General features: G+C 38.1%; 1 protein-coding gene across 1 annotated transcript; it reads right to left on the bottom strand.

Moving 5' to 3' along the window:
• Window positions 1-33,117: 33,117 nt before the first annotated feature.
• On the bottom strand, window positions 33,118-47,619 carry LOC140894387 (uncharacterized). Its single transcript, XM_073302898.1, has 9 exons — window positions 46,733-47,619; window positions 45,961-46,518; window positions 45,615-45,759; window positions 44,997-45,389; window positions 43,912-44,711; window positions 43,634-43,833; window positions 42,477-42,600; window positions 35,771-36,011; window positions 33,118-33,216 (listed from the first exon to the last, which is right to left on the bottom strand). The coding sequence occupies exons 1-9, from the start codon at window positions 47,617-47,619 to the stop codon at window positions 33,118-33,120; spliced, it is 3,447 nt and encodes a 1,148-aa protein (XP_073158999.1).
• Window positions 47,620-72,089: the final 24,470 nt, after the last annotated feature.

A 72,089-nucleotide genomic window follows, 5' to 3' on the forward strand; every position in this document is an offset into this window, starting at 1 on the left:
GGACTTTATCCACTCGATAAGTGATAACCACTTGGAAAGTCCGGATAGGGTAGTTCGACCATTCATCGTATGAATATCCATTTGCATGCTTTGAACATCTCTATGTTCCATACCAATGAAACGTGGTACTCGGCATCGCAAATGCTAGTCTCAATCTCGAGCGATCCTTATCCTTATTAACGGACGGCTCAATCGATTAGGAACTGTTTAGAATATACAGTGACTATAAGATGTGTTTCATGATAGCCATCCCCATGTGCTACCACATCTTACATACACTATAGTATATTCAAGGTCTTCATCTAAACATCTTATAGTATGTCACAACATAATAATATGATAAAAGATAAAGTAAACGCCATTATAAAAGTGTAAATTATATTAAACAAAAGATTGTTTATACATAGAGTCATAAAAGCCCTTAACCACAAGTTGGCTCATCGGGCACCCACTCTTTTAGTTATCCGGGTTGTAGTGGACCGACTCACCAAGTCAACACATTTCATTCTTTATAACCGGGACTACAGCTTTAATAGGATATATAAGGCCCGGGATTATTTGATTTAATCCGAACTTATTTAATTTTAATCCGAATATATTTAATTTGGAAATATTTAGAGTTTCGATTTAAATTCTAATATTCTTTAATTATTTAGGATTGAAATTGAATTAAAATAAGGGCCGAGGATTGAATTGCAATTTTTGAAGTTTTTAGGGACTAAATTGCAATATTGGCTAAAGTTATCTGATTTTAAATGTAATACTCAGCTTGCAACGTGTAATTCCACAAATACATTCAGAAAATTTAGAGAATTTAGAACAGATAAGTCGAGATCTTTGCTTTCCTTTGAAAGTTTGATTTTCAAATCGCCGTAACTTTTGCTCCGGTTATCCGATTTTGATTCCGAAAAGTGCTCTGGAATCCTTGAAACAAGGGATTCGATCTAGTGTAAGTTTTTATTTATTTTGGCATGTTTTGAGAATCAAGATATGGCAGAAATCAGTACGTTTGAATATGATCATGTTCTTGAGGTGTGGTATCGTTTATTTTAAAAACCGAATCAATGAACGGCTATCGATGGTGTTCTTATGATTTCCAGCTTATGATTTGAGCTACATACATGCTTATATGTGGATTATGATGATATATTGCTGGTTTTTATAAGTTATATGCTTATATGAGTTGAGAATTAATTTCGATGTTTTGTCGGTTACCGATTTTCAATTGCTACGCCGCCGGTTTAGGTTTTGAAGTCATTTTGATAGCCTATGATTGAGCTGAGGATCTTGTGATTGTATACTGATGTTTCTTGATCATAATCGTTACATTTCAGATTAGTTTCAAGCTCGATCAACTCAAGAAGTCCGAATTTGAACCGAAGAAGTTTGCTTGAGGTTTGAAGTGATTGTATTGAAGTTATATTGATGAGTTTGATCAGATTTTGGATTGATCATCTTGAATGAAGTTTGATATGAATGTTTTGATGTTATATTTCAGATTTGAAGTATTCAGAACCGAGAAATACGAAGGTATAAGAAGACATCGCGAGTCAGGGAATTGTAACTCGAGAATGAAGCTTCTTAAGTTGTCCCGCCAAAATCACATACTTGTTTATATTTTTGATTTGATTTTGATGTTGTCGATCCATCACAGGTAGTGGATCTTTGAGTTTGAGTCGATATGATGATGATATGATATGCTATTGAATTGATTCTATGCCGAGGTCTGAGGCGACCTTATTTTTGAGTCAAGAATGACTACGATAGATGGATATTCATGTCAAGATCGTTTACAAATCTTGATGGCAACGACGTTATATGAATCAATTCTTAATCGATATATGCATTATTTACTCTATTGTTGAGTCGATTATGAATAGAGTCTATATGATTTATTTAACGCTTTATATATGTCGATTATACTGAGAATGATTTCTCACCGGAGTTTATCCGGCTGTTGCTTTGTTTTGTATGTGTGCATGGCAAAAGAGGGGGCATGAGCTAGTCAAAGACAACATGGATAGCTCGGGAGCGAGATTTAGCAAGTGAGGACTTGGGTTTTAGATGAAGTATGATAGTTGGAATAGCATCAAACTTGTAGAAGAATTATGACTTGAAGTACACTTTGTGTAGCTTATAGTTTAATGTCTTTGTTACTATCCGTTTGATGTAATAATCGCATGGCTTGATGCTAGGAACTTCCTACATGTATGTATGTATGTTTCCAGATTTATAACATGTTAGAATCCATGTTTGTAGATGATTCAAGCCTTTTCACATGTTTTGACAGCAAAAATATATGTGCAGATTTTCTGGAAACAGAGCCCGCTCGATCGGGTGAATTCCTCCGATCGAGCGCGGCCTTTAAAAAGGTAAAACAGAGAATTGGAGTTTTGAGCTCGCTCAATCGGATGAATTCAACCGATTGAGCGAGGTCAAAATATGCTCAGACCCGAGATTGATTTTCCAGCTCGCTCGATCGGGTGAGTTTGTCCGATCGAGCGAGGTGCAAGATTTTTTTTTTAAATTTTTTTTTATTTGGTTTGAGTATTCTTTTAAATACATAATTAGTTGTGTTATTAATCATTAATTGCCCTAAGATGAGTTTAGCAACCCGAGGTCCCCACAATGGCAAGGTTGTACATCCAATAGATTGTTCGATTGCACGGAGTGCCTGTGAGAATAGTTAGCGATCGAAACCGCAGGTTTACATCCAAGTTCTGGGGAGTTTTCAGTGCACTATAAATAATACTCTTAGCTTGAGTACAACATATCACCCAGAGACTGACGGGCAATCAGCGCACACGATTAGTACTATTGAAGAGATGTTGTGAGCATGGTCTTTGGACTGTGGTCCAGGATGTCAAGGTTAGTTGCCACTGACATTAATGGTGTGAAACCATTCGAGGCATTATACGGACAGTGATATCATGCTCCACTATTCTAGAAATAAGTGGGGGAGTGACAGTTTGAAGGATCAGAATTAATTCAACCGAGAATTAATAAAAATTCGACTTATATGAATAATTCTATGAGTATCGCAGGATATTATGATAAGGTAGTACACAAAAAGATTATTTCTCTTGTTCTGGTTCAGTGGCAGCGACAAGGCTCTGAAGAAGCCACTTGGGAACATGAGACTGTACGCGTACAGACTATCTAGAGTTGTTTTGAAAAGTGTTGTATTTCTGTTTTATCTTGTAAAATGTTTGGTTTGAATAAAAGATGTTTATTCAGTGTTAAATGCATTCAATACTTAAGATTGTTCGAGGACAAAATATCTTAAGCAGGGGGAGAATGTAGTAGCCCGGTTCAATTTTACAAGATTAAGTGATTTTAAACATGTTAGAAAATGACATATAATTTTAAAGTGTCAAAACATGTTTAAGAAATCATTATTTGGTGAAAATAAGTGGAGAATCAGATCCGGAACATCCAAAAATTGTAGGGTAGGTCTCGGGGGTGCCAGGGGTCCAAAATAAATTCAAAAGGACCAAATCAGTTCGGAGCATGCGGACCAGTTCGGACTATCCGAACTCAACAATGTCCAGGTGTCTCAGTGGCACGGACAGGTGGCAGTTCAGACCATCCGATGCCAGTTCAGACTGTCCGAACTCACCGCCGGACTGAGGTGTCAAAATACTCTCTACAAGTGAAAATAATTCCCAGATCGGAGCCTCCGAACCCAGTTCGGACCGTTCGAACCCAGGCCTCTAAAAAGGGGTCCGAGGTCCTGATTTTGAATGTAAAATTTCCTCTCCTCTCTCGATAATGTCTCTATTAAGGGCTTCGGAGATCTTTCTTTAATATTTGGAGCAGGAAATAGTATTTTTTTTATAGCGGACACTGTCCGCAGTAGTAGCCAGGCGGTATAGCTCTGGCGAGGCGTCCAGGGGTCGTAGCTAGGCTATGCCCAGGCTCTGAGGCATGCGACATCAGCGGGCTGACGACGAACGAAGGTATGAATTTGGTTCCCTATAGTAGATAGGGAGTAGGCTATAGTTTAATTAAGGCTTTTAGAGCCTAGTAGGTGATGTTTGGCATGCTAGGTAATGCATGGTTATTTATGTTGTAGTGCTGCATGGTAGGCTTGGACCTAGATGGGAGCTTCTAGGATCTTCCTTATTAAGGTACAGAAGTATTATTCGACATATCCAGATTGAGTATGCATGTATTATGTGTTTCCATGGATTATGTGATTGTATGTTTTATATGCCTTTATATACAACATGTTATGACTGTATGTTGCATACATGAGCATATTAAGCCTTTCCCTTCGAGGTATCCTGTAGTAGGGTGCTCACCCTACGAGTTGTGGATGGTTGGATACGTAAGTCTTGTGTCAGGTCACCATGATGGTTGGACACATGTACTAGTATTAGGTCACCATTATCCACTGGGTATATGAGCCACCTCCTGAGGCGACGACACAACGTACTATATACCCTAGGCCCGGTCTATGAGCTTGTTTCTTGACCTGAGTGTCTTGGTACCCAGTTCATTTGCATTCATGCGCATATAATAGTGTATAATCATAATCTCGGACTGAGCGTGTTATACTGACCTCCGGTTATTTTCTGTTGGCTGGATGATCTATTCCATGGGACAGTTGCAGGTAGTTCTCTTAGGGACAGGGAGTTTAGGTGGTGACCAAGGCTGGATAGCAGGGTTGACCACTAGGTTTTGCTTACCTGGTATTATTTTTTATTTTAAGATTCCGCAGTTGCTCTTATTAATACTATTTTATTGATTAATTACATGCTTAAGTTCTGATTAGTAGATGATCACGGCGCGGGTCACTACAGTTTCGCTCTTCAAAAAAATCGCGATTGGCAAAGTGTTCCCAATTGTCAGCAATTTTCTCGGAGTAGAAGGAAGAAGAGTAAGACTCATTTATCCGATAGTCTTTAGCTAAGGTGTTGTCCAGAATGTCAGCGACACCTTCGTCAACATCTTCCCAGAGGCATCATCCTCTGATTCTTCTTCTAACTCAGCTTCAGCATTTGAGTCTGCAATTAACTCACTAGTAGAATCAACATTGTTTGGGTGTTGTCAGCATATTATTGCATCATCTCCTCATCAGGTTCATCCTCGGAATCACGAAGAGATACAGCAGATTTCTGACCCTTTTCTTGCTTCAGATTAGCCATAAACTTGGCTATGGATGCTTCTTCATCATCAAAAAAGACTAGAGTAGCCTCAGCAATTGGTGCAGCAGTTGGTCTTGATGCAGATGCATCATCAGTAGGGTTAGGTACAGGTTGATCCTATTGAGTACTTTCATCAGCGGTTGAGGAAGATTTGTTAGAAGATTCAATTGAGTCTGCAAAAAGGACGGGAATAGCAGAGCCAATAAGTGCATCACCAGTTTGACGTCTGCGACGAGCCACGAGCCACGATATTGAAGTCCTCATTGCTTCTTTCATCACCCGATGTATACTCTATGTCCATCAGAGATGGTCGTGATGGTTGACCCTTCCCGCAATATCTCTTGGAAGATGTATAGTCTGGGTTATAACCAGCTTGACGCTTGTAACGGCGAGTCAAGGGTTTTGCAGGAAACACCTTGTTCAGAGTAGATAAATCCGACAGATTCTCAACATCAAGGGCATTGCTGGGCTCTCCTGGTGCAATGGAATCCAGGGCCACAGGTTCCTCAGGAACTGGAACTATGGCATGCGCAATCACAAGATGTGGTGACGAGGGTGTAGGCACATCCTTCTCAACATCCGGCTTTTAACTCATCTCAGTGCAAATATAGTGAGAATCAAATTGCTTTCCTGCCATTGAATTTGTGAGAGAGAAACAGAGAAAAATTTAGGGCAGAAAAACAGAGGCCGAGATTTATCAGAGAGATAGGGAAAGGAAGTAAAATATTCCAAGAATAGATATTCACTCAATATATACCGATACACTCCTTTATCAGATAGTCACTAAACTTTTTCGTGATGAGTGAGATCGTATCATCCTCTAGATCAAACTGAAGAACTTCTTTTCGGAATTGAACAAAGTCCTCATATGAGTCATTTGAAACTTGAAAAGCTATAGAATTTCGCTTGTCCGTTTTTGTGCAGTAGTATTCATTCCAAATACTTGAAGAACACTTATCAATTCAGTCAACTTCATCATTGAAGTGTCTTTCACTTCTTCAAGCGCCCAAATCTTCCCATTAAATCTTTCAGGCAGTGAACGAAGAACCTTATTCACAAGTTTTTCATTAGCAATCGGTTCTCCAAGAGTGAATGCTTCAGTGACTAACTCTCAAAGACGCTGATCATAATCTGAAATAGTTTCATCTTCGTTCATTCTAAGGTTCTCGAATTTTGAATTCAGTAGTATCATCCTTGTTATTTTGAGACTCTCAGATCCTTCACAATGCTCTTGTAAAGTATCCCATGCATCCTTGGCAGTGACACAGTCTACAATAAGCCTAAACATCCTCATATCCACACTTGAAAATATATCGTTGATAGCCTTTGTAAGGCCCGAGATTATTTAATTTTAATCTGAGAATATTTAATTTCAGAATTTTTGGAGTTTAGATTTAAATTCCAATATTCTTAAATTATTTAGGATTGAAATTGAATTAAAAAGATCGACCGAGGATTGATTTGCAATTTATGAAGAAATCAAGGGCTAAAGTGAAAAATCCTTATTTAAGTGGGACACATGGCCTTATATGCTTATATACGTGTATATGCATGTATGTATCAGATTTCAGAAGCTGAAGAACCGATAATTTTCTTATTTCAGAATTCTTATCAATATTTCAATCTTCAAACTTTAGTTTCTCAATATCCGGCCATCCGATTTCAAATTTGGACCTTGCAACAAGAGCTTCTAAAGGATGTAAGTATCTCTATGATTCAACATGTTTTGAAATTTGGATGTTGGAGAAATCAGAATTTGAGTATGTTTATATGTCCTTTAGGTTATATTGATTGTTGTATTCAAGCCGGATCGAAGAAATAAAGACGTATGCATTTGCTATGAATTTCAAAAATAATTTCGAAACCTTAGACCTCTGATTTTTCTGATATATGATGATTTTATTGCTGTATGTGATGTGTTTGGAGTAGATTTGGTTGTTAGAATTGATAGAGTTGAGTTTCGGTTACTGGTTTTGCTACCGTTACGCCGTCAGTTTGAAAACGATCAAGTTTGAGTCTAGATTGATTGAGTTGGACATTGTTGAGTTGATTGCTGATATATGTAGCATATTTATCCTTCATTTCTAGATTTGGTTGAGGGCTTGACGATCTCGAGATTTCAGATTCGAGCCGATTTTTGATAAGGGACTTTGTTGTGCAGCTTGATCAGAATTGAAACATCCTTGAACCAAGAATAAAAGGTGTAAGACAACATCAATGTCGAGGGGATTAAACACTCAAGATAAATTCACTTGAGTGTCCCTAAAACTAGGGGTGTTCATTCGGTCCGAACCGAACCGAACCGAACCGAAATTCACCGAAAATCCGAACCGAAAACCGAACCGAATTTAACGGTTCGGTTCGGTTAAAAACCGAAATTTTTTCGGTTTTTCGGTTCGGTTTTCGGTTTAACCGAATTTATATATTTTTAAATTATTTTATTTATTTTATATTTATTTATTAATAAAAACAAATAAAAATATTAATTAAAATATTAAAAAATAATTAAAAATTCAAAAAAATTAAAAAAATCGGTTTTCAGTTCGGTTCGGTGAACCGACCGAAAAAAACTGAACCGAACCGAAAACAGAAAATCCGAAAATCCGAAAACCAAAAACCGAACTAAATTTTTGGTTTGGTTTTCGGTTCAACCCGAATTTTTGGTTTCGGCTCGGTTCGGGCGGTTAACCAAACCATGAACACCCCTACCTAAAACCACATACTTACTTGTTTATGTGTCTTTGTGTTGTTATATAATGAATGAGTTTTAGATATTGATTGCTTTCTAGATTATCTTGTTTATACGTTGTCTTTGATTCTAATTCTATTAGATTATGTTGCATTCATATTAAGCCAACTATTTTTTGAGATTTTGAATGGCATATTCGCCAAAAGAATATGGATGTTTGGACGTATATTGAGGAACGTAGGAGAAAGATCGACTCCTATCGCCAGAATCTCGATATAGTGGGCCAAAGTTCGGGAAGAAGAACACAACGCTACTTCGAATGGGAGAGTAGGTGGGAGAGTTGTTGCGTTTCTTTTTCCCCAGGATTCCAAGAACCGATACAGAGTTTATTAATTGGTTTTGTGAATCATGCATTGAAATTGATTTTGTATATAGAAGACATTTTATTGCCTTTATACATGTTGATTATATTCATGTACATGTTGTTTATACTGGGAATCATACTCACCGGAGTTATCCGGCTATTGTTGTGCTTGTATGTGTGCATGACAATAGGTGGGACAGGAGCGAGTCAAAAACAACTAGGATATCCAATGATCGAGATTAGAAGTGGTGGACTCGGGTTATAGCAGATGATGTGCCTTTGTTTTGTACCAAACATATGTGGAATTATATGTATCAACTGTGTAAGAACTTGGAGATGTAGATTGCATGAGACTAGTATTGTAGCAACTTGAACTCATGTATGCAAAGTTTGGTAGTTTGCTATCATGAATGGATGTTGTTTGATTAACTTATGAATATTTTCATTTCTAGCACCCTGTGGAGTCTTTATAGTGCAATATCAAGTGTTTGGAAACCAAATGAAAAAAGAAAATAAAGTCAAACCCGAGGGGCTTGCGCGCCCGCGCCGCCTGATGGGCGCAACCTTGGCCCTTGGGCAGGGCGTCATGCGCGCCCGCGCATGCTGCTTGTTTTTTTTTTAAAAAAAATTTTGTTTGTTTCTTATGGCTTAATGATTATTTATTATTAGTTTATGATAGTAGTTTAGCACCCCGGGGTCCCCACAACAGGTGGTATCAGAGTGTAAGTTGAGTGATACTAGCATGAGATTGATTCAATGTTGATTATGTGATTTACATGCTAGCATGGTTCATGCCTTGTTGCAATCAGATTATGTGATCAGATGATTATGTGTATTGATTATATAAGCATGTATTACTGGAGAATGAATTAGATCTGATACTTAATAAGAACCTGATCTCATGAGAATGCCGATAAGAGGAGGACTGAAATAGAACTGTTGATTATGATATGATGAGATATTGTATGATAATCCTCTTGTATATCAGATATGCCTCCTCATAGAGTATCGAATGTGCCACAAGCACCAGAATCTCTGAGAATCGTGCCACAAACACCAGAAGCTCATAGAACAGAATAGGGTAGTACATCCAAAGATCTGATGGATATCACACCGTCACCGATGGAGATATTACTGAAAAGATTTCAGTCCTTCAAGCCGCCTACTTTGAAAGGAACCGAGAACTTAGTTGAATGTGAAGGCTCGTTAGAGGACATTGAGATACTGTTTGATTCTCTTGACTATGCCGAAGACAGATGAATCAGACTGATTGGGCACCAATTGTAAGATGTTGCAAAGATTTTGTGGTTTACAACCAAGAAAGCTCTTGAGAACCGAGATACGACTATTACTTGGAAAGTGTTTAAAACAAAATTTTATCAACGCTTCTTTCCGGTTTCGTACAAAAAATATAAGAATGCAGATTTTGCTAATTTAAAGAAAGGCAACCTAAACATAGAGGAATATGTGGCTAAGTTCTCCCTCTTGTTGAAGTTTGCTCCACATGTAGCTGAGAATGATGAGGCTAAAGCTGATCAGTTCATCAATGGACTGATTCCATATGTATTTACGTTAGTGAACTCTGGAGGCCTAACAACTTTGGGGATTCACTTGATTGATCAAATGGAGTAGAGGCTGGTTTGATTAAACAATGAGGAGCATCGTTTGTAGCTCAGCCACCGCAACAGCCACAACCCCCATTTTAGTTCCTGCAACCATCAATCAGATTCGAGGGAGGTAGTGGCAGCAGTGGCAGAAAATATTTTGTGAGGCCAAGAGGGAAGAAGTTTAAGAAATCAGGGAGCAGTTCATCCAGCTCCAGTGGGCCAAGACAGATCAGTTCTGGTCAGAGTTCAGTTTATTCAGGGGTTTATTGCAGCAAATGTGGAGGGAGACATCCCAGTGATCAGTGCAGAGGTGTGTTTGGGAGTTTCAATATATGCCATCATATAGGACATTCTGCAGAGTATGTCCACAACGTAGTTCTGGAAGATCGCAAGGTGCAGGGTCATCGAGATCAGTGGCTCAGCCTGAAAGGCAAGCATATTCTATACACTCCTTCCAGCCACAACCTCAGCAACAGAATCGACCAGGAGGAAGTCAAGCGGTGAGTCAACCTCCGAGACAACAAACTCGAGTCTTTGCATTGACTGAAGAGCAGGCTCAGGCAGCACCTGACGATGTCATATCAGGTAACTGTTCTATCTTTGGTTATCCTGCTTATGTATTGATAGATACAGATGCATCACATACATTCATCTATGAACAATTTGCTATGTTACATGCATTATCTTCTTAGCCATTACCTACTGTAGTTTCTATCTCTTCACCTTTAGGGAGAGGAATTGTATCTGTGAGATTGATCAGAAATTGTGCACTACAGTACGAAGGTAATGTGATTGAGTTTGATTGTATTGTGCTTGGTTTGTCAGATTTTGACTGTATTATCGGCATAGATATGTTAACCAAGTACAGGGTCACAGTCGATTGTTTCCAGAAAATAGTCAGATTCAGACCAGATATGGCAGATGAATGGAAATTCTACGGTAAAGGCTCACTACAACAAAAAAGGTGAAAGACAACACGTAAAAGACAACGCTTTTTGTAAAAAGCGTTGTTATTTTTTAACAGACAACGCTTTTAACTAAAAGCGTTGTCTATGAGCGTTTTTTTAATTATATACGACAACGCTTTTTGAAAAGTATTGTCGTTAAGCGTTTTTTTTATTATATACGACAACGCTTTTTAAAAAGCGTTGTCTATGACCGTCTTTTTTACAATATACAACAACACTTTTATTAAAAAGCTTTGTGTATTTTATAATTTATTAAAAATATATTAATATTCTCCTACCACAACCCTAGCCCATTTTCCCGTAACATCTAATTCCACCAAAATCCTCCTCCCGTGCCTCCGCCGTCTCCATTGTTGCTTCTTCATGAAGGCTTCTCCCCTTTTCTCGTAATATTTCACGATATGCCTCCCCTACATCTCCGTCTCCCCCAACAACCTCACCGAATCTCATCCCCCTCAGTGCTGCGACGACATTTCCATTGCTTTTTCCTCCAGCTCCGCCGAATGCCTCTGTTATTTCCTCCTCCGACCTGGAATGCTTGGATTTCTGCTCAATTCCTCAAAGCTTGTGGCTCTAACTTCTGTATGTCCAGCTAAGCATCACGATTCCGAGGCTAATTTCTGCTGGAGAAGTTCTGATTTTATTTTTTACGTTAAATTCCTCATTTCTTGTTTATTTCATACTTCTGGGCTCTTTTATTCTGCAGAAACGGTTGCCTTGCCTCCTCTTCAGGCAATAATAGGTCGTTAAAAGTGAAATGTGGGTGGCGGTGTCGGAGAATGAGTGATGAACTTCGGAGGATTCAACTAAACCAACCTATGAACCAGAGAATTAACTAAACCAACCTCGACCCCATGGCTACTAAAACCATGAAAAGACTACTTTTTTCACCAAAATCCTTCTCCTCCACCTCTCCCTCGTCTCCTTCGCGATTCGAGTTCTCGCCATCTTGCCCGAGCTTCCACAAATCATTCATGGAGCGGACTTTGGATATGGCGGAACCTTTCATCACCAAATGGAACACTGAGGAACCATTACTGATCTCCATTCTCTGTTCCACGGGAGCAGAAGAGAGGCCAGAGATTTCCTCAGATGTGTCACCAATCTGCATCGGGCCATGCAATTCTTGAACATGGAGAATTCCAGCTCCGAGAAGCTAATCCGCGCGCAAAATTTGATGCAAGTTGCTATGATGAGGTTGCAGAAGGAGTTCTACCAGATTTTATCCAAGAACAGGGCGTATCTCGACCCGAAATCTGTCTCCGCTCGATATTCTCCCCGCAGCTCGATGACTTTCAGCTCATCCGATTTCTAAGAAGAGGAGGAGGAGGACGATGAGATCAGAGATGGGCTGTTGTCTGATGTCGCAGGTTTGGCGATGGAGGATTTGAGATTGATAGCGGAGTGCATGATTTCATCTGGCTACGTTAGGGAATGCATGAAAATATACAAAATCATTCGGCAATCTGTTGTTGATGAAGGAATTTACAGGGTCGGAGTGGAGAAACTGAGCCCTTCGCAGATTCATAGAATGGATTGGGAAGCTCTGGAGCTGAGGGTCAATCATTGGTTGAACCAACCTATGGCCAGTGATGTGCTGTTGCGGTTGTGAGAGGATGAGTGATGTGCTATGCATTCTATAGCCAGTTGTACTGTTGCGGCTCAACTTTGTTACCGTGGATTTGTGAGTTTTCAATTTACTTGTTTTGTTAAATTGTATGTCTTCTTGGTTTTTGGCGCATTATCATTCTTTGGTGTCTGCGTATCTGCATAAGTTATTGAACCCGTATTTGATACAATACAATGTTAGTAATTTTCTAGATCAACTTATGTGTGAACTTTCAGGGAAATTGATTGTTTAACATGTTTGACCCGTCTATTTTGAAAGGACTATGATTGACTTTCCTCTGTTCTAGGTGGGTTTTTGACATGACTTTTTGTGATTGTTCTATTTTCACATGTTTGAAAGATTGTCAATACATTCTTATACATGATTGCACGAAATCGCTAGAAATTTTATGCACGCTTCATTTGTCTGCTGCCATAGGTTGTCATTTGTCAAGCTTTGGCACCTGCGGTAGAACATAAAAAAGTTTTCCCCATATTGTATTGAAAACTTCTTGGGCTTGATATTGTTGTGTGAAATTTCTCGAGAAACATAATCACCTTTGTTTTGTGTTCATTCATTAAAAAACAGTAGTTATATGAATTCTGATAAAGCAAACAAATGCTGAAGCATTAATTATTTCACTTTAATCCCTTCATATTTTGTTTATTTAATATTTTGATATTTTCTGACTTTCAGTCTCTCTGATGTTCAAAAATACTCTTTCACCATTTAATGAGGTATGCATTTACATGGCTAATGTTCTACCGATGATTCAATTTTTGTCTGTCAAATTGCAGAATTATTATGCTTGTAGAAGCAATATGTGCTGGCTTTTTCATTAGCGCCTACATAGGTATGTTTGTTATTCGGACTGAGATATGGAATTGAATATTGCAATATCTTAGACAGTGGTTCAGAAATTATAGTACTTTTGATAGGTTAAATTAACTTATTATCCTTGTCCTTTTGTTTCCTTTCTATTTTTATTCATTTTACCTCTTTTAACTGAATTTAGTGTATTGTTGCCCCGATCATATCAGTGCTATTGGATTTCATGATATCAACTTTTGGTAATCTTATCAGTCTAGCATTTGCGTTTTAGTGTGCAGATTAAGTTGACAAAAATGGCAGCCTCCTGTTTCAAGATAAAGAGATCTCATTTCTTGAGAAACTGTAGATTACTTTAGCTAGTGATACTTTCTGTTTACAAACTGAGCTTTTAAATCTACTCTCCAAGAATCAAATTCTGAATGTTATTTTAGAGACTGAAGTTCAAAGCTCAGCAAAGTTCATGTTCTTACCATATTTTGGTGGCGGGAGGTTATGTGCATCATTAAAATTCATTGGATTCCGAGCCTGATGTTTTGAACTCACTGTATTCTCCTCTGCAACAGTCAAGTTCTTTAGAAGGATTAAGGTAATTCTTTATGTGACAGTTCCCTTGGAGAGATTGTTGTAGCAAGCTAAAATCAAACTGGATGTCTACCATGTTCTCCTTTGTGAACAAAATGCAAATAGTTTTCGTGATATTTTTTAGAGTCACTCATCTTTGTGGCATCCTAAATGTACTGTGCTTTGTTGGTTTAGAGTTTATCTTTAAGTTGGAGTGTTCTTTTATGCAAATGGACATTTATTATAATCCAAAAATTGAGTTTGCAAATGGCCGCTGCTACATCCAAATTCCAATTCCCGTTCTTTGTAAACATCGAACCCTTATTATCTAATTTCATTTCATCATCCCAAGTAAAGCTCTTAGCATTAATAGGGTAGCTTTTTAACAAGATTATGTTGTTTTTTTTCTTTTACAGATTACCATGTCTCTTATTATTATTGACTATACAAAATGCAGCTCTATTGAAAACAAGACTAGATTTAATGATGGAAAAAAATTATGCTTCTTTTCAGTTAAGTTTAGCTTCGAGAATGATGGATCTGCCACGCCAAAATCATGGAAAGCTAATATGGGTCATGATGTGATTACCAAATCAGAAATATTTTTGTTATGCACCAGGACATTTTCTTAATGTCAAACTCGATGAAATAAGAAAATAATTATGATGTATTGTCCTTTTGGTGGTTTTTTCATTTAATGTTTATCTGTGTTTGAGTTGGGGATCCGTGTTTATCTATATATGGTTTGCAGCATTTAATCCAAGAATCAAAGCTATCAGATCAGTTCAAGCTCAGATCCTATGCAAGTTTGATGAAGATGAACAGGAAGAGGTGGATATTGTTTCAACTGAAGCCAAAGAAGAGGTTGCTCCAGCTGAAATTAAGGTATGTTTTGTTCAAATATTCTTGAGGAACAACTATTTAGGACTGGAGTTTCATGTCATCTATTGTTTCTACCAGATGCAGAATTCAGAAGTCAAGAAGATATCTAACAATAGAAGCACTAGCAGTCAAGAAAATGAAAGGTATCTTATCTATCTTTTGAATGTTGATATGTGAAACTACTAAAAAAGTGTCTCTTTTTATTGATCAGCAATCGGTTCCCACCACATTATTTGATAGACCTTTGAGTTATCTTCACAACACATTTTATGTTTTTTTGCTTGTAAAGCTCCAAGGTTATGTTGGAGAATCGGGCGAAGTATCAAGAACTCTGAAGAAGAAAATGGAGTTCCTGCAAAAGGTGTGTTACGTAATCACCATAGCATTGTCCTAGTTATTGCACCTTCCTCGAACTTTGACCTTTATGCTTTTTTCTGTTCCATCAGTATTCTGTCTCCCAATGCATATATAATGTCTCATTTGGCATGTAGTTTTTGTTATACTACAGCCGTCACAACTTTCTTTGGCTGTGGTACTTTCTATTTAGGACACGTACACTGAACATAATATGATACAAATTTGGACAGAAATTTACGTGTTTTGGTTTTTTATCAGGAAAAGAGAAGGGGCACATGTGGAATTGGCACCATAGAATTTATTGCCACTTCTCAGTCCCTAACTGGTGTCCCACAGAGCTTGAGCTCTTCTGGTTAGTTAGCATTCATTTTCTTGACAACAGAATTCCATGAAAAGTATCATGTAACTTTATTTTGTTGAATCGCACGACCTTACAAATAAACTAACTGGATTCAGGAAGATTTGATTTTCATGTTAAACTGGTGGTACCTGATGCCGCAGAACGTTCTGTGATATTGAAATATGAGATCCGAAAGAGATTCTTAAAGTGATTTGATGATTGTATGCTAATGTGTTTAGGGTGTTAGCGATATATATACATATACCCCTCTAGAATGTCCAATAGATATTATATTTTATAACTGTATCAAACCATTTGTTGTCTCCCATATTATTTATCCCTCGACCAATCCCTATCTTTCATAATGAAATGTTTCATTAATAATTGAAATATTAATTATCTGAAGTTGAGACACACACACACACGTAGTCTGATTTCTTGTTATGACAATTAAGTACTTAAGCAGCTGGCATGCATTTATCAATCAACTGTATAGGCTTTACACAAATGAATTGGAGTTGGAAGTAGCCCATTTTCTGGAAGAAAATGCCCGCCTCAAGAAACAGCAGCAACAGGTATATAATATTGTCATCAAATTAAATTCTTGCATTAGACCATTTTCATGAAACGTATCTTTTGATCAATATTTTATATTATCGAATTTATTTTTAATAATTTACAGTATGGAGATACAAATTTAAAGATATGATATTGTTGCGGCTTTTATGAAAGCTCGAGAACATGTGCTGAAGGGAAGAAATCAAAGTTTTTCGAGATTAATGCATAGTTTTTTCCTAGTGTTCATTGATTTAGAACTCGATTATTTTTTATATTTGAATGATTTATAATATTGGACGATTGTACATTAAATTTTATTTTACAAATTTTTGAATTTTGAGTGATTTATAATATTGAAAATTTGTGAATTATATTTTTTTTCTGTTTTTTTTTCGGAAAAAAGACAACGCTTTTTCCGCGTTGTCTATGTGCCTGAAAAAGTGTTGTTAAAGCCAGTGTTGTAAAAAAATCCGCTCAACGACAACGATTTTTCCGTGTTGTCATTTTGAGCAAAGACAACGCATAAAAAGCGTTGTCTTTGATAAAAAAGACAACGCGAAAAAAGTGTTGTCTTTTTCAAATATCACAACGCTTTTTATGCGTAGTCTTTGCTCAAAACGACAACGCTTTTTCCGCGTTGTCTTTGACCGCGGTCTTTCACAACACTGGCTACGACAACGCTTTTTCCTGACAATAAAAACGCGGAAAAAACATTGTCGTTTGCCATTTTTCTTGTAGTGGCTCTAGAGCTAAGATCCCTTTGATATCTGTATTGTCAATAACTCGATTATTGCAGAAAGGAGTAGAGGGATTCCTTGTTTATGCATTAGATGTGTTGAAACCTAGCCCAGAATTGACAGACTTGCCAGTGGTTAGTGAATTTGCTGATATCTTTCTAGATGAAATTTCGGGATTGCCTCCAGTTCGGGAGATAGACTTCAGTATTGAACTGATGACAGGTACATTAACGATTTCGAAAGCTCCTTACAGAATGGCACCAATTGAGTTGAAAGAATTGAAAGAACAGCTGGAAGATCTTCTGGCAAAAGGATACATTAGACCGAGCGTTTCACCTTGGGGCGCTCCGATTCTATTTGTACAAAATAAGGATGGATCAATGCGACTCTATGTCGACTACTGTCAATTGAATAAAGCAACGGTAAAGAATAAATATCCACTGCCTAAAATAGATGATTTATTAGATCAGTTACAGTGTTCATCTGTTTATTCCATGATCGATTTGAGATCTGAATATCATCAGTTGAGAGTTCGAGATGAAGATATACATAAGACTGCCTTCAGAATGAGGTATGGTCATTATGAGTTTATAGTCATGCCATTTGGACTGACCAACGCTTCAACAGTATTTATGGGACTTATAAATAGGGTATTTCAGATGTATCTAGATGACTTTGTTATTATCTTTATTGACAATATTATGATTTATTCTAAGAATCTTTGTGATCATGTTGAGCATCTGAGAATTATCTTACAGACTTTGAGAACAGAGAAATTGTATGCCAAACTATCGAAATGTGAATTTTGGCTGAAGAGAGTTGTATTTCTTGGGCATATTATTTCCGAAGATGGGATTTCTGTTGATCCAAGCAAGGTTGAGGTAGTGATCAGTTGGCCAAGACCTACATAAGTCCCAGAGATACGCAGTTTTATGGGCTTAGCAGACTATTATCGCAGATTTAAGATTTTTCCAGCATTGTCAAGCCTATTACTCAACTGACTCGGAAGAATGCACCATTTGTCTGGACAGAATCTTTTGAAGCCAGTTTCATGGATTTAAAGAAGAGATTGACGAGTGCACCAGTATTGACTATTCCGTCAGGTACTGGTGATTTTACTGTCTATTTTGATGCTTTTCACAGGGGATTAGGATGTGTACTTATGCAGAGAGGGCATGTCATTGCTTATGCCTCGAGACAGTTGAAACCACATGAGACCAGATATCTTATCCATGATCTGGAGCTTGCAGCCATTGTATTTGCTTTGAAGATATGTCGACATTATCTATATGGTTAGAAGTTTGAATTTATTCTGACCACAAAAGTTTGAAATATCTGTTTTCGCAGTCTAAATTGAATATAAGGCAACGAAGATGGCTAGACTTGTTAAAAGATTTTGATTGCGAGATTAAATACTATCTTGGAAAATCCAATGCAGATGCTTTGAGTAGAAAGATATGTTCTTTATCCTTATCTACGATATGTGTATCAAGATTGGTAGAAGATTGCTGTCTTTCTGGATTGTTATTTGAGACAGATATGTGTCCTATTAGATTTTGTGCTATTCAATATGAGCCAGAATTGTTGATAAGGATTAAAGAAGCGTAGAGATCCGATTTGAATATTCAGAAGTCTATTGATAAGGTCAGATCCGGGCATCAGTCAAAATATCAGGTTAGTGATGACGATGCTTTGTTTGTGAATAATAGAATGGTTGTGCCAGATGTCTCAGATTTGAAACAACATATTTTGAAAGAGGCTCATTGAATTAGATTCAGTATTCATCCTAGTGGCATAAAGATGTACAATGATTTGAAGAATCAGTATTGGTGGAAAAATATGAAATCTGATGTCACAAAATTTGTGTCTCGATGTTTGAATTGCCAACAGGTGAAAGCCAAAAAGAATAAACCAGGTGATCTATTCCATAGCTTACCTATTCTTGAATGGAAATGGGATCACATTTCCATGGATTTTGTTACGAAGCTACCACGTTCATCCAAAGGTTGTGATGCTATCTGGGTAGTTATTTATAGATTGACTAAATCAACATGTTTTATTTCGTAAAATATGACGTACATACATGATCATATGGCAGAGATTTACGTCAGAGAAGTGGTAAGATTGCATAGTATGCCTAAATCTATCGTTTCAGATCGAGACCCTAGATTTTCATCTCATTTTTGGTACAGTCTGCAACAATCTAGGTACTCGATTGCACCTGAGTACAACATATCATCCTTAGACAGACGGATGGTCAGAGCGGACTATCCAGACACTTGAGGATATGCTTAGAGCTGTAGTGATAGATTTTGGCACTAGTTGGCAAGATTCCCTACTACTTGTGGAGTTCTCGTTCAATAACAGCTATCAGACGAGTATCAAGATGGCTCCATTTGAAGCTTTGTAGGGAAAGAAATTTAGATCTCTACTTTATTGGGATGACATCTCAGAGGTACCGGATATTGGGACAAATATGATCCGAGAAATGACAGATAAATTGAAGCTTATTCAGAAGAGAATGAAAATAGCTCAAGATTGACATGCCAAATATGCAAATATCAGACGCAGACCTCTATGTTTTGAACAGGGAGACAAAGTATTTCTGAAGATTTATCATTTCAGAGGAACTGTCATATTTGGCAAGAGAGGAAATTTGTGTCCGAGATTTATCGGTCCTTATGAGATTATCGAGAAGATAGGCGATCTTGCCTATCGACTAGCTCTTCCTTCAGCTTTGTCTGGTATACATGTTGTCTTTCATGTTTCTATGCTGCAAAAGTATCAACCTGATCTCTCTTATGTAATCCAGTCAGACGAGGCAGAGTTAGACGAGACTTTGAGTTATTTTGAAAAAGCCTATACAAATACTTGATCAAAAAGAGAAGCAACTCAGAAACAAGATTATTCCAATTTGTTAAACTACAGTGGAGTCGCCATGGAGTCGAAGAAGCTACTTGGGAAGTTGAATCAGATATGAGACAACGTTTTCCCGAGCTATTTCATTGATGTGAGTTCTTATTAAGTATTTCTGTTATTTCATTATCTTATATGCGTACAGATTGCATGCGATTTCGAGGACGAAATCATGTCTTAGAGGGGGAGAATTGTAAGGCCCAAGATTATTTAATTTTAATCCAAGAATATTTAATTTGAGAATTTTTTGAGTTTAGATTTAAATTCCAATATTCTTAAATTATTTAGGATTGAAATTGAAATAAAAAGATCGACCGAAGACTGATTTGTAATTTATGAAGAAATTAGCGACTAAAGTGCAAAATCCTTATTTTAGTGGGACACATGGCCTTATATGCTTATATACATGTATATGCATGTATGTATCAGATTTCAAAAGCTAAAGAACTGAGAATTTCCTTATTTCAGAATTCTTATCAATATTTCAATCTTCAAACTTTAGTTTCTCAAGATTCGGTCATCCGATTTCAAATGACATACTTTTGGAATCCTTGCAACAAGAGCTTCAAAAGGATGTATGTATCTCTATGATTCAGCATGTTTTGAAATTTGGATGTTGGAGAAATCAGAATTTGAGTATGTTTATGTGTTCTTGAGGTTATATTGATTGTTGTATTCAAGCCGGATCGAAGAAAGAAAGACGTATGCATTTGCTATGAATTTCAAGAATAATTTAGAAACCTTACACCTCTGATTTTGCTGATATATGATGATATTCTTCCTGTATGTGATGTGTTTGAAGTAGATTTGATTGTTAGAATTGATAGAGTTGACTTAAGATTACCGGTTTTGCTACCGTTATGCCGTCGGTTTGAAAAAAATCAAGTTTAAGTCTAGATTGAGTGAGCTGGAAATTGTTGAGTTGATTGCTGATACATGTAGCATATTTATCCTTCATTTCTAGATTTGGTTGAGGGCTTGACTATCTCGAGATTTCAGATTCGAGCTTGGAAAGAAAAGATCAAGGTTTGTGATTTTTATGCCTTGAAGATTGATTGAAGGTTGAGCAAATTTTTGATAAGGGACTTTGTTGTGCAGCTTGATCAGAATTGAAACATCCTTGAACCAAGAATTAAAGGTATACGACAACATCAATGTAGAGGGGATTAAGCACTCAAGGTAGATTCACTTGAGTGTCCCTAAAACCACATACTTGTTTATGTGCCTTTATGTTGTTATAGAATGAATGAGTTATAGATATTGATTGCTTGCTATATTAGCTTGTTTATATGTTGGCTTTGATTCTAATGCTATTAAATTATGTTGCATTCATATTGAACCAACTATTCTTTGAGATTTTGAATGGCTGATTCGCCGAAAGAATATGGATGTTTGGACGTATATCGAGGAACATAGAAGAAAGATCGACTCCTATCGCTAGAATCTCGATATAGTTGACCAAAGTCCAGGAAGAAGAGCTCAACGCTACCTTAAATGGGAGAGTAGGTGGGAGAGTTGTTGCATTACTTTTTCCCCGAGATCCCAAGAACCGATACAGAGTTTATTAACCGATTTTTGAATCATGCATTGCAATTGATTTTGTATATAGAAGACATTTTATTGCTTTTATACATGTTGATTATATGTATGTACATGTTGTTTATACTAGGAATTATATTCTCACCGGAGTTATCTGATTATTGTTGTGTTTGTATGTGTGCATGACAATAGGTGGGACAGGAGCGAGTCGGAAACGACTGGGATAGATAATGATCGAGATTAGAAGTGGTGGACTCGGGTTATAGCTGATGATTTGTCTTTGTTTTGTTTCAAACATATGTGGAATTATATGTATCAAGTGTGTAAGAACTTTTAGATGTAGATGGAATGAGACTAGTATTGTAGCAACTTGAACATATGTATGCAAAGTTTGGTAGTTTAGCACCAGAGGTCCCCACAGCCTTAGCCTTAAAGCTAGAAATTTGAGTTTCCTCGGTTGTCCATGTGGTTTCTGGTTTTATGATGTAGTAATCATCTTTACCAACGATCTTCGGTGCAGTCCAACTGGTAAGTATGCTTTGTCATGCATGTTCATCCATAGCTTTGATAGTGAAGCGCATCCTTGTCTTCCACAAGGCATAGTTAGTGTCATCAAGAACTGGAGATTTTGAAAACGAATTGACTGTAATAGATGAGCCCATATTATTCCCTGAAAATAAATATTAACCAGGATCAATTTTTAGTGTATCAAGATTCTGTTTCTGATGCCACTTGTAAGGAATATATGATTGCACATAAAATCAGATTCAGATGTTGTCACTAGATGTTGACAACATCTTACATACCATGCAGTGGAATATATGAAAGCGTGAATAAAATAAACAAACAACCAAATAAACAGACTCAAATATTGAAGCAAGAGTATAAAATACTCTTGCAACGCCTCAGAGCAAATCTTTCACTAGAAAAAATAATAAAGAGTTTTACAAAACCCTAAAACTAGTGAATCATTATAAAAATCAATTTTCTCAAAAAAAATATGAGAAAATAAAGAATAAAACATCTCCTAAAAATTCTATGTAAGATAGAATAAGAAAAACAAAGTAAGGAGATGATCATTGACGACTAAACCCAAGAGCAACACAATGACGATCCAATCTTCAATGCTCTAAAAAACTTTCAAGTCGATCAAGTAAATCACGACCAGAGGTTGTAGAACAAAACTTCAAATATGATTCTGAAATCTCTCAAGTTAAAAGCTCAGAAGCTCTTCAAAATGTATCTTTGTCGTCCTCTCATGTAAGCCTCCACGCCTTTTTATAAAATCCTTCATGATTTGTTTCCATGTAGACGTGGACTCTTATCTCCAAAATTAGCAAGATCTTGTTTCCTTTGTTTTAAAATTGTATCTGCAAAGATAAGGTAACATGAGATTATGATATGATAAATATAAGATAATATCATAAGTATATAATATATCATATCTTATCAAATAAGGAAATAACTCTATTGAAACTTTGAGTCCAAGAAAGGCAAAAGATCCCCCTTAATCTAAACAGAGGTATTGGCAACATCTTTCTACAACACTTAAGACCATAATTATCAGAGTAAAGAAAATAGAAAAAAACACAGCAGAGAGAATCAAAATAAGCATTGATTATAATCAGAGCAAAAAAAAAACAATAATAGCGCAGAGCAAGGAAACTCAAAACATATAAATTTCACAGCCATGAAAAACAAATAAACCATCACACTAAAATTGATTGCTCTCAGATGAGCCATCATTATTCGCAGAAACATCAACTTCAACTTCTCCTTATTCTCTCCCTTTTTGTCCAGAAGAGGTATCAACGCCAAGTAGACTTTGATAGTGAGATTGCAAAGCCTCATAATAGGCAATGTCTGCTTTGGCCTGATGGATCTTCTGCTCAGCATATAGTAACTGGGCTTGAAGAAAGGTTGTGTCCAGTGGCTGTGTTGATGAGGGTGGTACAAACAGAGTAGTGTTAAGGACACTGTTGGAAACATCTGTCACAACATCTTCAACCACACCTGATTCAAACCAAGGAAGATCTAACTTCCTGGTTCCTCTAAGCAGTGCAGAGTCTAACTTCAAAACTTCTCCAGACATAGTGAGAGGTTCATCATCATCCTTCTTGATCTCTTGAAACAGCAGCAGAGTATAGATCAAGGATGGATATGGAAATTTGAAAGTCACTTGAGCGCAATCAGCATAGGCCATGTGATGCAATCGTGGACAGCTCGCATGCGGATCGTATTACGAAGAATGTGAGAGATCCATTAAATTTTCAAGTAGGACCAGTTATAAGGAGGCGAGCTGAACAATTCAAGGAAGATATTCAAAATATGTTGATTAATTATCAATAGAGTGACGGAATATTCGGAGTTCATTTCGGGGAAAGTTGTAATGTCCTGGAAGTGCATGGAAGCCTGGAGAAAATAGCTGAATCATCAAGCAAGAATTCAAGTAGGAATTCCCGTGCCCCAGCGGATGATTCACCCGCTCGAGCGCGAGAACCAAAACCAATAGCATCCAGTTTTGGGCGCGCTCGATCGAGCACTATTCTTACTCTAGCGCGAAATCAATTCCAGTGAAGGCAAATTCTTGGCATGCTCGAGCGAGAAATATTCACGCTCCAGCGCGAGATTGCCGATTTCACACATTTGGAGGTGTTTGTGTGTGTGCGGAATTTTCTAGTATTTTATTATGTTACTTATTTTAAGTTTTTTGGTTTATTTGGAAACTTTTCCATGATGATATCTTGTGATATCTTTAGTATTATTTTATATTATTTTGGGATGTAATATAAATAGAACAATTACATTCATTATTGAATACCGAATAATTTTATTATTGATTTTATCTGTCTAAAATTCTCTCAAGAATTTTATTGAAGCTTTTGGCTTTGTTTCAAATCAAACTTATCAAAGTTCTAAACTTTGTGGCGTTTGTCAATTGTTCTTCATTTAAGGTTTTCAGATACAAGTTATCTAAAGGTATCCTTGATTTCAATTGTTCCGTAATTTTCATTGGTCATCATTTATTCGATTAAAGGTGAAAATTCACTTTTATCTTTTGTTAAATTTTCGCGAGTTTATTCTTGTCTTAAAAAGATCGAAAAACATCAATTGAGCCTTGTGTTATTGATCTGAGGGCACGAATTGGACTATTTTCGTGTTTGCTTTTCATTAATCAACTAGATTCATATCATTTGGTATCAGAGAACAGTTTTCTTTGAGACAAGTAAGTATTTGTTCTTATCTGTTCTTTGTTCTTCGTAGTCATTATTCGTTCTTCATATAAATCTATTCTTTGTCAAGTCTTAGTTGTTTTCTATCTTGTTGCCCAAGTTTCGTGTCTTCTGCTACAAGTTATTATATTTGAAAAATTCAAAAAAATATAAAAAAAATTGGAAAGGACCAAAAATTGCTTCAAACAAAAAATAGAGAAGCAATAACTTGTGGCAAAATTCCAGTCTAGTGTCTTGATTCATCCTTGGGTACAAGTCTAGTTGTTTACCCATAAGTCTTCGTTACTTGTTTTTGGTCAATATTTTGTTAAGTCAATTTTCCGATGTCTAAAATTTTTTAACTTGAGGATTTGATAATTACTCCACAAAGCAAAGCCTACCATATATTTTGAGTGAACAACAAAAAAAGTGAGTGTTGAGTGATTCATTTATGTGAGAATTTGTGTGAGGATATTTTATTACTAATATTTTATTGCAGGTACAATGAATCCTAATAAAGATGCTAGTGAGAGTGTGAACCAACGAATTTCCAAGGTTTAGTTGGATGCGTTGATGGTGCATTTTACTAAGGTGATGAGGTCGGAGTAGGGGCCATTACATGAGAGGTTGGGCTAGAGGAGAGTAGTGGTAGTGGGATTAGGAGTAAAAGTAGGAAGGTGGATGATTTTGAGGATGGTGAAGAGAGTTGTGACGAGAATTGGAAAATGGAGAGACGAGTAAATGGGGGTAGAAATAGGCGAGAAGCGATGCGTGAAAAATACACGGAGGGGAGTAGAGAGGATGGGAATGTTAGTAGTATTAAGATGAAAATTCTGGTGTTTCATGGGAAGTCTGATCCAGAGGTATATTTAGATTAGGAGAAGCGTGTGGAGTTTGTTCTCGACTATCATCACTATTCCGATCTTAAGAAAGTGAGGTTGGCAGTGGTGAGTTTGTGGATTATGCTTTGATTCGGTGGGATCAGCTTGTTACCACTAGGAGGAGGTGTGGTGAGCGGCCTATTGAGACGTGGGATTAAATGAATCAAGTTATGAGGAAGCGTTTTGTGCCTAACCATTATTATCGTGATATGTTAAGACGTTTGCAGACTTTGAAGAAAGGGTCTAGGAGCGTGGAGGACTAGTACAAGGAATTGGAGACCACGATGATCCGAACCAATATTTAGGAAGAAAAACAATGGCTCGATTTTTGTTTGGCTTGAATAGAGAAATCCAAGATCAAGTGTAGATTCGTCATTTTTTTGATCTAGATGAGATGGTGCAGACGTCCATGAAGGTGGAGCAGCAACTTAAGCGACAAGGGGTTGGTTGCATTCCATCGGTGGAGGTTCGTCGAATTCTTGGCGTCCGAATGTTGCAAAACGGGAGGATAGCAAGCTGGTGTCCAAACCAAAATTTGACATTAAACCAGAAGCACCAAAACAAGTGGTTAAAGGCACATCTAAAACTTGTAATACTCGTACTAGAGACATTAAGTGTTTTAGGTGTCAAGGTGTTGGCCACATTCATAGCCAATGCCCAAATAAGAAATTGATGATTATTAATGCTTGTGGTGATGTGGAGTCTGAGAATGATGAGGGTGAGGAGAATTATGATGATATGTCTGTGTTGGAGGATCCCAATGAAGAGGGATATGGTGCGGTGGTTTGTGACTTGTTGGTCACTAGGAGGATTCTAAATACACACCATAAGGAGGAGGACGAGAGTCAAAGAGAGAATCTTTTCCATACTAGGTGTTTTGTGAAAGAAAAAGTATGCAGTCTTATTATTGATGGTGGAAGTTGTGTGAATGTGGCTAGTTGTGAGTTGGTGGAGAAGTTGGGGTTGCCTACTTTAAAGCATCCTCAACCATATCGGTTGCAGTGGTTTAATAACTATGCGGAGGTGAAGGTTATCAAACAAGTAGCGGTTCCATTTTCTATAGGTAAGTATGTTGATGAGGTAGTATGTGATATGGTACCTATGCATGCTTGTGATATCTTTTAGATAAAGGTTTTATGCGTGAGTCGATGTCGTCATGTGCAGTTCCTGTATTGTTAGTCCCTAATAAAGATGGATCTTGGAGAATGTGTGTAGATTGTAGGGGTATAAATAACATTACCATCAAGTATATGCATCCTATTCCTAGACTAGATGTGGGGCCTCGGGTTGCTAATCACATCTTGGGGCAATAAATAACTAAACATGATTAATTAGCAAATGATCAAAGATAAATAGAACAACAAATTTTTTTTTAAAAAAAAGTGGGGCTGTGCTCGAGCGGTCATAAAGTGCCGCTCGAGCGCTCCCTGTTTTCCTTGAACAGTAACGAGCACTGCAAGTTGCGCTCGAGCTATAATAAAGCGCAGCTCGGGCGCTTCCTGATAAAAAATATGCCTTGTTTTTCTGCAGCATAACATTAATCCTTCATTTCATTCCAATCCAAGTTCTATCAAAACTAAAACAAGTCCATATTCATAGAAGAAGATTTAATCAAGTTTATATGCATTAGTAACTGAAACTAAGTAGTTTGAGTGACATCGAAAGAACTAGTTATATACAAAAATCTACTAGTGTTCTTCAAACTACTACAAGCATAATCTTCTAGCATGCTTGACAAAATCTCAAGTACTTCAATTAGTCTACAAACCCGAGACACCACGTACTAAGACTCTCTCCCGAGCTACCAATGTCGTTTCTGACTAGCTTCTGCCCCACTTGTTGTCATGCACACATACAAAACAAGACAACAGTTGGATATACTCCGGCGAAAATATAATTTCCAGTATAAAAGACATATACAAATGGAATCAATACCATTATTCAACTCAAGACATAACAATTCAAGAGAAACTTCGAATTTATATAGCGCGTATATATCAAGAATTGATTAATATAAAATCTCTGCCATCAAGATTTGTATCCGATCTTGACATGGATATCCATCTATCATAGTCGCATCTGACTCGAAAATAAGGTTCATCAAACCTTGGCATTAGAATCAATTCATATATCATATCATATCAAAATCAAAGAAAGATCTACTACCTGAGATGGATCAAAATCAAATTCTAAATCAAGAATAAAACATAACCAGTATGTGATTTCTTTGGGATAACTCATGAATCATCATTCTCGAGTATCGAATCCTTGCATCTCGATGTCATCTTATACCTTTCGTTTCGTTGAGTTGTAGTTGCTTCAAATCTGAACAATCTACTTCAAAGAGCATCATAATAATGCTATCAAAATCTGCTCAATACTCAACTCAATCTGTAAGGCAAAGCTAGTTGCAAATCCGGATCTTTCTTTCACGGTTCAAAGTCTAGAATCCCAAACTCGATTTCCTTTCATTCAAATATGAATTTATAGCAATATAAGAAGCATCAGCAAGGATTCATATCATGTTCAACTCAATCAATAAGACTCAAATTGAATCAATTCTTGAACCGGTAGCATGACAGTATCAAATTCGATAACCGAAACTCAAATCTCACAATATATCAATATTCTTCAACTCCAACTCAACCTATATCAGCATATATCACATCAGATACCAACATATCAAAATTTGGAAATGCCGAACATATGTTGTTCATTGTTCAAGTCTTCATTTCAACTTCAAACACTTCAAATCATCATAACTCGAACTCGTCGATTCGAATTCGATATCCTTCACTTCAAACATGAAATGAAGTTATAAAATCTCAATTCTTAACTTCCAATTCAATTTTCATCCATCAAAGCTTAAACATCATCATGTCATTGATCTCAACTCAATATCATACTCATTTCATCCTCAAAATCACATGAACAGCAGCTCATATTATTTAGAAATTCAAAAATCATTTCATAATTCAAAAACATATTCAAACGACTATATTTTCTCAATCCGTCTTAGATATGCTATCGTCGTATAAACAAAAACATAGTTATACAATAAAATATTAATTCTAACAACATCATAAAATTCAAACATGGTATAACTTCATAAAAATTACGTCAAAACGTAGCACTCGAAGCCGTGATCTCAAATATACGATCAATCGAAAATTCTACCTGGCGAATCAATTTTTATCTGAGCTTGAAAGGTAAAAAACGGCTTAAACCCTTTTCTTTCCCTTTCTCTCGTGTAATCTGTTATTGGGCTGAAGAATTCTGATCAATTCCACATATTACACGTATAAACATAGCTAGTTGCAAGGAAATTGCACTTTGGTCCCTGAACTTTGACATAATTACAAATCAGTCCCCGGACAAGCGATTTAATTCAATTTCAATCCTACATAACTTAAGAATATTAGAATTTAACTCTAAACTCTAAATATTCTCAAATTAATTATTCTCGGATTGAAATTAAATAATTTCAGATTTTATCGCAGTTTAGTCCTTGAACTTCTCTATATTTGCAAATTGGTACCTACTTGGATTTCACCTTCTAATTAAATCCTTTTTCATGCTCGGAACTCGAAATTTAATTCTTAAATTCCATAAATATTAAATTCAAATATTTTCATCTTTTAATTTAAGAATCTCGAAATTTCAATCTCAAAATTCGTAAATTAAATATTTCCAGCTCGAAAATCAAATCTATATTTTCCATAAATTATCCAATTGATATTTTCACAAATTCGGAATTTAAATCTCAATTCCGTAATTAATAAATTAAGCTTTCAGGGCCTTACAATTCATCCCCTCGAAGGAATGATTTCGTCCTCGAAATCGCATTCAATCTGAATATCAAATCTGATAAACTGAACGATTATCTGAAGTAATCTTCACTGAAATCAGCTAACTTTGAACTTCTTATTCCACATCATAATCTCTTTCCAGTTTATCTCCTCATTTAGTGTCTATTTTCTTTTGTACTTTGCTCAGTCAAGGATCTATTACATACTCGAGTTAGCTTAGAATCATATCAGACTCTGTCTTGACTGATTGAAATACATAGGAAAAACATCATTGATACTTCCTTAACTTAGACACATAGAACATATCTGATCTAGTTTGTCAAGCTGAAAAGAATAAATTTTTAAACTTGAAATCATTAAGTCTTTCTGAAATTGTATACAATGCAATTCAACTTTTGTGACGACTTGTTTTCTTTTCGATCATATTCTATGCTCTGCAAAGAATATATATCACGTCTACAGTTTCCTTCTGTTCACAGTTTCAAAATCTATACCCACTTTTACTTCAATTATGTGGGTTCTAGATATCTTTTCGGATATCTTATCAGCTTCTTCTTTCTGATCGATCATATCAATTCTATTCTTCTGTAGTGACTAAGTGATCTTACATTTTAGCTGCTCGTTTTTTTTTGCATTCACAATCAATATTAGTTAATCAGATTAGCTCAAAATCTTATCTGTTTTTGTTGGCCTTGTTTACAGTTCACAAGGAAGATTCTAGCTGATGTTCTTCAGCTTGTACTCAAGGATCACGTCACATCTATCCAATAAATCTATATAGAGTATAAATTAATGAGTTAGATTCTCATATTCGTGTAAATACTCACGAGAATCCATTATCAAATCATTTCTGAAATTTCTTCAGAAAAAAATATTTCTCGCTGAACACTCTGTTCAAGCTTCAAAATCATTCAATTCTCAACTTTTTGTAGTCTGCTCTGTTCTTACTCTATACAATTCAATCTTCACATTCTTTGTCTTTTCTCAAACCACATCTAGTCTGATAGTTGATACTTCAACAATTTTGTCTCAACACTAAGAATTTTTTATTTTCCTCTCATCTCATAATCAAAATCATCATCAAATGGCAAAATCAATCAAATAGTATCGAATCAGATACTATAGTTCTGGGCATTTCCTCGAAACTCTGGATAGTCATCTCAGACAATCCATCGATCAAGGATGGTATAATGCAATCACATTCAACCACACACTTTGAATTCAGAAAAATCAATGCCACAATCTCTCAAAGAAACCTATAGTCTCGGTCTCGACCGTAGATTGCAATCAATTCCTTAAATCTCATAATAACATTATCTTCTTTATAGCTATCTACTGATATCTGTATTACCTCCAATACTACACATTCTCGGTTTTGTAGAAATATACTCTACTTCAAATCGCAAACTCATGACGATTTGAGTAGTTTTAAATGAAAAATCTTTTGAAAACTTACTCATATTTCGACTCAATAGATGCTAAACTGCTTCATAGACTATTCGGTCTCTTCTTTTCTGCTTTTTATACTGGAATTTAAGTATTGCAAGTGCAATTCTGTCATATCTGTTTTCATTTTCATTCATCAATACTGATGTTCCAGTAATCATACATTTTGGAGACAACCGAATGGATATTAAATTTGTTGTAATGTGCCTCTTTTCAACGTCTGATATTCCATATCTAGAATATCGAGCACAATCAACTGATTATTCACTTCAAATCCACTCACTTTGATATGTTGTCTTATCTCATATCATGATTTAGCATTCTTAATCAAATTCTAATCGCTTGATCTCATATTCATGTGCTTTAATCTTTCCAAACCACTTCGAACTTAGTTTGGATTACAGAAATTCTTCTTGTTTGACTATCTATCTCGACACTAAAGCACATAAATCAAAGAGCAATCGATCAAGCATTCATCTAGTTTCTTCTTTCTATTTCCCAATTCCTGGCAATTCATGCTATCAATCTCAAATCATGTTGATACTTGGAATCAAAAGTTCTATTAGTTACGAGCCAAAAATATCAAAATAGACTGAATGTATACATCAAATGTTCAATAAATCTTGAAATTCAGAATCAAGAAACTTACTCAAGTCGAGGTCATCCAAAGATCAAATATTCGAAATGACAAATCTGCTAAGTGAATACAACTCACTAGCATCTCAATTCAAGACGAGTAAATCAAATTAGACTCTAACAAAGAATAAGAGCCAATCAAAATCGATTGGGGTCGAATACAAAACCTCAGAATCAATATCAATAAATTCAAGAATCATGATTGTATGATGTAATAACCTCAGCAAAATCAAATAAAAGGCTCAACTGTAACTTAATTTTCACTTATTCCCATTTGGTATGAGTTCATAACTTAATTCCCAATTGATCATAGTCATCTCAAGTCCTATCGATTCAATTTATGGTCATACAATTCAAAACTGCTTCGCTACTAAGATAACTCGTCTCTAATCGTTCTTCTACTTGTTTCTGAAGTTCTTCAATTCAAATGGGGCTATTCGATACGAGTATTCATCATAACTCCGTACCAGTCACCCAAAATCAATATAGAACTTCGTTCACATCACAGCAAAGTCGGAATACATATGTCATATGCACACTTCTATACATTCTAACCATTGACATATCTGTCAATTCCAGGTTAGTTCTCTACTGATCTAGTTCATCAACGAAAATTCTTTCGACACTCTTTTGCATTACTAGTGGTATAACTTGTACCGAATAAAAGAACTCTAGGTTTCTAAAACTCGTATCATAAATTTCAAGTTTTATATTATCAAGTTCAATATTATATCCTCAAATCTGTATTTCATCTTTTCTAACTAATTGTGCAAAGGCTTCTCATCTAGTCAAAGGAAAAAATTCAGCAAATACATTTCAATCAAGGCTCATCAGATAAAACTTTTAGCATAACAAATCATTGATCTACTATGGAATGCAATCAATAATCATCACTACGTAAGAAAGTTAATTAGAATTACTCAATTACCTGCAGTCTCATTATCTGATACCACTTGAGCCCAATCGTATGTACTTGCTTATTTCCTAGGTGATTCTCATATGTCGTAAAATACTCACCCTTCAACTAAATCGATTCTTTGTTGTTGGGTGATCACTAACTTTTCTTCATAACTGTTCTGCTATGAAATCTGTATCTGAGGTGATGATCATAGTTTTCTCAACTATAGAGTTTGGCAAATACTGTTATTCTATCTTCTGTAGCAAATACAGAAAGAAATTTCTAATAAAAATTCTATTTACATACCTGCCAAACAATGTCAGTACCTTTGTTTGTCAAACAAAATCTATTCTTCATAACCACCAAACATTTTTTTTCCTAAGGCATGGAGTTGATAGCAATCAGGCTAGTTTCATATTCATCTGAGTATTCTCAAATCAACTTCCTCTCGTCTGAGTATATTCTATATCTCTATGAGTTGGTAATTAATAGCTCAACTCCAGAGCTACTCAACTAACACCTCCACAGTTCTATCATTGTATCTATCAGTTCAAACTTACCTCAACACTGTTCTGTTCTGTCTGAGATACTCTTCCTTCCTGCAACATCTGTCAGACTTAATAACAGAATCGATATATAATGCAGAGATCATAAAATACAATTCAGTAGAAAAGAATATAATCTCATGCTTGCAAATTATCATGCTTTTAAATTTATATAGGCTTACAACGAAATCACCTATTCATATGAATTCAATATATCTAGTGAAACGACCCTAACTAATAAAATGTGGATTTTTTTTAAAAATAAAACTAAAATATTAACTATACATATATGCCCATACATATATGTATAAACATTTAAAATTAGAGTTTAATTAAAAACTTGATAAATAACATGAATGAATAATAAATAAATATCCAATAAAAATCTTGAAACATGCAATATTAAAATAATGTCTATGCTGAGAATTCATAACCCATGCATGTTGAAATAACCATAAACAAACCATTATTTCCAACCACTGAAACATAAAAATACTGGACTAGTTTAAAATACTGATAAAATATCTCAATGCATGAATAAAGATCCTAAAGCAACAGTCACGGGGTCCTCTTCTAGCGAGCTCAAAGGTTCTCACCACCGGTAGGAGCTACGAAAGAATCATCATATTCACCTGCACCATATAAGCGTAGTAAGCCTAGAGACCCAACATGTTTTATCTCCTAATAACAAGGTTTAAAAAAAACACACATAAGCACATAATCATACTAATACATATACCCATCATGAATATGCATGCATGCTCTTAAAATAATGCATCATAAATTCTTGCATGTCATAACTTTCATCATAACATAAAATCCATGTGCTATATCATATAACACACAACATCATTTGAGCATGTCTTAATCATAGAGAACAGTGTAGGTTATATCCATGAGTGTGGCTCGTAATCATGAGCGACTGATCAGTCTAAGAACCATCGTACGTGATGGTGGATAATTCCACCTCTATGATGGTAGTAAAACTACCATGTGCTCGGTGGTAAAACCACCTCTATGACGGTAGTAAACTACCTCTGTGCTCGGTGGTAAACCACCTCTATGCTGCCACATCACTTCAATTTCCATAAAATATTTTCATGCTCAACATTAAACATATCATTCATCATAAAATTATTTCATGTATGCATGCACTAAAATTTGGTCCGAAATATATATTTAAATAATTTTCATAATATTAATACTTGTACATAAAATAAATGTCATGCATAAAATAATTTAAATATATATTCCGGACTTAATGATTTTTTATGGGATTGTCCAGACTGCTGGTCCCCTAGTCTTAAGCCCATAATTTCTAGACTGGCCCATTAAATTAATTTGAAACCCAAATTTCATATTTAGACTTAAATAATACACTTAAACATAATTGGTCCCAAATAAAATATTTAAGCCCAATAACTTAATTAAGCCTAATAAAAATCACTAACAGACCCAAAAATTCACCAACTGACCCAATAATTACCAGGGGCTCCCAAGCCCATGAAAATTATTGGCCTTACTTAAATAACTAATTTTAAGGCCTATTAAAATATTTAAAAGCCCAATTAAAATTTTAAACTAATTATACTTAAACCAATTAATCACTTAAAAATTAAAATACTCGAGACCAACTAATCAAACCCAGTCCCGGACCCAACAAACATAACCCAAAACCCGACAGACCCGACCCGAACCCCCAGCCCTGGCCCAGCCCGCCCCCAGAACCCAGCCAGAACCTAAACTCTCCTCCCAACTTCTCGGCTGGGTGAGCAGCAGCCATTCCATGGCTGTTGCCGCCCTGGTCGGAGCACCACCGCCCAGACGTAGCCCATGTCTGGGCGGTCCTAACCTAAGCAAACCCTGCCCCTGGATCGGCCCTGCATGGCCGCCCACTCACCCCTTCCACCAAACTCTAAACTGTGCACTCCTAGAAATCGATCTAGTGCAGCTCGACTCTAGCCCCTTCCCAGCCTTAACCGTCAAGCCGAACCCAGCCTAGGGACCCTAGGACATCCCTCTGAACCATGGACCAGCAGCTCGCCTGACCCCCATGATATGAATTCTTAATGTATGGAAGGAAAATACGATTATATTAAAATCGTACCCTCAATCCAATAACAAAAGAAATCAAGAAATTGTCCAATCTTGAAAACAAGTAAAGGTTTTGGATTATTCACCTCTAGTTTACTTGAAACTAGCAACAAACAATCACGAAAAGAAAACAATTGATCACAACGGGACCTTCAGAAAACCTGTTTCTGACAACCACGAGGATAATCAATCGACAAATGCCACAAAGTTGAAAACTTTGTTAAGTTTGATTTTTGGGTAAGCAAAAGCTTAATAAAATTCTAGAGAGAATTTTAATTGATAAATATCAAAATCTGAATTCTATATCAATAATGAATATTTCTGTTGTATTTATAATACAAATAGAAATAATAAAAGATATCACGAAATAACTCAAAAATATATCTAAAGATATGATAATATCTTCCTAAAAGTTTCCTAATAGGAATAAAAGACTCAAAATAAGAAAATAATGCCAAAAATATCAAAAGTTTCGCACACACACAAACACGCCAAACTATGTGTAAAAACACAAAGGCGCGGGCGCGCGTGGAATGGTGCAGGCGCGCATGGCTCTCTGGATCAACGCGCGGGCGCACGTGGGAAGTGGCGCGGGCGCGCATAGGGCTCTGTCCAGAAATCTTGAAAACACCGGATCAGGCGCAGGCGCGCATACGTCACTGTCTGTGACACTTATTTTTGTGTTTTCTTTTATATTTCCTCCACTTTCTTGACCTCTTTGAACTTCAATAATATTATAACATCCATCAAAGTGATCTTCAAGCATTCCAATGCCTTCTTGACAATTCATCATCAACGATTGAAGTTCTTCCATGAAATTCTTAGCTCGACCTCTCGTAATTGGTCCTCGAGGCATCTCCAACAGGTCCTTAACCATGTGATCAATATGCGAGCTATCCATAATCGCATCATCCTCCCCTTCTTGAAAAGGATTTGTCCTCAAATCTCAATCATCACCTACATCAAACAACGACAAGTCAGAAACATTAAAAGTAGTACTTACATTATACTCACCTGGTAAGTCTAATTTGTAGGCATTATCATTGATCCGCTCCAAGACTTGGAAATATCCATCGCCTCTAGGTAACAACTTAGAACGCCGCTTCTCCGGAAAATGTTCCTTCCGCAAATGCAACCAAACCCAATCACCCGTTTCAAATACAACCTTCTTTTTACCTTTATTTGCTTGCTTCGTGTATTGCAAGTTCTTCTTTTCAATGTTTGCCTTAACCTTCTCATGCAAATTTTGCACAAACTCATCTTTCTTCTTGCCATCCATATTAACCCTTTCACTCATAGGTAACGACATCAAATCCAACAGAGTCAATGGGTTAAAACCATACACAATTTCAAACGGTGAATACCTCGTAGTAGAATGCACACTAAGATTATAAGCAAATTCAATAAATGGCAAACATTCTTCCCAACTCTTCAAATTCTTTTTAATTATAGCACGCAAAAAAGTTCCTAACGTCCTATTAACAACCTCAGTTTGACCATCCGTTTGAGGATGACATGTAGTTTAAAACAGTAATTTAGTACCAAGCTTGCACCATAATGTTTTCCAAAAGTAGCTCAAGAAATAAGTATCTCTATCAGAAACAATACTCCTAGGCATGCCATGCAATCTAACAATTTCATTAAAGAACAAGTCCGCAACATGAGATGCATCATCAGATTTATGACACGCAATGAAATGAGTCATCTTAGAAAATCTATCAACCACCACAAACACAGAATCCCTCCCCTTCTTAGACCTTGGTAGTCCTAAAACAAAGTCCATAGAAATATCTACCCATGGTTCACTAGGAACAGGAAGTGGAGTATACAATCCATATGGTTGTGTCTTAGACTTAGCTTTCCTACAAGTCACACACTTCTCACAAATATTCTCAACATCATGCTTCATATGTGGCCAATAAAAATGTTCATGCAAAGTATCATAAGTTTTAGCCACACTAAAATGTCCCATCAAACCACCCACATGTGATTCCCTAACAAGTAACTCACGTATGAATGATTTAGGCACACACAACTTATCTTTCTTAAACAAATATCCATCATGCACGAAAAATTTATCTTTTGGACCATGCAAACATGACGCATAAATCTCTCCAAAATTAAGATCACTAGCATATAACTCCTTCACATACTCAAATCCCAAAAACTTAGAATCTAGAGTAGATAGAAGAATATACCTTCGTGATAGAGCGTCTGCTACCACGTTTTCCTCCCCTTGCTTGTACTTGATAATGTAGGGAAAAGTTTCTACAAATGCCATCCACTTGGCATGTCTCTTGTTCAGCTTTTGTTTTCCTTTGAGATGCTTCAAAGACTCATGATCCGTATGAATCACAAATTCTTTTGGCCTCAAATAATGCTGCCACGTCTCAAGCACGCGAACCAAGGCATAAAACTCCTTGTCATATGTAGGATAATTCAACGCTGCTCCACTTAGCTTCTCACTAAAATATGCAATTGGTCGTCCACCTTGCATCAAGACACCGCCAATTCTGTAACGTCCCAATTTCTCAATCGAAACGTTACTCAAACATACTTACTTAAAAATTTGGTAAAAATAAAAACTTTGCGGAAGCATCATCTTATTTATTAAAATAGCATATAAAATGTGCACCAAATAAAATAGCATCTAAAAATATTTGCCAAAACATGGCCATCAACTTAAAAAAAAATTAAAACTTGTTGCCTCTCATCAAATAAAAAGGTTTAAAACATCTTCCATTCTAAAGCATTCACACTCATGCATTGCCCGTTGGACCGACCCCTGCCTCTTCTTCATGTCCGCCCACATAATCATCAATAAAAGCATCCACATCATCATTACCTGCACCATTCAAGTATAGTGAGTCGAAAGACTCAGCAAGAGCATGCAGAAAAGGATTTTCTAACTTAAAAAGGAAAACAATAACTTAAACTCCCATGCAATAAACATAACTTTAATATATCCATATCATAAAAATATTTGGGGAGATGAAGTATGAGTAGTGTGGTAACCGTCATAACGAGCCATTCATAGTTTTCTGTTGATCAACAAGAATATGGCATTACGCCCGTAAACTTTCATTCTTTGGATAGCCGCTTCGGAGCTCAACCCGAAGTGCATACCCCGTATAACCATCCCGTGAGCCATGTTTGGATAGCCGCTCCGGAGCTCATCCCGAAGTGTATACCCCATATAATCACCACAAGACGCATAAATCATCAAAATATTTTCCATGCATCATATCATTCATCTTATCATGTCATTTCATAAATCTCGTACATGCTCATAAAGTTTCTCGTGATGCTACATGCTTAAAATCCATCAAAACATTTCATGAGAAATTAACTTTCATGAGAAAATCACATAATCATGCAATACATAACTTGACTGATTCACGTGAGGCATTCCATCCGTTTCGGACCTTCAAAACTTTAAAATTCTTCATGAACATTCTTAAAAATAATTAAAAAACATTAAAGTATCAAAATCATGATTTTTAGGACTCAAAAACTTATAAAATGGGGTGGGAAAATAGAGCCTGAGAAGCAGCGAGGCCGCGCCGCCCGCTCGAATTCTTGCGCCAAAGCGGCGCGGGCGCTCTACTTAGTAGTGCGGGCGCGCCGTCTGTGCGCAGAGATTTTGCAGTTTAGGCGCGGGCGCGCCGTCGCGGCGTCTGATTCCGAAAACTGATCTTTTCTGCACTTTCTTCAAAACCCACAATGCTTTGGGACGTTTTTCCATCAAAAATAACATTCAACCACATCAAAACTTCAAAGTAATTTTTCCCAAAACAACAACCATTTCAAAGATTTTGAATCAAGAACCCTCATTCCAACTTTTACCCCAATACTCTGATTCCTTGCCTTCAAATCATTCAAAACTCAATAAACTTGAAACGAACACATCAGGAATGCTTCACGTATCACAATCAAGCAACATACTCATAACTTTTTCAAGAACGTGCATATATCATCAATCAAAACACCTAGGTTTTACCTTAAAAATACATATATTCTTGAATGGGTTTAAAAATAGTAAAAACTTGTCTGGATCGTCTGATTGGGATTAACCTGGACTGCGGAACGATCTAGCCTTGAGAATCCTGAAGAACCCTAGCTTGGAGATTGCAGTGTTTGAGAGAGATTTTGAGAAAGAAGAGTAAGCGTTCAAATGAGAGTTCAGAAAACTTCTGAACACTTTTCTTCCGTGACTAATGGGCTCCAACACGGCCCATTAGTTATACTTAAAATTCTTTAAAATTTTTACTCTCTCAATAAAATACTTCTGCATCTACTAACTTTTTTTAAAATATTTTTCTTAACTCGTTTCAAGGCTAGGATCGTCCCTACGACCCAAAATTAAACCCAACCTAAAACTTTTTTTAAAAATAATATAACACATAATTCACATAACAATTAGTATTATAAATAACATGCATTAAATCATATAATTAAATCAATTAATCATGATTAAGCTAGTGGAATTTTTGGACCTTACAACTTTACCCTCCTTAAAAAAATTTCGTCCTCGAAATTTGACTTACCAAATTGTTCAGGATAGCGTGCTCACATATCTTGTTCTGTTTCCCAAGTAGCTTCTTCAACCAACTGGTTGCTCCATAAGACTTTCACCATTGGAATCTCTCTGTTTCTCAACCTACGAACTTGTCTGTTCAAGATTTGAACAGACATCTCCTCGTAGGACAAGTCTGGCGTACATTTCACTGGCTCATGGCGGATAACATGAGAAGGATTTGCCACATACTTCCTTAGCATAGAGATATGGAAGACATTGTGGACACCCCCCAAGTTGGGTGGTAGTGCTACTCGGTAAGCTCGAGCCCCAACTTTTTCTAGGATCTCAAAAGGTCCTATATATCTTGGACTCAATTTACCCTTTTTTCCAAATCTCATAACACCTTTCCATGGTGACACCTTTAAAAATACATGGTCACCTACTTCAAACTCCAAATCTGTAAGGTCCAGGATTAATTGATTTAATCCGCAATATTATGTAATTTTAATCCGAGTATATTTAATTTGGAAATATTTGGAGTTTTGATTTAAATTCTAATATTCTTATATTAATTAGGATTGAAATTGAATTAATACGATTTGCTGAGGACCGATTTGCAAATAAGCAAGAATTGAGGGGCCAAAGTGCAAATAATGGAATTATCAGATTTTTAAGTGATTGATCAGCATGTATACGTGTTATTTACTAAGGAATTCAGAAACTTGAAAGAAAAATTGGAACAGAGGACGAGTTCTTCCTTTTCCTTCCTTGTGATTGATTTTCAAATTGCCGTATCTTTTGATCCGGTTGTCCGAATTCAATTCCGAAAAGAGTTCTGGAATCCTTGAAAGAAGGGCTATATATTGATGTAAGTATTATCTTGATCCAGATGATTTCGAAATTATGTTATGGGCAGAAATCAGATTTGAATATGTATTGATGTTCTAGAGCTTCTATGCTTTGTTATATCGAAACCGGCTCAACGATTGAATGTCTTTTGGATTTGCTATGAATTTCCAGCTTAGATTTCGAAATTGTCACTTCTGATATGTTGAATTATTGTTGGTATACATGCTGATAAGTGTGTGTTTAGTGAAGAGGATTGATATATATTTGACGATATCGAAGTTGAATCGAAGAACAAGCATCGTTTGCAAGTGATATGATTTTTCAAAAGTTGGATTCGATTTTATGCTTCTGATTTAGCTGATATATGATGATATTCAGCTGTTATAATATGTATATGAAGTTGATAAAAATGATAGAATGGTTGGAAATGAATTACGGTTGCCGAGACTATATCGCTATGCCGTCAAGTCAAGAATTGACTAGTTTTGGATTCTCTTTGATTGAGTTGAACATGGTTTGAGTTCTTGCTGATGTTCTTCAATATATATGATGTGATTTCAGATTGAAAACAGGGGACATCGAGCTCGGAAAGTTCAGCTTCGAACCGAGAAATAATTGATCAAAGTTTGTGCACTTTACGACTTGAAGACTGGAGTGATTCTTGAGAAGATTTTTATAGAGCTTTGTGCGGGCAGATTTTGAAGAGTTGAAGAACTTGAAACCAATATTGAAAGGTATAATACAACCTCTAAAGAAAGGGCTTGCACACTCAATATGAATTTATTGAGTATTCCTTTCTAAAACCACATACTTTGTGCTTCTATTGTTAATAGATGCTTATATGATTACTTACTTGATTTAGTTTTTATTGTTGGTCTTGACTTGATGCGTTTGATTTTGTTGCATTCATATTGGGCCAACTTTCTTTCGAGTTTTGAGGGCTGAGTTGCCTGGATATAATGATAGGACGTTTGGACGTATATTGAGGAGTTTAAGTGATCGAGTTGTCCTTAACGTTTCACGGCTAGGTGAGTGAGTTATCCCTTCCGTTTGACGCTCAATATAGTGGACCAAAGTCCGGGAACAAGCACTCAACATCACCTCGAAGGGAGAGTAGGTGGATGGGTTGATGTGTTTTTTTTCCTAGGGATCCCAAAACAAGAACCGATACCGATATGATAACCGATTTTAAATCATGCATTGCTTTTGATTTTAATAGATGAGTTTCTATTATTTGTTTAAGTTGAAATATTGCATGATTGTTTGAAGAGTTGATAGCATGTCTTGCTTGAATACAACGTTTGCAACTTGATTAATAGCATGTTGAATTACTATGCCTTAAGTTGCCTTGAGTCCTATTTGTTGAATGATTGATATTATGCTTCAAGTTGAATTACTTGAGTTTATGCATGTTTATGGTGTTTTATACTGGGATTAAATTCTCACCGGAGTCTCTCCGGCTATTGTCTTGTTTGTATGTGTGCATGACAATAGGTGAGACTGGAACGAGTTCGGGAAGACCGTGAAGAACTGAGATCGAGAGAGATTAGAGTGATGATCCGGGTTTAGATTTGAGTTTCTGTCAATTTGTATCAATTGGATATGTAGTTGGGATTTGGCTTGTATGCTATGACCTTAGCTTGTGTTATAATGAACTCTAGTTTATGAATTCTAGTTGACATCTTCATAAGATATTATGTTAGTGATAATGCTAGATAGTGTTGGATTTTGAAGTATAGATGTAATCTATTGAGTTGTTTATGAAAAGAAGCATGTTGCAACTCATGTTGTGAATCTTAGTATTGCCTTGATTCTTCTTAGACTTGAGCCTATCACGTTGATTTTAAGGCTTTGAGATAATCTATTTCTATCAACTTGTATCATGTTAGAATGCATGTTAGCTTATGTTTTTGTATAGGCTATGTATGAGTTGATGTTAGATGAGAAATGTATGATAGAACATGTGTTGACAGCAAATGAAATTCTGTTGGAATTGCTGGAAACGGAACCCGCTCGATCGGGTGATTATCACCGATCGAGCAAGGCCCTTGATTTGAAAACAGAACCTTGAGCATTTTGTGCTCGCTCGATCGGTAGAAAGTACCCGATCGAGCAAGGCCAACTTTGCTTCCATCCGAGAGTTGGGCTTTATGGCTCGCTCGATCGGGTGTTTTTCCCCGATCGAGCGAGGCTCTTGAAGTTTTTTAAAAAAAAAAATTTTTTTTTAGCTCTTGGTTCTTAATTTCTTTTGAGTACTTGATTAATTGTTCCAAGAAAATATTAGCAACCCGGGTCGTCACAACAGGTGGTATCAGAGATAAAACATAGGATGCTCCAATATCTTCAAGCACATAAGCAAAATAATCATACAAAGAACAATTACCTGCTAAACATCATCTGATGTTTGCTTTTCCGGCTGAGTCACTTCTCTCGATGACCTTGTACTATGTGATCTTTTCAAACCACGTTGCGGACATACTCTGACAAAATGTCCAGCTTGATAGCATATATGGCAACTCCCAAGTACACCCCTGCACTGATCATTAGGATGTCCTCCACCACATTTGTTGAACCAGCCAGTAAAGCACAGAGGGTAGAAAGGCCTAGAGTGCATATGACGTTTGGAGGGCTGTAGTTGAGTGGCACGGAATGTAGACTTACTTCCAGAGCCAGAAGACTCACTATAGTTGCACCAAAGTCAGAGGAAATGAAGTATTCAACTTCACCTCGATTGGGTGAGTTGGTGTTTGTTGAAGATTTTATTTCCTCGGGATCCCAGAACTACGATTTATTGATATCAGATTTGATAGCCTATTCCTTGGCACATGCATTGCATTTATACATTAACCTAGAGATTTTTATGGTTTAAAATATGCGTTTATAAATGCTAGCATGTTATGTTATTATGTAACGTTCATGATATGAATGAGTTATATGCTTAAATGATGTATATGCATGTTATTCATACTGAGATTTATTCTCACCGGAGTTATCCGGCTGTTGCTTTGTTTGTATGTGTGCATTGCATCAGGTTGGGGCATGATCAAGCTAGAGTTGGCTTGGATAGCTTGAGAAGAGAGATAGCATGTGGTGATTCGGGTTTTAAGCAGCTGATATGTATTGTATATAAACATGTTAGAAGACAAGAAATCTTGTACATGTGTCTGTAAATCCTAGTTTATATTCAAGAATGGATTTATTTGAATGTTAGGATTAATTTGTCAATGCATGTATAGTATTTAGCAGCTTGTTAAAGAGTATATTTATGCATGTTCCATGGTTGACAATAAGAGTGTTTCCTGCAGATTTTCTGGAAATACAGCTCGCTCGATCGGGTAAATTTCACGCGAGGCCTTTATTTTGCAAAGCAGAGGGTTGAGATTTTATGCCCGCTCGATCGGTAAAGTTTCACCGATCGAGCGAGGCCAATATGGATGCAGACCCGAGAGTTTTTACTTTGTGCTCGCTCGATCGGTAAAGTTTACTTGATCGAGCGAGGGGCTTTCTTTAAATAATTTTTTTTTTGTTTGCTCTTTGTTTGAATATTCTTTTATTGTTCGATTAATTATCTATTAATCGTTAATTGCCCTAAGATGAGATTAGCAACTCGGGTCCCCACAACAGGTGGTATCATACGTCGCTGTTCGGCGTAACTTTTCTGTCGACTTTGAGCTGTCAACATTCTGTCTCTGATCTTAGCTATTACATCCACCGTTTGAGTCACTATATCTGGTCCCAAAACAGCTCTCTCTCCAACTTCATCCCAGTGCAAGGGAGTTCTACACCTTCTCCCATACAATGCCTCATAAAGAGCCATACCAATAGTTGCTTGATAACTATTGTTGTAAGTAAACTCCACTAAAGGTAATTTCGATTCCCAATTCCCTCCAAAGTCGATCATACAAGCTCTCAACATGTCTTCGAGTATGTGGATCACTTGTTCTGACTGACCATCTGTCTGAGGGTGGAAAGCTGTACTGAAAGCTAGCTTTGTTCCCAATCCTCTATGTAAACTTCCCCAAAAGTTCGAAGTGAACTTAGGATCCCTGTCAGATACTATCCTCGCTGGAACTCCATGAAATCTGACAATTTCTCGAATGTACAGCTCTGCATACTGATTCATCGAGAAGTTATTCCTGACTGGAATAAAATGAGTTGACTTGGTTAACCTGTCAACTATCACCCAAATCGAGTTCATCCTTCGCGGTGAGACTGGCAATCCTACTACGAAATCCATAGTGACATCTTCCCACTTCCATGTGGGTATTGGCAAGGGTTTTAGGAGTCCCGCTGGCCTTTGATGCTCAATTTTTACCTGTTGACAAGTCAAACATTCACTCACAAATTCTACCATATCCTTCTTCATACCTGGACACCAATATAAGGATTGCAGATCCTTATACATTTTCGTACTTCCTGGATGAATGGAATATGGAACAGTATGGGCTTCAGTCATCACTTCGACTCTCAATGAGTCTACTGCTGGCACCCACATTCTACCTCGGTGATGAACAATTCCATCTTTGACAGTGTACAATGTACCACCCTTGGCTTCATCTCTGTTCCTCCACAATGTCAACTGTTCATCAGAAGCTTGGCCTACTCTGATTCTCCCAAGCAAACTAGGTACTACTGTTAAGGCTGCTAGAGTGCATAACTCCATTGGTTCAAATACCTCCAAACTCATACGTTCAAATTCAGCAATCAACTCCTGCTGCACTGTCAATTGGTTCAATGTTGCAGACTTGCGACTCAAGGCATCTGATACAACATTAGCCTTACCAGGATGGTAGCTAATGTAACAGTCGTAGTCCTTCACTAATTCCAGCCATCGCCTCTGCCTCATATTCAACTCCTTCTGAGTGAAGAAATATTTTAGGCTTTTGTGATTAGTGAAAATCTGACACCTTTTGCCGTACAAGTAGTGTCTCCATAGTTTCAAAGCAAAAACAACTGCCGCCAACTCAAGATCATGAGTCGGGTAATTCTTCTCATGGACCTTCAGCTGTCGAGATGCATATGCTATTACTTTATCATCCTGCATCAGCACAGCTCCTAATCCACTCTTAGAAGCATCGGTATAAACCACAAAGCGACCCGTGCCTTTGGGAATTCCTAGCACTGGCGCTAAAATCAGTCTTTCCTTCAATTCTGTAAAGCTCTTCTCACATTGTTCTGACCACACAAACTTCACACCTTTTCGAGTTAAGGAAGTCAGTGGTAGGGCTATCTTGGAGAAGTCTTGAATAAATCTCCTATAGTAGCCTGATAAACCCAAGAAACTTTGTATTTCTGTAGCATTCTTCGGGGCAGCCCAATTACAAACCGCTTCCACCTTCGAAGGATCCACCTCAATCCCCTTAGCTGAAACTATATGACCCAAAAATAAAATCTGCTCCAGCCAGAATTCACACTTACTGTACTTAGCATACAGTTGCTTTTCTTTCAAAATTTGCAACACCGTAGCCAAGTGCTGATGATGCTCCTCCCTACTGCGAGAATATATCAATATGTCATCTATGAAGACTATGACAAACTGATCCAAGAAAGGTTGAAACACCCTGTTCATCAAATCCATGAACACAGCTGGTGCATTGGTCAACCCAAACGGCATTACCAAGAACTCATAGTGTTCATAAAGAGTCCTGAATGCTGTCTTCTGCACATCTGCATCCTTTACCTTCAGCTGATGGTAACCTGATCGCAGATCAATTTTCGAGAACACCTCTACCCCTTGCAATTGGTCGAACAAGTCGTCTATTCTGGGCAAAGGATATCTGTTCTTCACTGTAACTCGGTTCAGTTCTCTGTAGTCAATGCACAATCTCATTGACCCATATTTCTTCTTGACGAACAACACCGGTGCACCCCAAGGCGATACACTCGGTCTGATGAACCCCTTATCCAGTAATTCCTGCAACTGATCCTTCAATTCTTTCATCTCGGTCGGTGCCAATCTGTACGGTGCCTTAGAAGCTGGCTTAGTTCCAGGCAACAATTCTATCCCAAATTCGACTTCCCTGACTGGAGGCAATCCCGTAACATCATCGGGAAAAACTTCTGGAAAGTCCTTCACTACCTCCACTTCCACAAGTTTTGGTTGTTGTACCTCCAGATCACCAATTAGACTCGCAAGAAAGCCTATACACCCATTACTCAATAATTTACAGGCTGTTCCTGCAGAAATCATACTTGGTGCGCTCTTCTTAGAGGTAGTGCGGAACGCAAACGGTTTCTTGTTCTGATCTTTCAATGAGACAGTTTTCCGTTTGCAGTCAATAATAGCCTCATGCCGAGACAACCAGTCCATCCCAAAAATCGCATCAAAATTCACCATTTTCAAAACAATAAAATCTGCACACAAAACTAGACTCTGCATCTGAACCTTGCAATTTCTTACCACACTACTACTTTCCAGTTCTTCTCCTGAGGGTAACGACACACAAAATTTCGAAATAGATTCATCCAGCAAGACCCCCAATTTCATCATAAAATTAACAGATATAAAAGAGTGCGTAGCTCTGAATCAATTAACACGAAAGCAGGTAAACCAGCGATATGGATAATACCTGTGACAATTTCAGAATCTGGGTCCACCTGATCGTGAGTCATAGCAAACACTCTTCCCCTGATAGGATCCTTTGACTGCGGGCGATGGCGAAATGCCCTGGCTTCTTGCAAAGAAAGCAAGTATTGGTCTCAAGCATGCATTGACCTTAGTGTGGCTTCCCACACTTTTGACAGATAGGTGCATTCGCCGGCCTTGGAGCATTGGCGTTCGGCTGATTCTGTCCCTGAGGTCGCGCCTGATTGGGGTTTTGGCGCTGCTGCTGCTGCGGTCTCCTCTGAGCTGGGGCTTGGTACGGCCTCTTTTGACTAGACCCTTGTTGTTCACTTCCTTGGTAACTGGCTCTTTTCGCTTGCGATTCTTTGATAATATCATTCCCATCTTTTTCTGACAACATAGCCTCATCGACTGCTGCTCGGTACATTTGTGCCCCACTCAATCTTACATCACGACGAATAGTGGCATTCAGTCCCTCCGTGAAATGCTTCAACTCCTCTGCAGCATTACCCGAAATCATGGGCAAAAAATACCTCCCCCTTTCAAACTTCTTCACATACTCAGCAATGGACATGCTCCCTTGGCGGAGCTCCAGGAATTCTCTAGCAAGTCTAGTCCTGGTGCTGATAGTGAAATATTTCCCATAGAACACGTCTTTGAATCCATTCCAAGTTAACGTAGTCATATCCACAGCAGAACGGGCTCCCTGCCACCAAAACCTTGCATCATCATGAAACATAAAGATGGCACACCTCACACGGTCTGCATCAGTGAGCTGCATGCAGTCAAAAATGGTCTCCACTGACTGCACCCATTCCTCGGCTACAAGGGGATCAGCCCCTCCTCTGAACTTCTGCGGCCCTAGATCCTTAAACTGCTTAAAGATCGGATTAGTTAGTAGTGGCTGATTGTTTTTCCGTCCTCCCGCTTGTGCTTGGATTAACTGTTGAATCTGCTCCCCTTGGGCTCTACTCTGCTCTTGCAACAGAGTCGCCAACCTAGACAAAAACTGATTATTCTGATTGTCCTCATTTTTCGGATTCCTACGGTTAGCCATGATCCTGATGTCCATACAGTCCACATGCTTAATTACGTTATTTAAACATAACATCCTAATTAACATGCATAAATATTAATCGCAAAAGCTATCATGCATCTTAAACAATTCATAACATAGAACTTACAGACATGAAGACGAAGCACAGGGTCGTGGCGAGAATGCATGCGTGCAAACAAACCCAGAGCGAACTACTCTTATACCATGCTGTAACGTCCCAATTTCTCAATCGAAACGTTACTCAAACATACTTATTTAAAAATCTGGTAAAAATAAAAACTTTGCGGAAGCATCATCTTATTTATTAAAATAGCGTATAAAATGTGTACCAAATAAAATAGCATCTAAAACTATTTGCCAAAACATGGCCATCAACTTAAAAAAAATTAAAACTTGTTGCCTCTCATCAAATAAAAAGTTTTAAAACATCTTCCATTCTAAAGCATTCACACTCATGCATTGCCCGTTGGACCGACCTCTGCCTCTTCTTCATGTCCGCCCACATAATCATCAATAAAAGCATCCACATCATCATTACCTGCACCATTCAAGTATAGTGAGTCGAAAGACTCAGCAAGAGCATGCAGAAAAGGATTTTCTAACTTAAAAAGAAAAACAATAACTTAAACTCCCATGCAATAAACATAACTTTAATATAGCCATATCATAAAAATATGTGAGGAGATGAAGTATGAGTAGTGTGGTAACCGTCATAACAAGCCATTCATAGTTTTCTGTTGATCAACAAGCATATGGCATTACGCCCGTAAACTTTCATTCTTTGGATAGCCGCTTCGAAGCTCAACCCGAAGTGCATACCCCGTATAACCATCCCGTGAGCCATGTTTGGATAGCCGCTCCGGAGCTCATCCCGAAGTGCATACCCCATATAATCACCACAAGACGCATAAATCATCAAAATATTTTCCATGCATCATATCATTCATCTTATCATGTCATTTCATAAATTTCGTACATGCTCATAAAGTTTCTCGTGATGCTACATGCTTAAAATCCATCAAAACATTTTTATGAGAAATTAACTTTCATGAGAAAATCACATAATCATGCAATACATAACTTGACTGATTCACGTGAGGCATTCCATCCGTTTCGGACCTTCAAAACTTTAAAATTCTTCATGAACATTCTTAAAAATAATTAAAAACATTAAATTATCAAAATCATGATTTTTAGGACTCAAAAACTTATAAAATGGGGTGGGAAAATCGAGCCTGAGGCGCGGCCGGGCGCCGCCTGCTCGACTTCTTGCGCCAAAGCAGCGCTGGCTCTCTACTTAGTAGCGCGGGTGCGCCGTCTGTGCGCAGAGATTTCGCAGCTTAGGCGCGGGCGCGCTTCTCGGCAGCGCGGGCACTCCATCACGGTGTCTGATTCCGAAAACTGATCTTTTCTGCACTTTCTTCAAAACCCACAATGCTTTGGGACGTTTTTCCATCAAAAATAACATTCAACCACATCAAAACTTCAAAATAATTTTTCCCAAAACAACAACCATTTCAAAGATTTTGAATCAAGAACCCTCATTCCAACTTTTACCCCAACACTCTGATTCCTTGCCTTCAAATCATTCAAAACTCAATAAACTTGAACCGAACACATCAGAAATTCTTCACGTATCAAAATCAAGCAACATACTCATAAATTTTTCAAGAACGTGCATATATCATCAATCAAAACACCTAGGTTTTACCTTAAAAATACATATATTCTTGAATGGGTTTAAAAACAGTAAAAACTTGCCCGGATCGTCTGATTGGGATTAACCTGGACTGCGGAACGATCTAGCCTTGAAAAGCCTGAAGTACCCTAGTTTGGAGATTGCAGTGTTTGAGAGAGATTTTGAGAAAGAAGAGTAAGCGTTCAAATGAGAGTTCAGAAAACTTCTGAACGCTTTTCTTCCGTGACTAATGGGCTCCAACACGGCCCATTAGTTATACTTAAAATTCTTTAAAATTTTTACTCTCTCAATAAAATACTTCTGCATCTACTAACTTTTCTTAAAATATTTTTCTTAACTCGTTTCAAGGCTAGGCTCGTCCCTACGACCCAAAATTAATCCCAACCTAAAAATTTTTTAAAAAATAATATAACACATAATTCACATAACAATTAATATTATAAATAACATGCATTAAATCATATAATTAAATCAATTAATCGTGATTAAGCTAGTGGACTTTTTGGACCTTACAAATTCCTACACCTGATGCATCACATTCAATTTCAAAAGTATTAGCAAAATCAGGTAATACAAGTAAAGGAGCATTAATTAATTTTTGCTTAATAATATCAAAAGACTTCTCTTGCTCCTCGCCCCAATGGAATGAAACGTTCTTCTTGATCACCGCAGTCATAGGAGCCGCCAAAGTGCTGAAATCTTTTACAAATCTCCTATAGAAACTTGCAAGACCATGAAAACTCCGAACTTGACCAATAGAAGTAGGCGTTGGCCAATCTCGAATTGCACTTACCTTGTCCTCATCAACTTTGACACCTTGAGCACTCACAACAAAACCAAGAAACACAAGTTCTTTTGTACAAAACACACACTTTTTCAAATTAGCATACAAATGTTCAGCTTTTAGTGTGATTAGCACAATTCTCAAGTGTTCAACATGTTCATTCAAGTTCTTACTATACACCAAAATATCATCAAAATACACCACAACAAATTTTCAAATATAAGCACGCAAAACATGATTCATCAACCTCATAAAAGTACTCGGTGCATTAGTTAACCCAAATGGCATAACCAACCACTCATACAATCCATACTTAGTTTTAAAAGCAGTTTTCCATTCATCACCTTCTCTCATCCGAATTTGATGGTAACCACACTTAAGATCAATTTTACTAAAGATGCTAGAACCATGCAATTCATCCAACATATCATCTAGTCTAGGAATAGAATGCCTATACTTGATGGTAATATTGTTAATGGCTCTACAATCAACACACATTCTCCATGAATAGTTTTTCTTAGGTACTAACAAAACAGGTACAGCACAAGGAGACATAGACTCACGCACAAATCCCTTATCGAGAAGTTCACTTACCTGCCTTTGTAGCTCTTTTGTTTCCTCCGAATTACTCCTATAAGCTGGACGATTCAGTAATGCACTTTCGGGCACAAGATCAATTTGATGCTCAATTCCCCTCAAAGGTGTTAATCCTTGAGGTAGATCCTCCGAAAATAGTTCTTCAAATTCCTGCAAGAGAGAAACAACACTGCTCGGAAGATTTCCGGCTATATCACTTGTGTTAAGGAGAATCTCCTTATAGAAAATCAACACAAGTGAAGTATGCACATGTAAAATCTCGAGCAACTCACTCTTTTGGGCCATATATATTTTTTTATCGGCCTCTCTCCTCTCATTTTTTTCTTTATCTTTTTTTCTTTCATTTTTTTTTCTAAGGCCATCTCACTTTTTTGTTCACTCTTTTTTTCGGCCTCTTCTCTCTTTTTCTTTTTCAAATGATCCTCCAATATTTGTTTTGGAGTCATAGGCAACAACACAACAGACTCTTTTTTCATAGTAAAAGAATAACGATTCTTAAAACCATCATTTGTCACCTTCCTATCAAATTGCCACGGTCTACCCAACAAGATATGATAGGCTTGCATAGGAACAACATCACACAACACTTCATCCTCAAATTTACCAATTGAGAAAGGCACCACAATCGCCTAGTCACTTTCACTTCAGAACTATCATTAAACCACTGCAATTTATATGGTTGATGATGCTTTAAAGTAGGCAAAATCAATTTTTCAGCAAGCTCACTACTCGCAACGTTGGTACATCTACCCCCCATCAATGATGGCACTACACACTTTGTTTTTCACAAAGCATCTAGTATGAAACAAATTTTCCCTTTGATTTTTTTCCTCCTCCTTTTGTTGCACATTCAACACTTTCCTAGTTACCAACAACTCACCAACAACTGCATTACATCCCTCATCATCGGGATCCTCCAACGCAGACATATCATCATAATTATCCTTCTCACTCTCCGATTCAATCTCACCACCATCATTCACAATCATTATTTTTTTTATTAGGACACTGACTAGCAATATGACCAAGAGCTTGATATTTAAAGCATTTAATGTCCCTAGAACGATTATTGGGAGTTTCAGATTTACCTTGCACTCCTTGCTTTGGAATTTCTTGCTTGGTGTCAACTTTTGGTTTGGACACCGTCTTGACATCCTCTCGTTTGCCAACGTTTGGACGCCAAGGTGTAGTAGCTCCACCACCCGAGGACACTCGACCAATGCCTCTCCTTTTAAGCTGTAGCTCCACTTTCATAGCTAATTGTACCATCTCCTCAAGATCCACAAAATGTCGTGGCTCCACTTGGTCTTGAATATCTCTATTCAAACCACACAGAAATCGAGCCATGGTTGCCTCACTATCCTCTTCAATGTTAGCCTGAATCATAGTAATCTCCAACTCCTTGGAGTAGTCCTCTACACTCCTCAAGCCTTGCTTCAAATTCTGCAATCTCTTAAACATATCACGATAATAGTAATTAGGAACAAACCTTTTCTTCATTATTTGCTTCATCTCTTCCCATGTTTCAACAGGCCTCTCACGATTTCTCCTCCTAGTTGTAACAAGCTGATCCAACCAAATTAGAGCATAGTCCACAAACTCAACAACCGCTAACTTTATTTTTTTCGAATCGCTGTAGTTGTGGCAATCAAATACCGATTCCACTCTCATCTCCCACTCCAAATAAGCTTCCGGATCAGATTTCCCATGAAACGATGGAATTTTCATCTTAATCCCACTAATATTCCCATCTTCTCTACCCCCTTCAGTATATCTCCCTCGCATTGCTTCTCTTCCATTTCTTCCATCCTCCTGACCTCGCCTATTCCTACCCGAATTCTCACCAAAACTCTCATCATACTCACTAACTTCAAGTTTACTTATTCTTTTATGCATCGTTCCCAACTCAGCTCTCATCACTTCCCTTATCATCGTACTCAAATCTTCCTTTGAAAAATTTTGACTGTTAGAACTCATCGTACCTGCAAGAAAAGTTAGTAATAAAATTTCTCACACAAATTCTCACAAATCCCTCCAAACGAATTCACTCAATCACTCTTTTCTTTTCACTCAAATATAAGAATAACTTATGCTTTGTGACTTTAAATATCAAACTCAAAAGTTTAAAACTTGTAAACACTTGCCAATCGACTCACGTAGATTGCACAAAAACAAGAAATTGACTTTATGAAGATTGAAATAGACTTGGTACCCAAGACTCACAAGACACAAGAAATTTTGACCACAAGTTATTTTTCTTCCCTTTTTTTTTTTTTGAAGCTTTCGGTCTTTCTATTATTTTTTTTTTTGAATTTATAACTTGTAACACAAGACACGACACTTGGATAACAAGTTTGAAAGAAAGGACACATAAATTCGATGAAGGAAATATTCCAACGAAGAACGATAAAGAACGGATAAGAAGAACGAAGAACGCGAAGAACAGAGATAGATGAATATAGATACTTACTTGATTCAAAACCTTGGCTTTGATACCAAATGATATGAATTCTTAATGTATGAAAGACAAACACGATTATATTAAAATCGTACCCTCAATCCAATAACAAAAAAATAAAGAAATTGCCCAATCTTGAAAACAAGTAAAGGTTTTGGATTATTCACCTCTAGTTTACTTGAAACTAGCAACAAACAATCACGAAGAGAAAACAATTGATCACAACAGGACCTTCAGAAAACCTGTTTCTGACAACCCACAAGGATAATCAATCGACAAACGCCACAAAGTTGAAAACTTTGATAAGTTTGATTTTTGGGTAAGCAAAAGCTTAATAAAATTCTAGAGAGAATTTTAATTGATAAATATCAAAATCTGAATTCTATATCAATAATGAATGTTTTTGTTGTATTTATAATACAACTACAAATAATAAAAGATATCGCGAAATAACTCAAAAATATATCTAAAGATATGATAATATCTTCCTAAAAGTTTCCTAATAGAAATAAAAGACTCAAAATAAGAAAATAATGCCAAAAATATCAAAAGTCTCGCACACATACAAACACGCCAAACTGTGTGTAAAAACACAAAGGTGCGGGCGCGCGTGGAATGGCGCGGGCGCGCATGGCTCTCTGGATCGACGCGTGGTCGCACATAGGACTCTGTCCAGAAATCTTGAAAACACCGGATCAGGGGAGGGCGCGCATACGTCACTGTCCGTGACACTTATTTTTGTGTTTTCTTTGATATTTCCTCTACTTTCTTGACCTCTTTGGACTTCAATAATATTATAACATTCTTCAAAGTGATCTTCAAGCATTCCAATGTCTTCTTGAAAATTCATCATCAACGATTGAAGCGCTTCCTTGAACTTCTTAGCTCGACCTCTCGTAATTGGTCCTCGAGGCATCTCCAACGGGTCCTTAACCATGTGATAAATATGCGAGCTATCCGTAATCGCATCACCCCATGTCCAAAACGTGACAGATTTCATGAAGAGAAATCAAATCAAGAACCATTCATGTCCTCACACAAGAACTTCAACCAAATCGTGAATGATGACAAACAATCAACCGAAAAATCTGACATTTATGCAATAATAGCTCATATGGTGCGAAAAAGAGAGAATTCAATATGCCATGTTATTTAAAACTGAAGAATATCGCGTATACGACTTCGGGACGACGAACGACAAACAAACTCGATAAAAACTCCAAGGTTCGGCTATGTTGGTATGGAAATCTGCTGTTGGTCGATGGAATGGAGGGGGAAAAGGAGAGTGGAGGCGGCTAACGGGAAAGGCGTAGGTTTTGGGGAGATTAGGATTAATTTAGGTGATAATTAGGCTAATTAGGTAGATAATTGCTTAGGGTAGATATTATATTAAAAATATATAAATGTAAAACTCCTAACTAAATAATTGAATCTGATAATAAAATAAAAATCTCGAAATTAATAATTAAGGGATTTTTAAAAATCAATAAAAGTCATTAAAATGACTTATTTTGGCTAAAAATGGGTTTTCTAAAATATATAAATAAAATACCCTAAATTTTGGGAATTGAAACCTTAAAATAATATTTTATGGCTATTAAAAATCTCCTAAAATAATTTGGGTGAAAAAACTAATATCTCGTCCGCCCACGGTTCCGTCTACGCGATAAAATAAATTAATTACTAAAATTAAGAAGCTCACTAATTATGGGTTAAATGCTAAAATAATTTAAAGCATGCACCTAATACACATAATAACACGCAATTAACATTTAACCCATATTTTAAAAATTTCTAAATAATTTAATTCCTAATTATGCATGTGAATTTACGTATCAAAAATACCGTGTACTACAATTCCCCCCCCCCCCCCCTCCCCCCCCCCCCCCCTTTAAAATGAATTTCGTCCTCGAAATTTAAGTACTTACCCGAATAACTCTGGGTAGCGAGTCCTCTTGTCAGCCTAGCTTCCTCCTCAGAGTGATTTAGTCACTGGACTTTGACCATCGGTATGACCCGAGTTCTCAGTCTCCGCTCCTCCCTAGCCAAGATCTGAACCGTCCTCTCCTCAAAGGCTAACTCTGGTGTCAGAGGCTCGTAATCCAAATCTGTGACGGGTTCGAGATGTATCTCTAAAGCATGGATACATGGAACATGTTGTGCACTGCCGCAAGGTCTGGTGGTAGCGCTAAACGGTAGGCCAACCCTCTCCAAAATCATAAATGACCCAATGTATCTCGGATTGAGCTTGCCCCTCCGACCAAAACGCATCACCCCTTTCATAGGTGATACCTTCAGAAACACATGATCACCAACAGAAAACTCAAGATCTCATCGTCGAGTATCATCATAACTCTTCTGAAGACTCTGAGCAGTCCTCATACGTTCCCAACTCTGAGTCACAATATCTGCAGTCTGCTGCACGATCTCCGGACCAAGTAGAACTCTTTTGCCAACCTCATCCCAATGCACGGGAGATCTGCATCTTCTCCCATAGAGAGCTGCATAAGGAGACATACCTATAGATGCCTGATAACTATTGTTATAGGTAAACTCCACTAACGGTAATCTTGTCTCCCAAGAGCCCTGAAAATCAATGACACAAGCCCTCAACAGATCCTCAAGAACCTAGATCACTCTCTAAGACTGCCCTCTGTCTGGGGATGAAAAGCTGTACTGAACAGTGTCTAGTGCCCAATGCTGTGTGTAGGCTCTTCCAAAATGTATATGTAAATCTCGGGTCTCTGTCTGAAACTATCGACACAGGTATGCCATGTAGTCTAACAATCTCCTTGATATACAGCTCAGCATACTGAGTCAAAATAAAAGTGGTCCTCACCGGTAAGAAATGAGCTGACTTGGTGAGTCTATCCACAATCACCCAAATCGCTGTACAACCCCTCCTCGGAAGACCAACCACAAAGTCCATCGTGATGTTTTCCCACTTCGATTCCGGAATGGGAAGAGGCTTAACCAACCCTGCTGGGCGCTGGTGCTCTGCTTTGACTTGCTGACAAGTCAAACACTCTGATACAAATCGTCCAATGTCCCTCTTCATGCCCGGCCACCAATACAATGACTGCAAATATTTATACATCTTCGTACTTTCGGGATGAATGGAGTACGGAGATGTGTGAGCCTCTGTCATAATCTTCGCCCTCAACTGATCGACATTCGGTACCTACATCCGACCACGGTACTGATTCGATCTCGAAGACTGTCCTTGGCCTCATCCCTCTGCCTCAACCGCTGTAACTCCTCATCAGCAGGCTATCCCTCTCTGATTCGATCTCGAAGAGTCGGCTGTAGGGTCAATGCTGCTAAACTCGGCGCAAGCCCGTCCGAGTAGAACTCCAACCCAAACCTCTGAATCTCCCGGTGGAGTGGAAACTGCACTGACAAGCATGATACCACTAAAGTCTTCCGACTCAACGCATCAGCTACCACATTAGCCTTACCCGGATGGTAGCTAAAGTCACAGTCATAATCCTTCACCAACTCTAACAATCTGCGTTGCCTCATGTTCAACTCCTTCTGGGTGAAGAATTAGTTGAGGCTCTTGTGATCGGTGAAAATTTTGCACTTCCGCCATATAGATAGTGCCTCCAGATTTTCAACGCAAATACTACTGCTGCAAGCTCTAGATCATGCATCGGATAATTCTGCTCATGAATCTTTAGCTGTCTCAATGCATAGGCAATCACTCTGTCCCGCTGCATAAGTACGGCGCCAAAACCAAGCTTAGAAGCATCTGTGTACACCACTAACTCCTCGTGTGACATTGGCATCGCCAACACTGGCGGAGAAGTGAGTGCCTCCTTCAACTGATCAAAGCTCCTCTGACAATCAGGACTCCATACAAACTTTGCATTCTTCTTGGTCAAATATGTCAAGGGCACTGCAATAGAGGAAAGGCCCTTGATAAACTTCATGTAGTATCCTACCAAACCCAAGAAACTGCGAATCTCCGATGCATTCTTCGGAGTCCCCCAATTCTGCGCGGCCTCTACTTTAGATTGATCCACTGCTATCCCGTCTCTAGAAACAACATGGCCAAGAAATGCCACCTACTCAAGCCAAAACTCGCACTTGCTGAACTTCGCATACAGTCGATGCTCCCTCAAAGTCTGCAGAGCCGTCTGCAAGTGCTGTCTATGCTCCTCAATGCTCCTCGAGTAGATCAATATATTATCGATAAACACTATGATAAACTGATCTAGATACGGCTGAAATACACGGTTCATGAGATCCATGAATACCGCTGGAGCATTGGTCAACCCAAATGGCATCACAAAGAACTCTAATGCCCATATCGTGTCCGGAAAGCAGTCTTGGACACATCTACATCTCTAATCCCCAACTGATGTTAACCAGATCCCAGATCGATCTTGGAGAATACAGAGGCTCCCTGCAACTGATCGAATAAGTCTTCTATTCTCGGCAGTGGATACTTATTCTTCACTGTAACCCTGTTGAGCTCTCGGTAATCAATACACAATCTCATGCTACCATCCTTCTTCTTTACGAACAATACTGGTGCTCCCCAAGGAGAAAAGCTAGGGCAAAAAAATCTCTTCTCCAATAATTCCTAAATCTGCTTCTTCAACTCTTTCATCTCGGTAGGAGCAAGTCGGTACGGTGCCTTAGAGATAGGCACAGTATCGGGAACCAACTCAATGTTGAACTCTACTTCTCTCACTGGTAGAATTCTTGCAACGTCATCAGGAAAGACATCCGAAAAGTCACGAACCACCTCTATGTCTGATAATAATCTGCTAGATGGTTCTGATGCTGTGATAACACTGGCAAGAAACCCTTGGCAACACCGTCGCAATAACTTCCTCGCACACACAAAGGAGATAACATACAAAACACTGCTGCTCTGTGAAGCAAAGAAAATAAACGGGTCACCCTCCGAAGGTTTCACTGATACTGTCCTCTGACGAAAATCAATCGATGCTCCTTTGACTGTCAGCCAGTCCATACCCAATATTAAGTAAAACCTAGTCAATGTCAAAACCACTAGATCTGCTCTGATGGAGTTTCCTTGTAGATCTAACTCCAAACCTCTGATGATACTAGTGGTAGTGAGAATCTGCCCAGACGGCATGGTGACATCATACCCGGTGGTAGCAACCTCAGGTGTGATACCTACCCGTCTGATAAACTCCAGGGAGATAAACGAATGCGTAGCACCAGAATCTAGTAACGCAAACGTAGAGTTGCCCCCAAATAAAATTCTCCCTGCACGCAGAAAATCCTAACATATGCACACCAAAACTTAATTTACCCCAAAGATTACACATTGATAAACATTCCTACTTCTACCCAAAAAAAGAAAAATAATTCCTACACTTAACATGCAGATAACTATCCCCAAATAACATGCATGAGATACTCAAAACAATATATCAATAATCAATAATTCTTAAAGACAACAGTTAGGATATACCAGTGATCAATGAAGTGTCTGGATCTGCCTTCTCAGCCTGCATAACAAACACCCTCCCAGTGGTGTTTTTCTTCTTAGGGCAATTGATAGACATGTCCCCCGGCTCCTTGCAGTGGAAACACACATTCGACCCGCTCAGACACTGACCCGTATGTGGTTTCTGACACTTCGGGAAAAGTGGTACTCCTCCGGTGTTAGGGGTCGTGCCCCTCTGCTGCAGCTGCTGGTCCTGATGCGCCTGAGGCCTTTGTTGTGGCTTCAGCTGATTCGGGCCCTTAGATGGCCCAGTGAACTGCTTCTTTGCAGGGGGCTGCAAAGATGGTCGATGAAATCCCGACTGGAACTGCCGCTTACTCTGCTGCTCATGCAGGATCTCCCTCCTGCCATCATCCGATCGCAGTGCCCTACTTACTGCTGCCTCATAAGTAGTGATGTCCATCATGCGTACATCATTCTTGATGTCCGCTCGAAGCCCATCGACAAATTGTCTCACCTTATCCTGTGCACTATTAGCAATCAGGGGCACAAAGTGGCACCCCCTCTCGAACAACTTGATATACTCCACCACTGTCTTGTCCCCCTACCGGAGACTCATGAAATCCCGAATCATGCGGCTGCGCACATCCTCAGTAAAATATTTGGCGAAGAACATTCGCCTAAACTCCTCCCAAGTCACCGTCTGCAGATTCACACCACAAACTACACCCTCACACCAAAGGGCCGCATCGTCCTTCAACATGTACACTGCGCACTTCACTTTGTCTGCATCTGTGAGCCCCATGTAAGCAAATATGGTCTCCAAAAGCGGATCCACCCCTCAGCCACTAGTGGATCAGTAGTACCAGAAAACTCCTTCGGTCCCTTCTTTTGGAACCGCTCAGCTACATCCTCATCATGCGTAAGTCGGGGTCGTGCAGCCTATTTCCCCAACAGTGCATTGATACCTTCCATCATAGTTTCACTAGCCTGCTCCAGTGCTGTAAGCGGGTTCTGTGGAGTTGTAGGATTACCACGCCTGTTCATCTGTCTCGGAGGAATTCTGCACCACCATATATTTCTTTACGTAAATCGCAATGCATAACTAAGCATTTTAAAACCTTGCTAACATAAAGTCTTAATTCATAACGTATGCTCCTGATAAATCATAATAAAAAATTTAAAACTTACAGACCGATAGTGTGGTTTCTGAGCGTCACGTAGCAGTTTAGACACCCTCCAAGGACCGTGCTCTGATACCAACTAAAACGACCCTAACTAATAAAATGCGGAAATTTCCTTTTTAAAATAAAACTAAAATATTAACTATACATATATGCTCACACATATATGTATAAACATTTAAAATTAACGTTTATTTAAAAACTTGATAAAATTCTTGAATGAATTAAATAAATATCCAATAAAAATCTTGAAACATGAAATATTAAAATAATGTCTATGCTGAGAATTCATAACCCATGCATGTTGAAATAACGATAAACAAACCATTATTTCCAACAAGTAAAACATAAAAATACTGTACTAGTTTAAAATACTGATAAAATATCTCAATGCATGAATAAAGATCCTAAAGCAACGGTCACGGGGTCCTCTTCTAGCGAGCTCAAAGGTCCTCACCACTGGTAGGAGCTACGAAAGAATCATCATATTCACATGCACCATATAAGCGTAGTGAGCCTAGAGGCCCAACATGTTTTATCTCATAATAAAAAGGTTTTAAAAAAAACACACATAAGCACATAATCATACTAATACATATACCCATCATGAATATGCATGCATGCTCTTAAAATAATGCATCATAAATTCTTGCATGTCATAACTTTCATCATAAAATAAAATCCATGTGCTATATCATATAATACATAACATCATTTCAGCATGTCTTAATCATAGAGAACAGTGTATGTTATATCCATGCGTGTGGCTCGTAATCATGAGCGACAGATCAGTCTAAGAACCATCGTACGTGGCGGTGGATAATTCCACCTCTATGCTGGTAGTAAAACTACCCTGTGCACGGTGGTAAAACCACCTTTATGACGGTAGTAAACTACCTCTATGCTTGGTGGTAAACCACCTTTATGCTGCCACATCATTTCAATTTCCATAAAATATTTTCATGCTCAAACTTAAACACATCATTCATCATAAAATTTTTTCATGTATGCATGCACTAAAATTTGGTCCGAAATATATATTTAAATAATTTTCATAATATTAATACTTGTACATAAAATAAATGTCATGCATAAAATAATTTAAATGTATATTCTGGACTTATTGATTTTTCATGGGATTATCGAGACTGCTGGTCCCCTAGTCTTAAGCCCATAATTTCTAAAATGGCCCATTAACTTAATTTGAAACCAAATTTCATATTTAGACTTAAATAATACACTTAAACATAATTGATCCCAAATAAAATATTTAAGCTCAATAAAAAACACTAACAGACCCAAAAATTCACCAACTGACCCAATAATTCTCATGGGCTCCAAAGCCCATGAAAATTATTGGGCTTACTTAAATAACTAATTTTAAGGCCTAGTAAAATATTTAAAAGCCCAATTAAAATGTTAAACTAATTATAGGCCCAAATTACACTTAAACCAATTAATCACTTAAAAATTAAAATACCCAAGCCCAACTAATAAAACCCGGACCCGGACCCATCAAACATAACCCAAGACCCGACAGCCCTAGCCCAGCCCAAACCCAAACTCTCCTCCCAACTTCTCGGCTGGGCGGCAGCAGCCATTCTGCCGCCCTGCTCCGGCCGCCCCTAGCCGGAGCACCATCGCCCAGACGTAGCCCATATTTGGGCCGTCCTAACCTAAGCAAACCTTGCCCCTGGATCGGCCCTGCATGGCCGCCCACTCACCCCTTCCAGCAAACCCTAAACTGTGCACTCCTAGAACCCGATCTGGTGCAGCTTGACTCTAGCCCCTTCCCAGCCTTAACCGCCAAGCCGAACCTAGCTTAAGGACCCTAGGACATCCCTCTGAACCATGGACCAGCAGCTAGCCCGACCCCATGTCCAAAATGTGACAGATTTCATGAAGAGAAAACAAATTAAGAACCATTCATGTCCTCACACAAGAACTTCAACCAAATCGTGAATGATGACAAACAATCAACCGAAAAATCTGACATGTATGAAATAATAGCTCATATGGTGGGAAAAAGAGAGAATTCAACATGCCTTGTTATTTAAAACCGAAGAATATCGCGTATACGACTCCGAGATGACGAACGACGAACAAAATCAATAAAAACTCCAAGGATCGGCTATGGTGGTCTCGAAATCTGCTGTTGGTCGATGGAATGGAGGGGGAAAAGGAGAGTGGAGGCGGCTAATGGGAAAGGCGTAGGTTTTGGGGAGATTAGGATTAATTTAGGTGATAATTAGGCTAATTAGGTAGATAATTGCTTAGGGTAGATATTATATTAAAAATATATAAATCTAAAACTCCTAACTAAATAATTGAATCTGATAATAAAATAAAAATATCGAAATTAATAAATAAGGGATTTTTAAAAATCAATAAAGGTCATTAAAATGATTTATTTTGACTAAAAATGGGTTTTCTAAAATATATAAATAAAATACCCTAAATTTTGGGAATTAAAACCTTAAAATAATATTTTATGGCTACTAAAAATCTCATAAAATAATTTGGATTAAAAAACTAATATCTCGTCTGCCCACAGTTCCGTCTACGCGATAGAAGAAATTAATTACTAAAATTAAGAAGCTCACTAATTATGGGTTAAATGCTAAAATAATTTAAATATGGACCTAATACACATAATAACACGCAATTAACATTTAACCCATATTTTAAAAATTTCTAAATAATTTAATTCCTAATTATGCATGCGAATTTACGTATCAAAAATACCGAGTGCTACATCTTGTAAGAACATAATCAGGTTCGCATGAAATTTCAAATCAAGTACAGCAGTAATCATGAAATACTAAAAATTCATGCGACTCAATCTACCCCGCTAAACTTTTATCTTAGTCCAAGAACTTACCACTCTGATACCACCTGTTGTGGGGCCTCGGGTTGCTAATCACATCTTGGGGCAATAAATCACTAAACATGATTAATTATCAAAGGATCAAAAAGTAACGAGCGGTCATAAAGTGCCGCTCGAGCGCTCCCTGTTTTCCTTGAACAGTAACGAGCACTGCAGGATGCGCTTGAGCTGTAATAAAATACAGCTTGGGCGATGCCTGATCAGAAATTTACAGTAACTCAGATTCCATTTTAAGATAATAATATGTTAAACATGATTGAGGGTTCGTAATTTCGGAGTGTTATTGGACTTCGGAAGGGAATATGGGCTTTTGACTTTGGGCCAGATCGAAAGCTCCGAACCCAGATCGGAAGCTCCGATCCTGACCACTTCGGAAGCCAATCGGATGCACGGAGACCATAAGCTCTGATCAGGAACGGAATTTCCGATCTCTGTCAGCCAGCAATGCCGATGACTCAGCCTTGAGTTTTGACAAATGTCGATCGGGAAGCAGATCGGAAGCTTCGATTGCCGGATCGGACGTTCCGATCCCGACGTGTCGGACATGCACAGAATGAGCTGGATCGGAAGCTCCGATCCCGACATCGGAAGTTCCGATCGTGGCCGAGATTTTTGGCTATAAATAGGGCTCATTTGATTCAGTTTTGAAATACGAATTCCCGAGTTTCCTTCTTCAGTTATATAGTGTGAGATATACACTTGAGGGCCCTATCGGTTAATAGTGAGGTTCTGAAATAACCAAGGAGAGGTTATATTCATTCAGGACAAGCGTCTTCAAAAGGCTTACTACGGACGAAGGTATGGTCCGGGAATCTATTTAAGTTTTGGGAGTACTTATTAGCTTAGTTAAGGCTTATAGAACTTAAGTAGTGATACAGTGAACTTTTGAATATAGGTGTTGAACCTAGGATCCTACTGTACTTGAACTAGCCTAGAGGTACGTACACATTGACTGAGATTGCCAGCGAGTATACATGTTTATATGTTGCATTTATTTGGCATTATTATATGGCATGATATATGATTTACCGCTTTCTATATTCATATGTCATGTGCATATACACGTTGAGCCTATACCTTGTTATACCTGACTATAGAGTCGCTCAGCTCTATACTCAATAGTCTGTCACTGAGAGTATTGCGACGGCAGGGGCATTTATGTCTGTCTACTCTTGTGTACTAGACGAGTGTGGTTGCACCCAGAGGTTGATCCGTGCGGTGGCAGCACTCATGTGGCGCCGGTTCTGAGCATGACTTTTTAGATGACCCTGTACCAGTCATCATGTTGCATGCATTATATACATATGTTTACTCATGACTATGTACTGGGCGTTAGCGCTCACGTCCGAGTTGTTATCTTGGACACCCTATTCCATGGGGCAGGTCGCAGGATGGACGGAGCTGGTAGTTCAAGGCAGGACTAGGGAGCAGAAGCCTTGAGGATTTTATTATACAGCAGGATTCGATAGAGCTGTATAATGTTTACTGTTTAAGTTTTCGATTTGGTTGTATCACTACAGTTTTTAAGCCCGGATTTTATTACTAAGATGATATGTAAATTATGGTTTTGTTTCCGCATATTTTACTCTGTTAAGTTATTTTGCTGTATTAAGATTAATGCATGCTATTAGTTGTCAGTTAGTAGGTGATACCATGCAGGGTCACTACATTTTTGGTATCAGAGCATGTTTAGATTTTGGGAATAGTACTTGGGATTTAGTTTAGTCTTGATAATTCTTGCGCATTTGGGATTTTAATGTGCAATTCTTTTCAGGATATGGCTGACGAGAGTCACGGTAGTGTTGGCCAGGGAGGTGGTCATCATCATCGTCATCACCGTCATCATGATGATCAACATCGTCATCATGAGGGTAGACGTCGCTACTCTATCAATAAGTTCATGCAAGTAGGACCGAAACCCTTGGTGGGAGGTGAGAATCCTGAACAAGCTAGAAGCTGGATGTCTAAACTCGAGAGTACTTTTCGTTCTTTCGATTGTACTGAGGATCAGAAATTGGAAGTTCTAGAATTTGTTCTAGAGGATCGAGCACGTTTTTGGTGGGATGCCAAAGCTGCTCAGGCACGTACTGAGAGAGGATTGGTGACTTGGGGAGATTTCTGTCGGGAGTTCCAGAAACTGTATTTTCCTCCGGCTGTTCGCCAAGCACGATCTATGGAGTTGCTTACTCCGAGGCAAGGATCAATGACTATTGATCAATATCAGCAACGATTTCTTGATCTGCTACCTTTTAGTCCTCATATCAATGAGAGTGATGCATCGAAGTATGATATCTTTCTACAAGGTTTGAACCAAGATATCTACTCTCAGGTTGTCGTCTGTGACGACCCAGTATCTTTTGAGACTTTGGTGAACCTTTTTTGTCTTGTGGAGACCAGCAACAGGTGAGCGCAGTTGATGATGCCAGCACAGCCTAGTGGATCTTTTGAGCCTCGAGCTCAATCTGTTGTGAAATCTGGACCTACGTCTTCTTCTACTCCTACTACGTCATCTGGATCTCGTGGTTCACGAGGTATGTTCCGTTTTGGGAAGAAGAAGAAGAAGGAGGAATTTTGTAGCCATTGTGGAGGGAAGCATCCTGCAGCTTCATGTCGGAGAGCTACTGGTGCTTGTTATATTTGCGGTCAGCAGGGACATCTGCAGAGAGATTGTCCTCAGCGCATGGGTTCTGCTTGTGGATCGGGATCACAGGTTGGATCTCAGGCTTCTAATGTTCCACGTCAGCAGCCAGCACCACAGAGTTCTTCTGGTTATCGTCCCCAGACTCAAGGGAAGGTGTTTGCTCTGTCTCAGGAGCAGGCTACAGAGGGAAGCGATCGCATGTTGGCAGGTACCTTTCTATTATGTGGTATTCCTGCACTTGTATTAATTGATACTGGAGCATCGAATTCCTTTATTTCTAGTCGCTTTGTTAAGAGACATAGATTACCTTATGTATCATTAGATATGGATTTAGTTGTATCTACTCCATTGGAGCAAGAGATAGTAACTAAGCGTCTAGTGATGGGTTGCCTTCTGGAGTTTGAGGGTAATGTGTTAATAGCTAATTTGATGATATTAGCGATGGCAGATTTTGACTGTATCTTGGGAATAGATATGCTGACTTTGTGTCATGCTACTGTGGATTGTTATCAGCGTCTGGTACAGTTTCATCCGGATGAGGGTGATAGCTGGTATTTTTATGGTGAGGGTGCGCGACCTCCGATGCCACTTGTTTCGGCTCTGAAGGCATGTCATGTCTTGGAGTCAGGTGGGGAGGGCTACCTCATCTATGCAGTTGATATATCCATGAGTAGTACGGGTATTGATCAGTTACCAGTTGTCAACGAGTTTTTCTGATGTATTCCCTGATGAGATTCCTGGTTTTCCTCCGGTGCGAGAGGTTGAATTTGGTATTGATTTAGTACCAGGAACTACGCCTATATCCCGAGCACCTTATCATCTGGCACCGTCAGAGATGAGGGAATTGAAACAGCAGTTGCAGGATCTGCTTGATAAGGGATATATTCGTCCGAGTGTTTCTCCGTGGGGAGCACCTGTTTTGTTCGTCAAGAAGAAAGATGGATCGATGCGATTGTGCATTGATTACAGGCAGTAGAATTGTGTCACCATAAAGAATAAGTTTCCTTTGCCACGGATTGATGATCTGTTCGATCAATTACAGGGTACTTCTGTTTATTCCAAGATAGATCTGAGATCTGGATATCATCAGATGCGGGTACGAGACTCAGATATATCTACGACTGCTTTCAGGACCAGATACGGGCATTATGAATTTCTGGTAATGCCATTCGGTTTGACGAATGCACCGGCAGTCTTTATGAATTTGATGAATCAGATATTTCGAGAGTATCTGGATAGATTTGTCATTGTTTTCATTGATGATATTCTTGTCTATTCTCATGACAAGGATGAGCATGCACAACATCTAAGGATTGTTTTACAGACGTTACGAGATAAGCAGCTGTATGCGAAATTGAGCAAGTGTGAATTCTGGCTTGATCGGGTAGTGTTTCTCGGTCATGTGATTTCGAATGAAGGGATATCTGTTGATCCTAGTAAGATAGAGGCAGTGCTGAACTGGTCTCGTTCGACGACGGTTGCTGAGATTCGTAGTTTCTTGGGTCTAGCTGGATATTACCGTCGGATCATCGAGAATTTTGCACAGTTGGCCAGGCCTTTGACACAGCTTACTCGGAAAGATGTTACCTTCATATGGTCCTCGGATTGTGAGGAATCGTTTCATGAGCTGCGGAGACGTCTTACTACTGCACCTGTGCTAGCTCTACCTTCTGGATCGGGAGGATATGTTGTTTATACTGATGCCTCTGGTCAGGGGTTAGGATGTGTTCTGACACAGCATGGACATGTTATTGCCTATGCTTCTCGACAGTTGAAGACACATGAGAATAATTATCCAGTACATGATCTCGAGTTAGCCGCCATTGTATTTGCGCTCAAGATTTGGAGGCATTATCTTTATGGCGAGAAATTTGAGATATTCACGGATCACAAGAGTCTGAAATATTTATTCACTCAGGCGGAGTTGAATATGCGACAGAGACGCTGGATGGATCTTCTGAAGGATTATGATTGTGAAATCAAATATCATCCAGGTTCTGTTAATCTTACTGTTGATGCTTTGAGTCGGCAGGTGAGACTTTCTGCACTTCAGACTAGTGAAATATCTCATATGATTCAAGAGTGTTGTTCATTGAGTTTTACACTCAAGCACAAGAAAGGGAAAAATGGGATTCGATTGTATACTATTCTATTTGAGCCAGCATTGTATTCTCGGATCAGAGATGCTCAGATATCTGATGTTAAGACTCAGCGTTTGGCATGTCTAGCCAATGGAGTTAATACATCTGGATTCCATTTCCAGGGTGATGGTTTATTATGCTTAGCTAATCGAGTGGTTGTACCTGATGTTGCGGAGCTCAGGAATGATATTCTTTCTCAAGCTCACAGGAGTCGATTATCAGTTCATCCTGGAAGTATGAAAATGTATAAGGACTTGCGAACTAGATTCTGGTGGAAAGGGATGAAGAGGAGTGTGTATCAATTTGTTTCGAGATGTTTGGTTTGTCAACAGGTCAAGGCTGAACATCGACGACCAGGTGGATTACTGCAGAATCTTGAGATTCCCGAATGGAAGTGGGAGCACGTAACTATGGATTTTGTCACCCACTTACCTATGACGTCACGCCAGTGTGATGCTATCTGGGTCGTTGTTGACCATTTGACAAAATCAGCACACTTTATTCCTTATAACCGGGAGTATTCTTATGATCGCATGGCACGTTTATATGTCCAGGAGATAGTGCGATTACATGGAATTCCAGTGAGCATAGTCAGTGATAGAGACCCGCGATTTACCTCACATTTTTGGGGTAGTTTTCAGGAGGCATTGGGTACCACTCTAAGTTTGAGCACTGCATATCATCCGGATACTGACGGGCAGTCAGAACGGATGATTCATACGCTGGAGGATATGCTACGTTCTTCTGTCATGGATTTTGGCTTATCTTGGCAGGATCAGTTACCTTTGATCGAATTTGCCTACAATAACAGTTATCAGCGTAGTATCGATATGGCACCTTTCGAGGCATTATACGGTCGACGGTGTCGTACTCCGTTATTCTGGGATGAAGTCGGGGAACGGCAAGTCGAGGGTCCTGAATTGGTGCAGCAGATTGTAGACAAGGTAGATTTGATCAAGCATAGGATCAAAGTTGCTCAAGATAGACAAGCCAGTTATGCTAATATTCGTCGCAGGCCACTTTAGTTTGAGCCTGGTGAATATGTGTTTCTCCGAGTATCACCTTTCAGGAAGGTGATGAGATTCGGCGTGAAAGGCAAGTTGTCTCCTCGTTTCATTGGGCCTTTCCAGATACTGGAAAAGATCGGAGATGTTGCATATCGTTTGGCTTTACCGCCAAATCTTTCCAGTATACATAATGTTTTTCATGTGTCGTTAATTCGACAGTATATAGCTGATGAATCTCATGTGATTCAGTCTATTGATATTCAGCTAGAGCCAGATCTGTCTTTTGTTGAACGACCAATCCGTATCCTAGAGAGGAAGGAGAAAGTTCTTCGGAACAAGACTATACCACTGGTGATGGTACAATGGCAGCGCCGAGGCGTTGAAGAAGCAACTTGGGAAACTGAAAGTCGTATGCAAGCGGAATATCCTGAGTTGTTTACTTTGTACTTTTGATTTACCATGTAAGATGTAATTACAGTTGTTGTAATAAAACATGGTTTGATGTTTCATGTTGTTATCTTGATTTTGTCTTTAGATGTTATTTCGCGGACGAAATATCTAAAGGTGGGGAGAATGTAGTAACCCACATTTTATTTTAAGATAATAATATGTTAAACATGATTGAGGGTTCGTAATTTCGGAGTGTTATTGGAATTCGGAAGGGAATATGGGCTTTTGACTTTGGGCCAGATCGGAAGCTCCGAACCCAGATCGGAAGCTCCGATCCTGACCACTTCGGAAGCCGATCGGATGCACGGAGATCGGAAGTTCCGATCTCTATCAGCCAGCAATGCCGATGACTCAGCCTTGAGTTTTGACAAATGTCGATCGGGAAGCAGATCGGAAGCTTCGATTGCCGGATCGGACGTTTCGATCCCGACGTGTCGGACATGCACAGAATGAGCTGGATCGGAAGCTCCGATCCCGACATCGGAAGTTCCGATCGTGGCCTAGATTTTTGGCTATAAATAGGGCTCATTTGATTCAGTTTTGAAATACGAATTCCCGAGTTTCCTTCTTCAGTTATATAGTGTGAGATATACACTTGAGGGCCCTATCAGTTAATAGTGAGGTTCTGAAATAACCAAGGCGAGGTTATAGTCATTCAGGACAAGCGTCTTCAAAGGGCTTACTACGGACGAAGGTATGGTCCGGGAATCTATTTAAGTTTTGGGAGTACTTATTAGCTTAGTTAAGGCTTATAGAACTTAAGTAGTGATACAGTGAACTTTGGAATATAGGTGTTGAACCTAGGATCCGACTGTATTTGAACTAGCCTAGAGGTACGTACACATTGACTGAGATTGCCAGCGAGTATACATGTTTATATGTTGCATTTATTTGGCATTATTATATGGCATGATATATGATTTACCGCTTTCTATATTCATATGTCATGTGCATATACACGTTGAGCCTATACCTTGTTATACCTGACTATAGAGCCGCTCATCTCTATACTCGATAGTCTGTCACTGAGAGTACCGTGACGGCGGGGGCATTTATGTCTGTCTACTCTGGTGTACTAGACGAGTGTGGTTGCACCCAGAGGTTGATCCGTGCGGTGGCAGCACTCATGTGGTGCCGGTTCTGAGCATGACTTTTTAGATGACCCTGTACCAGTCATCATGTTGCATGCATTATATACATATGTTTACTCATGACTATGTACTGGGCGTTAGCGCTCACGTCCGAGTTGTTATCTTCGACACCCTATTCCATGGGGCAGGTCGCAGGATGGACGGAGCTGGTAGTTCAAGGCAGAACTAGGGAGCAGAAGCCTTGAGGATTTTATTATACAGCAGGATTCGATAGAGCTATATAATGTTTACTGTTTAAGTTTTCGATTTGGTTGTATCCCTACAGTTTTTAAGCCCGGATTTTATTACTAAGCTGATATGTAAATTATGGTTTTGTTTCCGCATATTTTACTCTGTTAAGTTATTTTGCTGTATTAAGATTAATGCATGCTATTAGTTGCCAGTTAGTAGGTGATACCATGCAGGGTCACTACATTTGCCCTGTTTTTCTGCAGCATAACATTAATCCTTCATTTCATTTCATTCCAATCCAAGTTCTATCAAAACTAAAAAATGTCCATATTCATAGAACAAGATTTAATCAAGTTTATATGCATTAGTAACTGCAACTAAGTAGTTTGAGTGACATCAAAAGAACTAGTTATATACAAAAATCTACTAGTGTTCTTCAAACTACTACAAGCATAATATTCTAGCATGCTTGACAAAATCTCAAGTACTTCAATTAAGCTACAAACCCGAGACACCACGTACTAAGAATATCTCCCGAGCTACCAATGTCGTTTCTGACTAGCTCCTGCCCCACCTGTTGTCATGCACACATACAAAACAAGACAACAACCAGATAAACTCCGGTGAGAATATAATTCCCAGTATAAAAGACATATACAAATGGAATCAATACCATATTCAACTCAAGACATAACAATTCAAGAGAAACTTCGAATTTATATAGCGCGCATATATCAAGAATTGATTCATATAAAATCTCTGCCATCAAGATTCGTATCCGATCTTGACATGAATATCCATCTATCGTAGTCGCATCTGACTCGAAAATAAGGTTCATCAAACCTTGGCATTAGAATCAATTCATATATCATATCATATCAAAATCAAAGAAAGATCCACTACCTGAGATGGACCAACATCAAATTCTAAATCAAGAATAAAGCATAACTAGTATGTGATTTCTTTGGGATAACTCTTGAATCATCATTCTCGAGTATCAAATCCCTGCCTCTCGATGCCATCTTATACCTTTCGTTTCATTGAGTTGTAGTTGCTTCAAATCTGAATAATCTACTTCAAAGAGCATCATAATAATGCTATCAAAATCTGCTCAATACTCAACTCAATCTGCAAGGAAAAGCTAGTTGCAAATCCGGATATTTCTTTCACGGTTCAAACTCTAGAATCCCAAACTCGATGTCCTTTCATTCAAATCTGAGTTTATAGCAATATAAGAAACATCAGCAAGGATTCATATCGTGTTCAACTCAATCAATAAGACTCGAATTGAATCAATTCTTGAACCGGTAGCATGACGCTATCAAATTCGATAACCGAAACTCAAATCTCACAATATATCAATCTTCTTCAACTCCAACGCAACCTATATCAGCATATATCACATCATATACCAACATATCACAAGTTGGAAATGCCGAACATATGTTGTTCATTGTTCAAGTCTTCATTTCAACTTCAAACACTTCAAATCATCATAACTCGAACTCGTCGATTCGAATTCGATATCCTTCACTTCAAACATGAAATGAAGTTATAAAATCTCAAATCTTAACTTCCAATTCAATTTTAATCCATCAAAGCTTAAACGATCTCAAATCTTGATCAATCAATCAAAACTCAAACCGACGGCATAACGATTCAAAATCGGTAATTCTAAAAGTTTAAACATCATCATGTCATTGATATCAACTCAATATCATACTCATTTCATCCTCAAAATTTCATGAACAGCAGCTCATATTTTTCAAAAATTCAAAAATCATTTCATAATTCAAAAACATATTCAAACGACTATCTTTTCTCAATCTGTCTTAGATATGCTATCGTCGTATAAACGAAAACATAGTTATA

Source organism: Henckelia pumila, chromosome 1 (genome assembly GCF_033568475.1).
Source record: "Henckelia pumila isolate YLH828 chromosome 1, ASM3356847v2, whole genome shotgun sequence".
In the NCBI taxonomy this organism is placed as follows: domain Eukaryota; kingdom Viridiplantae; phylum Streptophyta; class Magnoliopsida; order Lamiales; family Gesneriaceae; genus Henckelia; species Henckelia pumila.

What these genes read in the sequence shown, in the direction of transcription:
- LOC140894387 (XM_073302898.1), bottom strand. Translation starts at nt 47,619, where the DNA reads ATGGCTAACCGTAGGAATCCGAAAAATGAGGACAATCAGAATAATCAG. An exon ending in ATGAACACTATGAGTTCTTG is followed by an intron (nt 45,390 to 45,614) that starts GTAATGCCGTTT and finishes TGGCTGGAGCAG; the next exon opens with ATTTTATTTTTGGGTCATAT. An exon ending in TATTTGAAACGGGTGATTGG is followed by an intron (nt 33,217 to 35,770) that starts GTTTGGTTGCAT and finishes CCTTGTTATTAG; the next exon opens with GAGATAAAACATGTTGGGTC.